General features: G+C 47.1%; 2 protein-coding genes across 2 annotated transcripts; one reads left to right on the forward strand and one right to left on the reverse strand.

Annotated features, from left to right (window-relative positions):
* Positions 1–209: 209 nt before the first annotated feature.
* On the reverse strand, positions 210–39,936 carry TDRD7 (tudor domain containing 7). Its single transcript, XM_037372912.1, has 15 exons — positions 39,327–39,936; positions 37,708–37,921; positions 31,647–31,732; positions 30,267–30,484; positions 14,884–15,464; positions 10,864–11,050; positions 9,187–9,298; positions 8,129–8,331; positions 7,844–7,978; positions 6,076–6,159; positions 5,811–5,945; positions 5,360–5,470; positions 3,450–3,940; positions 2,961–3,121; positions 210–740 (listed from the first exon to the last, which is right to left on the reverse strand). The coding sequence occupies exons 1-15, from the start codon at positions 39,385–39,387 to the stop codon at positions 520–522; spliced, it is 3,000 nt and encodes a 999-aa protein (XP_037228809.1). The 5' UTR covers positions 39,388–39,936; the 3' UTR covers positions 210–519.
* A 14,235-nt stretch (positions 39,937–54,171) lies between these two features.
* LOC119141442 (tudor domain-containing protein 7-like) lies at positions 54,172–61,102 on the forward strand. Its single transcript, XM_037373807.1, has 3 exons — positions 54,172–54,277; positions 59,356–59,498; positions 60,897–61,102. Exons 1-3 carry the CDS (start codon positions 54,255–54,257, stop codon positions 61,100–61,102), a joined length of 372 nt encoding a protein of 123 aa, XP_037229704.1. The 5' UTR covers positions 54,172–54,254.
* The last annotated feature ends 4,897 nt before the right edge of the window (positions 61,103–65,999 follow it).

The following is a 65,999-nucleotide window of genomic DNA, read 5'->3' on the forward strand; positions in this document are numbered from 1 at the left end:
AGCAATTAAACTCTTACAAGTTCAGGAAGAGGGAAACCCTCACCAATAATGCAAGTCTCTGACATTAACATCAGAAATATTGAGGGCTGCTTCCATGCTTCCCCAGTAATAAAAACACTAGTTAAAGAAAAAGGGAGGAGTACCCAGAAACGGCTGAGTAATAGCTGTGAGATAAAAAGCCCCCCAAAATTAGGGAAAGATCACAAGAGCAAAGTCAACATTATTTTATTGATAAATAATTTTTTTAATATTTTCACTCAAGCATTCTAGTACTACAATGGTAAACAAAGTGCATATTTTCAGAAAGTCAACAAAACCCAAACTCAGTAAACAAACTCTTTTCAAAGAACAAAGATTTTTCTATCTTCAGTGTTATCCCCTTCATGTCTTCAAGGCTGTATAACTGTTTAACAATGTTATCACATTCATGTCTGCAAGGCCATATAACTATTTATCTTCAAAGCCTGTTACTTATTTTATTGCTAAAGAATCTGAGCTGCTACATTTCAGAAATGGTGATTAATCATCCTTTGAAAATTCCACAAGACTTTGAGACACAAAATCATGAATCCATATATCAGTATCTGGAAGAGATGTGTCCACAAGAAAAGTCACAATTTTTCGATCCCAAGAGTTAGTGCTTTCATTAACTGCCTGTATCTGTGCCACCAGTGGTTTCTTCTCTACAAGATTCCGAAACACTATTGATGCCTCTTCTGACCACTGCTGGCTTTTCACTCCTAGGACAAATGTAAAGCAAAACAGAAGGTCACTTATAGACTAGACCAATCTGAATTAAGTTTATAAAGAAGTCAGGGGAGTTTAAATACTTCAAAAAACAGATGTTCAAGTGCTACTGAATGAAGCTTAACTCTAGAAAAAATCACAAACTCACTCATCTCACACACAGAAAAGTTTAATTATTACAGAGACTAGGACATTTATTTTTTCTTGAAGTCTAAAGATACGGACAAGTTTGCAGAAGTGAAAGGCAAATGTGTTGATTCACTGAGTAATTCAAAGTGTATCAGCTGACATGCATGATCAAGGCATATTACGAAACATGACAAAAAGGAAACTAAAGATCCTTTTGAAACAAACTATTGCTTTGTCTTGTGCCTGAGGGTGCTGAAATTATTTGTTCTGTTGGCCTTACTTTAGATTAAGTTTTCTTCATCTCAAAGCAGCATCAGCTATTAAAATATCTGCCAAACCTTCAAGTCCCAGACTAGATCTGCAGAAAGCAGAAATGAAAAGAAATGCCGCCTAAATGCCTCACGACTGTTGCTATTTTTTTGGAGAGCAGCATCCCACAAAGTCATGTCTGCTCATGGACATGATGCTAGAACCCAAACAGGTTTTTGAATGTGACCTCCTGCAGACTTGGAATTCAGTCTCCCCAGACCACTGCTGGTGTACAGCACCCAGACACAAGGGTCTCAAATATCGTGCATGAACACCCAAACAACAGCTTACAGATCAAAAAAGCAGAACAGCGAAGTGACAACACTTGGCTTTTACTATTAGCAGCACCCTGCTGCTGACAGGACAGGACAACACAGGAACACAGCTTGTTGCAGGTTACAGAAGGAATGAGAAGTCAACAGTTCATCAACAGTTAAGAAAGGGTAAGTAATGCTAGGAAAGGCTGGTGGGGAGGCAAATGGGGTTTTACAAGGAAACAGACCAGAGACTGAGGGGCAGCAGACATAAAAAAAAAAAGAGAGAAAAAAGTGGAAGAATAGCAAGACAATAGTTACCGGTCTTCCGGGCTCAGCTGGCCTGCTTTGACAATATGAAGCAGCTCAGAGGCCAACTTAACTAGCTACTTGGGATTCTGTGAAGCAGGAAAATTGATGACTTGCAGGCTTGCTCAGCTGGATCCTGCACTACCCCAGTAGAGAGACACAGCTAGAAATCAGCTTCATTTCAGCACTGCACTCCTAGAACCCCAGCCTGTCGGTAACATCCATCATCACTAGTTCAAAGCAACCCCCAAGGTCACACCGAGGCTATGCAGGGAAGCAGATCCACAGAAGGTAACCTAGGATCAGAGCATCAGCTCTGTGGCCTGTCACTTCAGAAAGCATATTCTGTAACTGAAGTCTAGACTTCGTGCTCTGAAGTCTAGACTAGCACTGACCGAACAGCAGCAGGAAGCAGCAACTGAATAAGAAGAGACACATACATCTGAAAGCAATGCAGAAATGAAAGACAAATTCCGAAAAGGAAAGGAAAGGCAGCAAGGAGAATTTTGTTTTTTTAATTTTATCAGATGTCTGCACACACTCTATGCCCCATATTCTCAAGGAAATTAATTTTACTTAAGTCTATTGAAAGCACTCGCTCCCCTTGTAGAGTTTTTTTTGTTTGAGAACACCAATATATTTCAGGCAACTTTGGATTCCAAATATGCACTGGAAAACAGAAAATTACAATAGGGGCAATATATACAAGAAAAGCTCCAGAAACTCAGCATCTAGTTCCTAACTTTATGTAGATTAGGATAATCAGAACTTAAATTCTCATCAACAGATATAACTTTCACACTTGGTAACAGGTTATGTTTAAGGATCTGAAAACCATTTAGTTTTACTTCCCTGTGTGCTTTGCATGTTAGACATCACACACATTAAAATGATAAATTTTCATGACAATGAAAAGCAGCTGCTGGAAAAGCTTAAGCAATCTTCAGTTTTATAAATGGTAACTAAAAGTGCTGCATTAAAATAAACAAAGAATAAAACAGAACCTTCACCACCCATGTCAAGAAGAAAACCAGAGCTACTTTGATGACATAAACAAGCATGCATTAAACATGCTTTTGCAGGCAGGTATGGGCTTACTTTAGCAAAAATCAATTACATCACTAACCTTTGGCTTTGTCCACTTTACATTTCTGTTCATTTGGTATCCTCACTGATATAAGACTCTTAACAAGAAAAACTGGAAATGCTTACCTGCAAGCTGAGCTGTTATAGCTTGGAAAGGTAGTTTTCTAAATGTATCCATGAGCGGCTGTACTTTCTCTATGCTGACAAACTCATGTTTACCATAGTCCAGCTCATATACAGACAAAAACCCATTTCTAAGAATTCCTTTTATTACAACCCTGTACCACCTAAACAGGGGGAGAACAAAAGCAGACAATTTGAATTCTTATTCACACACTATCAGGTCACCAGAAAAATAATGCACTACCAAAAGATCTTAAACAACATGTCTCAGGCTTCCCAGATTTGGTATTGTCTGAATAGAAGTCAACTCTTCCAGCTACAATCCGGAAGCATGAAGAGACTGCAACCTCAATTACTCCCTTAATCCCTCAGATATCATTGGACGTCTGCCACGTTGTCAACAACGCAGACAAAGCAGAGCTAGGCTTGCCTAGCTTAGCAAAGCTAAGCTTGCCTTCAAAGATTTTGTTTTTAATTTAAGTATCTACTTACTGATTTTCAATTTTAGCTGCATACAGCTTGTTTTTTTCAATATTCACTGGTTTCTCTTCTGCCCTGCTGTAGTACAAGATCATTTCTTCCATCAGGGCTTCCAGATTATGTAGCTCCTTCCAAGGCTGGACAATAAAGTGACCTGGATGGCAGGCCACTGAGACATAGACATCCATGAGCTCACCAGTCTTTGACAAAGGTAGAGGTGGAGGCATATCAATGGTAGACACTGCACTACTGGGTTCTCTGGCTGGATCAGAGAAACTCTTCTCTAGCCTTCCAGTGGTTAACCGCAGAGCTGAAACAGCATCACTTGTCACTTTTGTGGTGCTAGTCTCACTGGGTGTTACACTCAAGAAAACATCTTTCTGATGCTTCCACAAGTCTGCATTTTTGATCTGTCGATTGACGCTACGATCCACGTCTGGGAAATTCTCTGGAGCAAACAAGTAAACATGTGCAATTCCCTTTGAACTATCCTGTTTAACCACCTTGGAAAACAAAAAAACTTCCAGTTAATAACCATTAAATGCACACCTGCTTTTGTACTAAAGCCTTTAACAGAAAAGCAGCACCAGTTCATTGCATTCTATACACACATAAGTATTTTCAAGGTTCTCTCAAATATGTTAATGAAGTTGTTGGACAGTAAGCAATTCACAGCAGCTAAAAAGAGCATTTTCAGCTATTCCACTAATGTAAATCAAATACAAAACTTGAGCTTTATTTTGCCCAACAGGTTCAATCTTGGTACCACATGTACAATTATAGTTTTCAGGAGAACAGTAGCCAGTGCCCATACAGATCTAAACAACTAAGTAATGCTGTTAAATATTAACACTTAATCCTTCAAAATTCTCTTCCTGTCATTATGGGAGATGAAGCCTAGTAAATTCAGGATGGGAAAAAATAAAGATGAAAAAAGCTTCCAGTTTTGTATCATGCATAATCTTCAAGCACCGATATAAAAATATTTCCTATTTAACATCAGATACGCTAGCGTTATTGATAGTAAAGCACTGACAAAAATACATTTTTTATTTGACCAAGTATCTGGCATTTTTTTACAGATTCTTCTGTTAATTTCCTAGCTGGTAATAAAAACTTGTCCCGGTTCAAGCAAGTACCTGTCACCTATTATTTAATCAAGCAAAAATTAGCACCCAACTCAAACTACCTTGGAAGAGGAGATTTAGAAAATCAGATGCAACAGTCCTAATTCTCAGACTAGAGGAGCTATGTTTTAACTATACAGTCCCCAGGAATGGTAAAGTTAAAAAAAAACACGTGCTGTGACAGAATCTGGAATCAGATTAAGAGGGAATTAACTTTGTTTAGTCTGTAGCTAGTAGACTCCTTTAGAAGGGTGTTTTCAGTTAATTAAACTGAATAGGATACATTGCAAGATGAAACAATTGTATCTCAAAGATAAGGGAAATTCTAAGTATACAAGAAGGTATACTAAATCACACTGGATTAGAAAAAGTAAACAAAGAGTTGCTTTCCAAGATCAGAAGGAGAAAAAGCTATGCTCACAAGAGGCATAAAAATAATTCATGTATCTTTTTATGTGGTGAAACAACAACTCTGTTTCTTTCTTATCAGCTAGTAAAACAACTCCAGCTGCATATTTGGACTGGGACAGCAAAATGTGAAAGGCTAATGTGAAAGCTGCTAAATTCTCAAAGGGAAAAGAGAAGCTTCTAACAGGCTTAAGAAAGTAAGTTTTATGCCAAAAGTCTTAAGAAAAGGACTATGCGTAGAATTTATGTCCGAGAGCTGGCTACAGACTTTTAAATGTCTATAACAAAAATCAATCTAACAAGTGGTTAAGTTTCTAGAGTTGTTCTTCCAATGCTCTTTCCACGCATCTATGGATTTCAAGTCACATAGGTATTTTGGCTGTTTACCTTCATGCTAAATTCAGGACAATTCATCACAGTGTCTCTCAGCCACAGTACAGCATCTGGAGTCCACATGCCAGTGTTAGGAGGCAGATCAGCCAGGCAGCATTTTAAAGCCTAAGAACAGAATTAAGTATACAAGGTATACTTCAGTAATACGGAAACTAGTCCACAAGCTCCTATTCATAGAAACTTCATTAATGGTGACAGATTCAGTATGTATGACAAACAGAAAGAGACAGAGGAATAAGTAAACCCAGTACCATTATACATGCAAAACATCCTGTGGAAACATAGGAAGACATGATGATTTACTTCAGGCAAAGATGCACAATGAAACACTCCAAATGTTGAATGCTATTAAACAAAACAAAGTTTCATTACATAAACCTTGAAGTAGCAGCAGCAAACATTGCCAAGAGATCTTGCTTAAGTTAGCTTTAACGTGTCTTCATACCTGAGGAGGTATTGCAATTACTTCTCTCAGGAACTGTGGTGGGATTTCTCTAAGCTCTGATACTTTCACAGTTCCAACTGTTCCAGTATCCATGAACTGCACATCAAGTGCCCGTCTAGTGTGAATAATTCTTATCTGAAAGAAGAAAGCAGGAGCATCATTTTGAGTTAAAAACACAACAGTGACATACACACTATACCAAGTTTCATGGAAACTAAGGATTCCCATGTGGGAAAACTGTAGCTGTTCCTTGAGTACTTCTTACCTCTACACGTGCCCATTTTCCTTTGGAAGGAAACAAGCAGATTTTGCCACAGAAAGGTAGCGATACATTAAACTCAGATGTTTGCTGCAAATATAAAAACAGAAGTTAAAAAGCATGGAGCTATTACTATTTGGCACTCAATTAAACCTTAAAAAAGCCACGTATTGAATAAATAGTTCTGAGAAGTAACAATGCCGTTTCAAATATAACAACTCTTTCCAGCCTCAGACACATTTCTTATCACATTGTTTTAAGCTTCCCCAATCAGTAAAGCTTTAATTCCCAGCTGCCTATCTTACAGGGAAACTGAGAAAATATGAAGTGCCAGGGGAAAAAAGCCATGTTTGGAAACAGAGGATATGAAATCACTGACCATTACTTTAATGTTCTCAAAAGCAAAAGCAGTTCAGAGCTGTGACAGACAACTGAAGAAGCTCCCACTTTATATTCTAGAACAGATCATTTGCTGAGATATTTAGCAAACCAAATTTACTACTGCCTTAAATGAAAGTCTCATGGGGGTGACACTCACCATTATGGTCCTAAATAATATAACAAGACAATGGCTACACTACAAAAAGCATGAAGAAACTCCATTTGAAGATCCATAAACACCCTGGTTTGCTTAAACTCTCAGGCAAACAAATCCCCTCAAGGTGAGCTGCAAAGTCAAGATTGCTTCTTTTACTGCCATATATAGATTTATATTAAAAGATTCTGAATGTCAAGGTCTGTCTTTAATAGTAATGAACCAAACATACACTTTGTCCAGAAAATCTGAATTCTGAAACACCTGGCTGCTTGCCTTTGTGTTGCTAAACTTTTCGGGATTCTGTATGTTTTCCTTCAGTGTTTAGCTTGCTTGAAACTGAATCTTGGTAAATGAGACATGTTTAATATAAGTATTTCCAGATGAGATGTGTTCCACGGCAGGTCTAAAGTTCAACTTCTACACCTAAAAACACTTTGACAGAGTAGTTTCACAAGCAACAGTTCTAACAGGAACTTCAAGGATCTGCATTTCATGGTTTGATTCTCTAAGGCTCAGCTGCGTGTTAAATTAGATTCTATTAAGATTTCTTCTCCTTTGTACAAATTCTCTTACAACTAGTAAGGGTTGATGCATGTGTCTGTAAATGGCTGGTGGAATGTCAGACTTCTGTGTCACATGCCCATTTTAAAGCAACATTTTGAAAAAGCTTCCTATACATCAGTTGATGTATAGGATATTAGCCATGACATTCAAACGCTAAGGGTACAAGCACAAGATATGCACCAGATCAGATCAAAGCCATTGAATCTCCAAGGAAGTCTGGCTAAAAAGAACAGACCCTTGGTTACACTGGGTTTTTTTGTCACTTTGCACGGTGTGCTGTGGGTGGGCCAGGCTGTTTATGCATCTCATCATCATCATGTAAGTAAAGATTACAGAAAAAACTTATGCCAGTATCTCCACAGGCTTTATACCAATCTGATGCACTTTCCATTGGAAACTTCCCATTGAGAGCTGTATTGTTACTAGTCTTAACTACTCAAAGGAAGTTTTAAGTAGTTACTGAAGCCTTAGAGACAGCTTGTGAACAACAGAGCATCAAAAGACACTCTTCATGCTGAAGGATGCACCCCAAAAAACTAGGAAGAGAATTTATAACCTTTTTGAATAGTCTATGGCTACCTCAGAAATTTGAACTGATGTGCAAAGAAAATGATTGGGACACTCTGAAGAAAGGCTACATGACTTTACCACTTCTCTCACTGTAGAACCTACCTTGTAAAGGAAGTAGTCTTCCACTTTCTGCAAGATTTCAGTAAGTCTAGACAAGCCTTTAGATGGCACTTGGCAATACAGGCTTCCGTCAGAGAAAACGCTTGTTACTCTTACATTTGTATACAGTGCATCTACCTGCAACGGTAAGATTTGGACAAGAAAAGGGGGGGGGACAGCCCCCACCCCCACCAACTTAGCGAATTTCTGAGTACTGCTTTTTGTCCACCCAAGACTTCAGCAGTCATTGATTTTTAATTAATTAGTAAGGAAACAGGAAAATGGTACCTGTAGGTGCAGCTCAAGGGACTTGTCATACAGTGCCTTCAGACAAGTAGCATTGATGTTGATATCGTCTTCTCCGGAAGTGTCATAGAGAACAAGAAGAGGAATATCACTCTTTTCCAGTATTTCCACAGCAAATATCTTGGAGAATGTCTGCGATTCCACAGTCTTTACTAGGACAGGATCATCACAGAAGACCTCCAGTCCTGTAAGACACACCACACTTTTAATGTATCACTGTATTCAAAGGAAAAAATAACTGGGTCTGTGCTCACAACAGGAATCTTTTCAAGAATCAGGATACAGCAGGAAAGTTGTGATGCACCCCTACTTGCATTCTGCTTAATTTCCACCTTGTTAACAAAATAAGCCATCTTTGGGGGAGAAAGGTAAAAAAAAAGATCCTCTTCAGAAAGAGTTGAGGCAAATGTGTAGAGAAAAAAGGAATGCATCCAAGTATTACATAAACAAACAAAAGCTCATTCATAGCAATTTTATACATTTAAAATTAAGTATTTTCAAAAAGTTAGAAATGCCTACCAGTTTTAGGAAGGTAAATTAACTTCCAGGAGAGTCTAGGAAGTCTGCAAGTATGCAAGTACTGAAAGGGGAAGGATCATTTTAAAACAACTAAATAGGATCATATTTAGGAATATTGTCCAGCCTGGCTACAACAGATATGCCTCATTTGTGGAAAAAGGAGTTGTGCCAGTACCTTGTTTCACAAAACAGCAAATGTTTCCTTGTATTTCTTTAGGCTCGCATCTATTAAAGGGACAAAGGCATCCAAGCTAAGTGCTAAAACAACTAAGCTCTGTAACAGAGATACTGGATATCAAGGTCTTCTAATATCAAGGTTTCTTTATAAAACTCTCCTTCACTTCCTTCCTTCCTTTTCCTTCTTTTCATGTCTACCTGTGTCTGCTTAGACCACCTGCCTTGGACAAAATCTAACACCCACAGAGTTATGACAATCAAGGATCAAAACCTGCAGACTGAGATGCTTCATTCCATGAACTGTGCAACAAGCAGCTGTATAGTCAACACAGGCTTTCTCTTACCTGCCAGTTTACATTTTGCAGCTTGAAATGGAAGTGAATGGAACTGCTTCTGTAGTTTGTACACACTGTTGCTGTCAACAAACTCACTGAAGCCATGATCAACATAGCATACCTGATAAAGGAAAAGGGAATAAAAGCGTAAGATCATAAACATAATTGTAAATATGTTTTCTGGAGTCTAGGAAAAATGTATTCAGTTACCATATTCTCTGTGCCACAGACAAACAATTTGTCACTAATTTAGTACTATATAACACCATTAATCTCATGTTTATTTCACTGCTTGAATGTTCAGAGCTTTCAGGGAAAGACACCTCAAGATCTCTGTAAAACCCAACTGTTCACAGAATCTCAGCTCTTAATAGGAACAGTGCTGGAAGGACGCAGCACATATTACCCCAAACCACATAAAGAAATAATGAAGTGGCAACTTTTATTTCTAAAACTTTGAAAGTGTTGAAAAGTCAAATACCATTTAAAAGCCATTCTGTGTTTTGCCTTTTGTTTTTACATTAAGAGAATAATTTTGAATTATGCTTATAAATACAAATACCACAGTCAGTACAGAAAACCAGTAGGGAAACTGCTGATTGGCAGCAAATAATTGGAGCCCAAGTGAGAGAAAGGCTTTGACAAGACTTTTTACAACTTTTTAATAAACTCTATCACGCAAAATGTCTGCATACCAAGCACTGAAAAGTGAGTCTGAACACTGTGCCAGAGGATAATCAGCAAATGCTCCAGTAAAGCAGTATCCTTCTTTTGGCTAACAGCTCTATCTCGACAGAAATTAGAGACAAGCTTACTACCAATGTCCTTGCCACTTCTCTAAACCCAATAATCATTCACAAACCCGAGTTCTGACAGATGCCTCCAAGTTCCAAAGAGCATTTACATCAAGTTTCAGAAAAACTGCAATTCTGATACATGCACTGTTTAAATATTTATGAAATAGATCAACTTTAAAAGTATGTTAAGCAGACCTGGGTAATAAGTCTCCTAATAGGAAAACAAAACAAAAAATAAAAAGGTATCATTAATGTTTGACTAGGCAAGAAATAATTGAGAAGTTTGTTTTCACAGTTCTGTCATATGTTCTAGTTTCATTGCAGATGGCAAGAAGTGTCTGCTTGGCCCAGGAAAATTTTAACAGTGTAGTTAAATACTTTCAAAGGAGTTTAACTAAAATGCACACAACATGTAACTCCCAGAATACCAGATCCAGCTGACAGCAAGCCAATGAGAAGGATATACTTGTGTTCCTATTTAGTGCATGTAATAGATGTTTCTGTACAAGACTTCAAACAGGATCTATCAGCAAGTAAATTTTGTTCTTCCCTTTCCCTTCCTCTGTCCCACTCCAAATAGTGCTACTGCACCCATTCCTCCTAAGACCATCAAAGGCACATTTTCAGTAAAGTGCTTTAGGGCCCAGCCCAATTTAAAACCCCCAAACTCAAACTATTTATGGGAAAAAACATGAAAGACCATTTAATTCTGGCAATCCCATAACTTAAAAAAAATAATATCTTAATTTCTTACATAACTGAAAATAGAAATACCTCAGGGCAAGAAAGGAGAGAAGGCTAGCACAGCATATTTAGGAATTGATTGTGTATCTAAAAAAGAAGATTCTTTCAAGTCTTCCTTCAAGTGCTAAAATAAGTAATTGCTTGCCTTTATTCTGTTGTCTTCTAGAGAAATTATCCGAGCACGCAACCAGGCATCTTCTTCAGCGTGTACTGCAACAAGCTGCCCAACACTCAGAGACTGAGCTACTGACACTGTACTATTCTGACTATAATACGCTTTCATGTCATCTTCCATTTGTTCTTGGGCAGAAGAATAATCCTTGCCCACATACCTACGGTATTTTACAGAAAAAAAAAACCATAAGAGTTAGGATGCAACTTCAAAAAGCTGAATTAAAACCCAAGAACATTTACATGCACATGTAAGTAAATTATGGATATACACATTTTCTAAGCACGTCAGTATCCAAACTCTTTTCCCACTACCTGGGCTATAGAAAAGTAACTGATATAAAATCTAGTACTTTATTTACAGCTAAATGTGGTCCAGCAGTGTATAATCTAACACGCTCAACTAGATTTCTAGTAAGAGCTCTTACCTGATTATTATAATCATGTGGAACAACTTGACCACAAAAGTAATATCTGGGACCAAGTACAAAAAAGAACTCATACATCATCTCTGAAGTTACTCTGTCATTAACAAGCACCAGCTTAAACTGGTTTTCACTAAGGTTGATCAAAATCAAGCCGTCTAAAATAACTTCACAAATCAGCTGTTAAACCATGCGCTGTTTAATCTCAGCCTTCAGAACAATCTTGGTATTAGGCTGCTGACCTAATGGTTTATACTGAAGCAGTTTGTGTTGCATAGATCTTCTTAAAAAAAAACCCACAACCTCCAAACGGGAAGTTCTGAATGCTTCAGAAACAAGTCAGGTTAAAGTAGACAAAAGGAAAACTTTATTCCCAAATTTGTATTAGTAGCTATGGTTTAAAGTTGTTCATAGAGTGATTAATACTGCTCAATTCTACCACACTGTTCAGATTATCATCCTATAAAAATTTGGGTGTGCTCTGAAGGTCTGCTATATGCCCAGGATTAGCGCAGATACTGTACTATGACATACTATGCTAACTTTGTTATAAAGATTAAGTTATATCTGATCACATTCCAGGGAACTCTCATTTTCATAAAGACAGCCTGCTACCTCACCATCTGATTATATATTGGTTTTCAGAATGACAGCCCTTTTGTTTCTGTGTCAGCACTCATCTGCTTCATAATGGACATGGAGTCAGGCAACAGTCACACATGTGCTACTTAAAAGTTTATTTCTTAACATTTGTTTCATAAAGATTCCTAACAGATAGTGTTAGGATTTCTGCCACTCTATTTTCTGCTAATAGGTGAGCATCATACTGAAAAAGATTTTGGTCAAAGTCAACTGAAAAATTATTTTGCAGATTCTTTAGAAAAGAATCTTGGAAAGCAACCTCAAAAAAGTGTGTTAGAGGCTAATCTATGTGTGGGTGGACAGACACTGCAAGTGTGCATTCACCACCATTCTTAGTCTCAACTGGAACCAATTCACATGTCAAGTAAAACTTGCTGCTTCACTATGAAAGGAACAGAGGAGTATGCTTCCATAGTGCAACAAGCTTTACAATTTTGTCTATTCAAAAAGATCAGAGAAGAGGGAAAAAAAGTATCCAAGCTGAAGAACAGAAACTCAAGGTAGCTGAGAATAAAAGGTGGTAACCAATTATTTATTCTCAGAATTCAAATGCAGCACCTACCATATCATCTCTGCCTTCAATCACACTGTTGTAGATGTATAGCAAATATCTAGGAGTGTGTGTATCACCTCACTTTCATTCTGACTACATCAGAACACTTACAGAATTGTACTGTGTCTCAAAACTGAAATAGGACCAACCTTCCAGCTTTGTCTTAATTAGTACTGGAGTTGAAAGGTTTCAGCCAAACACACACCAAGAAAGTAAAGAGATACTGGTCCATCCCCAAGACAGAAAGAAGAATCCTGATTTTATTGATCCTGCAAAAATCAACATCAACCAATAGCCCCTACAAAGTTCTTGTTTAGATCAGGAGAAAGTGACTGCTACTGCATGCATGGGAAAGTTGAGTCCATGCATTGTTACCTTTCTTACACATCTACACAAACATTTTCTTGTCATGGCAAGAAAATATTCCCTTCAAGGCTAGTTTCATCTTGAAGATAAATGACCTTGAAATACATAGATAACCCTAACTAGTAATTTCTGTATCTAGGGCCAAGAAATGACTAATCACCACCATGTACCTACACAGACAAATCAGAAACTTTAGTATTGTCCAGGAACCATGGTCCAAAATTTTGGAACCACTGCTTTAGAGAAATTTTAACATAATCACCCTCAGCTCATCAGTGTTGTATGATATTTTAATCCATGGGACTTGAAGCACTCCCCCAAACATCCTTAAATTAAGTTTAAAAAGCTAACATTTGTTATGTCACATATACAGGGAGTTATCAATGCTGCCAGAATGAAAAGGTGAGAAGGAAAAAGTTTTGCAGAGTTAAGTCCCACCTGCACAGCAAGCTGGAATTAAGAGACAGATAATTTGTTCCTGCTCTTCCCAATATGCATCATGTCTAACTATTTCAATATCTCTGTGTACATATGATTGCATGTCTTAAATTGTCTGTCTTTCCTGGCACTATTCATCTTCATCATCTTTCATATCTTAGTCTAAATTCAAATAGAGCTCTCACAGGAACAACCTAAAACATAAAGCCTCTTTTCTTTGATATGGTTCTTCCTCCTGTGATTTTTTTTTTTCCAAGCTTTAGGCTCACTCACAAATACCCGCTGTGTCTTTTTGGCTAAAATGATTGACTCATCCAGCTGGAGACAGTACAAATGATAATGGTGGATGAAGAATCCTGCCTTAAATTATTCTTTGTGGTATAAGACCAGTATACAAAATAAATGTATAAGCAATGTACAAAAAAAGCACAGTATAAGAACGGTGCTAGCAGCTAAAACAAAGATGGCAACATTCTGAAATGAGAATTTCTCTCATAACCCCCAAGTACGGGGATTTTTGCTACAGATTATCAGCCATCAAGAGTCCATGACTTCAGGGAACCAAAACAGTGGACATACACATAAAGGTCAAGGTTGAGTATTCCAATACATTACTGATAGCTACAGAGAAAAAGTGTAGCTAAATTTCAGCCTTAAGGCTAGTGTGTTGAACATTGCCAACCAGCAATGATGAACAAGATATTAGTTTCATAGTGAAAGGATTCATAAGTAAACTACACATATACTTTGATCCTAATCAGGACCTCTGAGAATGAAACTATCTAATGAAAGCTGAAAGTGCAGAAACTAGTGGGGGAAAACAGAGCTGTCAACATAGTAAATTACCATACAGTTGCTCAATTAATCCGTCAAAGCCACATATAAAACTTTTTAAGATTAGACTCAATTTGAAAGTTTTCAAAATGAAATATCCTCTATAAAAAGTGTGTGGGTTTTTTGGTTGGTTGGTTGGTTCATTTTTTTAAATTTTAATGAACTGCTACAACCTGTTTTATCCCAGCAATGAAGTACAGAAAGCTGATCAAAGTTATTTCCCGAAACCATACAGCAACATATGCCTATGACAGCCACTACAGTCCACTTCTTAAAACTGTCCTCTAAGGCTGGGCTGATGAGCAACCAAACCAAGAAGCACTATTCATTTATCACTGGATGGAAGCTCATCTGTCCCCAAAAGTGAAAACCACAGTGTAATGTGAACACACTCAAGTCACACCTAGTTAGTAGTAAGTCCATTACCGAAGTAAAAAGTATTTCAGTAAGTATTGCAAGCAATATCTGAATACTATTATATGTTATAGTAGGGTTATTCTAAAAAGTCTTCTGATGGCAAGCTAATGATAGAACTGATCAGCTCAGCATATAAGAAGCGTCAGAAAATTTCCATATAAGCATAAACAAAAAGATTCCTAAGTTATTTTATCAAAATAAGTAAATAATGAAGTCCTGCAACCTCCTGTTTACCTCTTCTCTTATGGCAGACCTGCACAATACGAATATGTGGATTTATAAATAAAGCAAAAAAGATAAAAATCTGAAGTACACTTGCCTAATTAGAACCTCATTGGTGTTTTTCAGTTCTAACACTATGACAGACACAGATCCTTCCGATGGAATGATTAGAGGAGGAACAGTTATGTTCTCTGGATACTGGTCCTTGGATTCTTCATACTGTTGCTCAGCTGTGGCCTTCACACCATCATGCCTCTGGACTTTCTCAGTGACATTCAGATTTTCGTCAACGTGTCTTTGGGGTTTAGCATAGAGGATGGCTTTTCTGGGGACTTCAGATACATAGTCCACTACGCATACATCTGACAGCAACTCTAAATTATTGAGAATGTCTTCTGGAAATTTTACTTCGTAAGTGTCTTGATACAATTTGGGAAGCGCATTAGCCCAAAGACCACTGGAATACTTCAGCAAGATGTTAACAACTTTCTGCTTAAAGTCCTTACTAAGTGATGTAGGCGTGGTCTCCATATTTGGTTTTACCAAAGGGTCTGCTTTTGGAGAAGTAACATTCTGAGATGCCTTTTCTTGCTCTGTATCACTTTTTGCTGTTGGTGGTATTTTCTTAGCAGGATAAAGAAGCCCATCGATCTGATCACCCCGGTGTACTTTCTCCACCTTGGAAAACAAAAAGTAGAGTCAATCAGTTGCATTTCTAAGTCTAAATCATTTTACCAATTACAATTTAACGACATGCATTTGTAGGGTTAAACGTGGAACAACAGTGAAGAGATAGGCAATGGAGGTCAGTACAAGTCAGTATGCTACAACCCAATCCCTTATAATTAAGCCCTCTGTGCTTTGTTAAGGCAGTAGGGGTCATTATTCTACATCGTAATATATTGTTACTTACATTGTACTTGCTTAAGTCTTCCCAAACTTACTAAGTACCAAGCATTTTCCCACAGCTAGCCATGCTCTTTTCACATGATCACTTGCAAGGATGCTTAGGGAATTGTAACACTTAATGCTCAAGCTCACATAAAAGCTCCAAAAACTCCCACCCATTGTTCTTGGGTTCGTGATGCCAAGGTCCTCCCTGCCTGCTGCTTACATGGCTCAGGAAACTACTGGGAAATCCCTGCTGGGATGTGGAGGTAATAAACACCTTCCAGCCATCTTTGTGTGTATTGTGTTTATGTATCTGACCCTGCCTGAGTCTGGATCAGCACTGCTGCTGGTAGAGAGCAGTCCAGTGCTGCCAACCTGGACCAAACAGCATTTTATACAGACTTTGATTGGACATCTCCACAGGGAGCTAAGCCTGAGGCAGTTACTACAGGGTGGTTTTTCTTGTAATGCTTCCTCCTCCCGTTTGAAAGATACCAAACACATATGACTACATCAGCGCAGGACAAATACCTAACCAGTGCAATACAACTTCACTTCCAAAGAAGTATAGTCTCACTTTTCTCCTAGTGGGACCAGAAGATTATGACACACTCCACAAACTTAGGTCTTTTGCGCATTAACTCCCCCTGATCTTCCATACTGGTAAGCATATCATAAACAAAAGGTTTGGTCTCAGTTTACTGAGCGAAAGGGATCTGATTGTATACTTCAGAAACAAAAGGACACCTGTCAGTCAGCACTGTAAAGGCTGTCTGCAGTCAGGTTCAGGGAATTATTTTTTCTTTTAAAAAGTTCTGAAATTAAATAAGAAATTTCTGGATTGTAATAGATTTGATTAGGCCATTTTAAACCATGCCCACAGCCTCCCTCCAGACCCAGATGTTTTGCCAGTCCACATGTCCTCTCTACCCTTTGCTAAGTTCAATAATCAGCATCTCACATGAAGTCACAACTTTGAAAGCACCATTTGAGAACTGTAGAAACAAACTCACAATAAAATTCCACTTCCTAAGGCTAGACAGTTTCAACCTAGATCAACCTAACTGTAGCTTAGCAGGAATGTCTATGTAGAATTGAGATAACAAAAGCTCTCAGTGTCTCCATATTGGTCCCAAAGTAAGAACAACTCCTACAGTAAAGGAAATTATTAAGGTTTATGGAGTTCCACCTTGATATTCCTTCTTCAGAGGAAACAACTCTCGTCAGTTCCCTGGGCCCACATCACACCAAAGTCCTTTTCAAATGCAGATCAATGAAGAAAACAGAGTAGTTCAATCACTTGCTACTACTCAGGGGCAGCATTTATATGTACAATATTGATGTCCATACCCATAAGAACTTTGTAAACCTTGCTAAAATCATTCTTTGCTGTTCTGTCTTCACAACATACAATGGAAGCATAATGAAGAAGTATTATCTCACGTAACAAGAATAATACAGGTCACTATCAAGACGACATTAACAAGACAAGAACGCTTAGTCACAATACATTGAAAAAACTGAAAAGAATGGCCATTACTGTGCCAAGAACCATGTATTTTCTCCTATGTGCAGATTTTCATACTCAGCCTAAGTTGCCACATGGAAGATCTGGGTTAAAAGTCAGCAAAACCACCTAAAGCTTACCACACCAGTGCATTTCCATACACCTGCTCTGCATTACATTGTCTAGATTGGTGCAAAAACAATATCAAATAGTTCTTGTGAATACATCTTGGTCAACCTCCACAAACACTAGCACATGTGCTAACTAAAAATGACATAGAGATAGTTTTCATAGATATAAAAAAATAACAACCATGTTAGAGAATTCTCTTGCATTCATGGCTGCATGTCTGAATCCTATCAGTGAAAACGAAAGAAGTACTATTTTCTGCAGTAAGATATGAGAAGGCAAACAAACCTAACTAACAACCCTCAGCTCCCTGAATTCATGTGAATGAGTTCACAAGCTTTAAGACTTGAGTCTTTCCAAGTAGGCTCACTAAAGCAAGGAAACATTCTTTCTTAATTGGGAGATGGCAGAGTTAGTGTCCTACAGACATCCATTTACTAATGAATATGTATAAATGTAAACAAATCATATAAAGGACCTCAGTGTACCAGTGGTACATTCACCAAGCTCCTAAGTATCTCTGCTAGTCAGCTTGATAGAAGAGATGACAAAATATGTCTGGCCATGCAACCTGGAAGGACCAAAGATGTCCTCAGTGATTCACAACAGGAAGAACCTACATTTGTACCCTCTGGTATCAGGAATCTTACTGTGTGCCTCTTGAGACACAGGTGAAGAAAGGAGATTGGTTAAAAAAACAACCAAACAAAAACTTACCAAAGCCTTGCAAGGGCTCTGATATATAGTCAAGAGACCGAAGTGTATCAAATGGCTCAGAGAAAAACAGGGGCACACCACCTTGGCAGGCAGTGACATCCTAGGTACAGAGGAATTGGTAAGGAAGTCCCAGGTGTCCATGCACAAGACTGAAAAATTTGTGTAAATGACCAGCCAAGGAAACTTGGCTCCAGAAAAGACTTGGCATCATCATGATAGCAATCTGTTTGAGAGGGCTGTGTTAGAACACATGCAGTTGATCCTGAAAGAAGTTGGCTGCAGCGGTCTACCTTTACACACCCTTTCTTTTAACTAGCTCTTTTTAACTAGTGTTGCAACAGAAATTAATACATTTCAGCTGACAGGACTAATAAACCTTACACATATAAAGACTGGCAGCAGACTAAAGAGAGAAGATCCTCAGAGACCTCTAAGCCGCTTACCTCCAATAATAGCTCTGAGGTTTTCCAGGCACTGAAGCTCTGTTTTGAAGAGTTTAGATGCTGACCAAGCAAACCATTTAAAGACAGAAAAATGCTATTTCAGTAAGTTGTTTCAGCTTACTTCAGTATAAATATGCTCAGGTAGACATCATTAGGTTACTATTTCTTGCATAGAAGTTAAAGTTCAAGATATAACAGAGTCCTCCAGACACTGCTATGGCCAAGACACCTTCAAGGACATACAACACTACAGAAATTTTATTTATAAGCAAACAGCTTCACCTGTGAGAAGCACTTCAAAACAGCCACCCTTTCTTTAGCACAAATATCTCAGTTTGGTTTCCAGTGAATTTGCCTGCAAGGTACTTCCCACTAGTATGGCTAGCAGGCCTGCTTTGCAAGCACAACATGCCTGCTGTCACCTCTCCATCGGAGAGCACAAAGTGGAGTCAACAGCTGTCAGAATGTATTATCAAGGCAACAAGGACTGAAGTCATTCTACACAGAAGAAAAACATGTTTGCTCTGGCCTGATTAACAGAGGGAGCTCTTGAAAATTAAAATCTGGAGCCCAAAGTAATACAGCTTCAAATAAAAAAATACTCCCAAGGTAAATACTAACACTGCAATTGAGTAAACCAAGTGGAATGCAACAGAAGAGCAAGTCCACACCTTTTGACATATGCATACATAGAGGATGAAGGCAGGCATGCTCCTGTATGTGTTACTAGGACAAAAACTTTGTATGTGTGTGCCTGACAATGTGCAAGTAAACCACTACACTAATACATGTAATCAAAAGAAAGGATCCACTTTGCAATGCCAGAATGACTAGAATAACACTGAGTTTTGTTTAACTGCGTGTATGGTGATGATCAAAGAGCAGATACACCAGCAAACTCCTAGAGCATCAATACTTTCCAGGAAGAAAGTGGATAAAATACCTCCTTGAAATGTGTGGGTAGTCAGAAAAAGTGTCCTTCACTTTCAAGGTTACATTCATAACTAGCATGTGCAGCTATCTGCTGTCATTCTTCTGCAAGGCAGGGAAAGGAAATGCACAGTGGAAGCTGGCATTTAATGTCAGTGACAGTCTCATCATACATGGCAAGCAGAAAAAGTCTGGCTCCATGATACTTCCTATCAAACAGGTTCTTAAAGTCTGCTCTAAACCACACTCATCAGAACTATCACTGATTCAGTGAGAGTAATTCATTAGAAGTGTGATGCATGAACTCTTTCAGATCAGATTTAAATATGCAACACAGAAGCTAGCTACCGTGGCATATGCACCATAGACTGCAAATAGACACATTTTGCTCACAGACACCTTAGACAAATGCTTCAGTGTGAAGGCAGCCCTTATCTATTTGACTTTCCTCAATAGTACATGAAGTTCAACTCCCAGCAAGCTGGAGCTCAAAGCAGTGAGGAAGGTACTCCTGGCCCTGATCAGCAGCACCCCGCATCCATACATTTGGCTGATAGCATCTTTTCTGTCAGAGGCAGCCAGTACAACTCCAGATCCCACTGTCTATGCCAATCATTCTACAGTACAGCTCTCCCTCGGTAATGGTGAGATGCTGCTTCAACATTTATGCTCTGCTCTTCCCTGCACCTCCAGTTAGCTGCCTTTGAAAGCAACAGAGTTTAATCTACCATACTGTTGAATAAGCATGCAAAGCAACCAATTATGGGGGAAAAAAGTCCAGACTTGTGCAATGTTCTTGAAAGGCTGAAGATCCCCACTGCAAAGGGTGGCATCAGACACAGTAAAGAGCTTTTCCTTACAAGGCTGTGGAAGCCCCTTCCATCATCTGGTTATAACTTATGCTTGGGATCCACTCCAGCTTTTACAGCTTTTAGTCCAATATGCGATCAATTGTTTTGTATGGGAAGCTATGATACCTGACTTCCGACCCTAAATGCCAAAAGGGCACATTAAAAAAAAGGCTTGTCTTCCACCAAACCTCATGTCAACTGGGAAGCTGGAAGATGACAGGAAAAGGACTAAAATATACTACTCAGAAAGGCTGTAGAGTGTCTGTTGTTAAAACATGACCAGATACAGCCTTGGGCAAACTGCTCGTGGTGACCCTGCTTGAGTAGGGGTGTTGCATTAGATAGTCTCAAGAAGTCCCTTGAACCTCAGTGATTCTGTGACTCTGTGAAATGTTTATACAATGTTAGATGAGCTGGCTCAGTTCTTTTGAATTTCAATTGAATTTCAGTTATCAGGATGTAAGAACTACATTCAAAAATCACAAGCCTGTTAAAATACTAGGGAAGGCAAAATAATTTTGAAAGGTTTTTGCTTTAATAGCCTTTTCAGTCACTAACCCTGACAGGTATGTCAGTTTCATTAAGAGGGCCCAGAAAAGATCAGTTATGATATGCACACTGACAATAACAACAATAAATTTTGGTGGGTTCTTCATGGCACATACAGAAGACACATTCAGCTCTTCAAGTGAAATGAAAATTTTCAGATGCTACAATGAATCTAAAACCTTTCTATTTCTGGTAGTTATTACTTCTTTACTTAACTGAAATGTTAAAATACAAGTCATACTGGCCATATTTTTCTGTTTTATTGTTAGACTAAAGGATCCTTATTGCCGAGATACCCTTGCCCTTGTTCAGCTCAGGGCGGGGGTGGTAAGCTCTGCAAAGTTTACGACTGTCTTTAGGTTGCCCCCTTCTGCCCATCCTCCTTGCCCTCGCACTTCACTAACTTGCATGTCACAGTGAGCATAATTATTCTGCACAGTTCCTCATGCTTTTGAGACTCTAACTCCTGAAAAGTTTCAAGTGAAACTCTGTGATGCAATAAGCCAGTTGAACCAATTTAACAACTCCATACTGTTGAGGGCTGCCCTTATGCCAGCACTGAGGATCAGCACAGACCTTTGTCAGCTGTTCTTTTTGGCTGCACTGATTTTCACCTCATAACACAGTGAAGTCTTCCTAAGGGGTCAGAAAAGTGCAAGATTTAATACCTAAGAAGCTGCAAGCTTATTTGAAGCAAGAAAAGACAAGATGCTGTCAAACAGAGTCTGACTTCATTTGGTCGCTCATCATGTTGCTTAACCACTCACCGGTAAGATTGAGCTTCAGGAACATCGAGTTACAGCCCGTTCTAGCACTGTGTCTGGACAGCAAAGTTACTCTGGGTATCTTGCTGTCCTCAGCAGGCTCCTTTCCACACATACTATGACACCATCTTCTCAGTGAGGCTGATACCAACTGTATTTTGCTCTGTGCTGGACTATATACAACACATATAGTTAAATTTTAGGCAGAACATGTCTTCTGTTCACTGAACTCCACTGTAAATGGCTAGTGGCTCAGTGTCTAGTACTGACATAGCCAATAAAGCAAAATGTCAGACCAAATACTGATTCCTTCAACAAGCATGGCAAAAGAAAGCTAACTACCATAACGCTAGAGCTCATCTGCAGGGGGCAGTTTGTAAGGCCTGTGTAAAACTGTAAAAGTTCTCATTCATACATACCACCAGCCATGACAGCCCACTCCATTGCCTCATCCATGTGTGAAGTACATTCCAGTTCATAAGAAACTATCTATTACATGTAACTAAAGCTGAACTTTATACTACCTCAAATCCATTTCTCTGTTTGGATGATGACTTTTGCTTCACACAGCTAAATTGTAGTACAGGAATTCCTTGGGAGTAAAAAATGGACAGAACCAAAGATGCTCAAGGAATACAACTGGTTACTCTGGCAATCCTCCTCTGAGCAGACTGGTTTAATCTAATCTGAACACTACAGTAAAAACTCAACTGACACATATGTCTGTCAGTTCTGTCAGTTTGATCCTGCCATCTTCATAAGCCTTTAGTTTCACTTTCTGCCAACAGTCACAATTTTTATAAAATACAAAAGATTAATAAAATTCTGAGAACTAGATACTGTTAAAAAAAAAATATCAGCAAAATATCCTAGCTGTCAACTAGGCAACATAGGCAAGTCCCATTCTTGTCTAAAAATATCTTTTACCTTCCTATTTGTAATGACAAACTTCAATTTTTAATGACTACTTAAAAAAACAAACCCAAGACAACCACATACACCCCAAAATCCATGCCAATTTTCTCCTTCTTTTCTCTGTTTTTTTTCCAGTTATGTATCTTCAAGAAAACAGACAGCCTTTGGGACCTGCCCAGCACCATCCCAGATGTTCAAGAGATGAAGCGAAGAACACCAAGCTTTCCTTTACCGTGTAAAAACCTCCTCCTCAGAATAAATGGCCTGGCAAACATTCTTCAGTTTGAGGAGCATTTTCACACAGTATCATCCAATACAATACCAAAGTGCTTAAGTGCACTAAAGAACATGCTCAGGTATTACATATTCTTTAACTATACACTTATTAAAAGGTAGTAAGACAACTTACTGAGGAACAATAGATTACTGGAGATAAAATTGGCCTCTGATGACAACCAATTAAAGATTAAACTGATAAACAGCCAGAGCCAGTAGGATGTTTTACAAAAAAGAATACCTTTGTTATAGAACTGTTGAAAAGTAAGTATATGTCTTCCAGCACAACTGGAATTTCCAGATTCAGAATGGTAGTGTTATTTTCCTACCAGCTCCTTAAGAAACCAGACAGAAAGACTAAGCCGTTACTACAAAGGAACTCTAGAACCAAGTCTAGAAACATGTATCCCTTCTTTCTGCCAATTAAAAGGCGGCTGCCTACTCGTCACTCTTTCTTCTAACTACAAGAATGAATTTGGGAAGATGGGTGGAGAAAAAGATGATAGAAGACAGCTTGACCTGACAGCACAGGGAACTGACATATTTGGTCATCTTCTCAGGTTGACGTACGCCCATGGAAAGAGGCCACTGCTATAAAAGCAGCCAGCACCATGACTACCTGGAAAGGATCTGCTGTGGAATTACTACATACAGGCAGACTGAATCAGTGCATTAGAAGAGCTATGCTTGGTCAGAACAAAGATGTTCCTAGCCTGACATCCTCTTTCACAATAGCAGGTGCCCTTGAAAAAGCATAGGGAGTAAGACAAACGTAGTGATACCTCTTCCTTCTCATTCTGGATAGTCCATAGTTCAGGCATTATCAGTTAGTAACAGTTTCTTTGGAATTAAGTAATTCATGATGACTGAAGCCAGGGATCACGCATTCACCAGTGAATGTATTCAGCTGCTTTTGAATTCAAGATGATGATTACTCCCTGTTTACCTTCTCCAGGTCTCTTATTATTTTGTAGCCTTTATCTTTCCCTACCTAAATCATCTTAACTTACTTGTCCCTTATACAGCATCCATTACTTATCTTTACTTGTCACCCTTTGAATGACCCTTTCACCCTGCTTGACCTCTCAGTGAGTTTTTGTTTGCATATTTTCTGCGTAGAGATGGGAGAAGCACATCTGATTTTGACACGTGCTTACACAACACGTTTCCCCAGTGGTACAGTGTTTGCTATTTTGTTCTCTATTCATAAGAACACAGATCAGACCGTCTTTTTCAGGGCAGTCTGCTGCCTCCCTGGGGCCCAAATTTGAGATGTCACCAGATGACTGAATGGCTTAATATAGCTTTTGGACTATTCACTCCTGCTCTTTCATGCGAGTACTGATGATGTTGTAACAAAAAAGGCTAAGGTCGACAAAAAGAGATTTCAGGGCTCTGTGAAAAATGCTAAAGAATTCAGAAGCACAGGTAGTATTTTCCCTAATCTTCCCAGTAATGGGGAGAGACTTTGGAAGAAACAGACAAGCCCAGCACATACATACCTGGCTCTAGGACTGGTGTCTCCACCAAAACTTTGGGTTTTAATAACCATAGGAGAGTCTTTGAGCCACAAGGCACAACAGCGCCTGACCAGATGCATCTGTCCCAATGGGGGAAATGCACCTTTAGTCATAAACTGGGGGTACTGAGAGGGCTTTAAACTAGAATCACTGGGGGAAGGGGACGTCAACAAGAGAGCTGAAGGTAAGTCAAGGATTGGCATGGCATTGCTGGAGGGTAGCAATGCTAGCGGGAACATATATACTGCTCCTGGGAGCGCAGGGAGCTTGGGAGCGCATCTGAAATGTTTATACACCAGCGCACACAGTACAAGAAACAAACAGGATGAGCTGGAAGCATTAGACAGTTCTCGCAGCTACGATGTCATTGGTATTAGCGAGACTTGGTGGAAGGAGTCCCTCAACTGGAGTGCTGGGATGGAGGGATACAGGCCGTTCAGGAGGGATAGGCAAGGCAGGTGACGTAGAGGAGTTGCACTGTACATGAGGGAGAGGTTTCATTGCACAGCCCTTACAGTTAGTGATGATGTGGTTGAAAGCCTCTGTGTGAGGATGAAGGGGAATGGAAAACACATATTGAGGTGGGCATCTGCTACCAATCTCAGTCAGGATATAGCACTGATGAGTTATTCTACAGGCAAGTGGGACAAGTCCCTGGATTGGTAGCCCTTGTCCTTATGGGAGATGTCAGCTTCCCAGGCATCAACTGGGAAGACCATATTGCTGTGACAAGCAAGTGGGAAATTCTTGAAGTTTCTGGAAGGTAACTTCTTGTCACAAGTACTCAATGAGACAACTAGGAGAGATGCCCTCCTATACCTGCCATCTGTGAACAGAGAGGGACTACGTCACGTTCAGACTTGACATTAGGAAGCTCAGAATTCTAAAAATACTGCTAAATTGTGAGAAAGACTTGTGAGAAAAACCTGTAGAAAGGTAAGAAATGAGACAGGGGTATGGTGGCTAAAATGGTGATCACTAACTGCGTAAAGTTGTATGCAAAGTAATTCATCAAATAGAAAGGCAGAAAATTCTGACAGAAAACAAGGAAGGTGGGAGGGGCACCACCAGTCATCACGTTTTTTCAAAGCACTAATGTTGCTCAAGATGGAAATAGACAAGTCAGCAACACGAGGATCTGACCAAAAGAGCTGTTGAAGCAGACTCTCCTGATGGAAGCCCATCTGGACGGCAAAGACTTGTATTATATAAGGGTGGCGAGCATATTTTGTCTCAGCCCAATTACTCATTAAGGCTTGGCTATAATCTGTAAGCACTGGCCACTACATAATTACTTTGTACTTTTGCATTTAGCTGCACAAAGTATGTTGCTACAAGCAGGATGCTCAAGCAAGCTGACCTAAAGAAGGGAGGTAACAGACCAACAGAGAACAAATTCAGCCTCAATCCTTTGTAGTAGGCCCTCTTGCCTGAAAGGTGGAGACTGAAAACAAGATTGTCATCCTGCAATGAGTGATTTTTGGAGACTTCAGCTCACTAGATAGGAAATTTCCATTACTGGTGGTTGTAACCTAAACACAGGAATGATCATTTCCCAGAAGTCAAAAATGAAATTACCCTTCAGAGAAAAGTTGAGGGATATGAGTTATTCAGAACTGCTGTCCATTGCAGAGTGCTCAGATGATGAACTTGAAGATGCTGAAAGCGTATGACAAGGTTTATTGCCTGCTGGCTTGTAACTAAGCTACTACTGATCAGTATGTTTTCAATAAGGGTATGTGCTGTCTCTTTAAGAAGGTACTGAGAGAAACATCAGGCATTTTTTCCTGTTCTTTTGAGGGTGGCAGACACTCCCAGTGTAAACACTCAGCCAGGCAGAAATAATTCAGAAATTAGTTGTGGAAGCATCTTAACTGTTAAGGCAGACTACAGTCTGCCCTCTGGCATTTCAAAGGATCTACGAACCTGTCTGTACACCTTGCATACAACTTAGTTGAACCGGGAATAAACACTGATTGTACTTAAGAGACGCATGGTAGCCTCCATGAGAAGGCCTGGATCCCAGTTCAAACTTCTCCATGCCAGAGCCATGGCTATGGTTTACGTAAGTCAGTAAACTGCGACAGGCTTTACAGGCTCATTAAGAGTTCTCTACAGTAAGATTGACTGTGCCATGACAGCTTGATAGTCCTGAATGCTGTTGTGCCATGCCTGCTGTATTACAATGTTTCCACAGATTTAATGACTGCTTATTTACACTAATATAGAATCACGAATTAATGTTGGAAAAGATCTTTAAGATTGAGTCCAAAAAACCACCTTATTTGCTTGCTAGAAAGAAAAGATAGACCCAACAGATAACAAGCAAAAGAACAATGAACTCATATCACAGATCCTGGACGAACAGTAACATTTTGTCTGGAACCTTAGTTAAAAAAGAGACTAAAATTTGCTGCGTGAGTTAAGGAACTCAATGAATAACAGCTTGCTCTACAGATAACAGAGGAACCTATCATCAATCATCAAAAAATCCCACCATCTTTCTCCAAGTGACAGAGAAGCCAATGAGGAGAGATACTATGGTGGACCTTGTTCTCACCAACAAGGAAGAGCTGGTGGAGAACGTGAAGTGCAAGGACAGCCTTGGCTGCAGTGCCCATGAAATGGTGGAGTTCAACATCCTTAGGACAGCGAGGAGGGTACACAGCAAGAATACTACCGTGGACTCAGGACAGCAGAGTCTGGCCTCCTCAGGGATCTGCTTTGTAGACTACCATAGGATAAAGCCCTGCAGGAAAGAGGGGCCCAAGAAAGCTGGTTAATATTCAAGGATCACCTCCTACAAGCTCAGGAATGCTGCACCCCAATGCAGAGGAAGTCAGGCAAAAACACTGGGAGGCCGGCATGGATGAACAAGGAGCTCCTGGACAAACTCAAACACGAAAAGGAAGCCTATAGAGGGTGGGAGCAAGGACAGGTAGCCTGGGAGGAATACAGAGAAACTGTCCGAGCAGCCACGGATCAGGTAAGGAAAGCGAAAGCCCTGACAGAATTAGATCTGGCCAGGGACATCAAGGGCAACAAGAAAAGGTACATCAGTGATAAAAGGAGGACTAATGAAAATGCAGGCCCTCTCCAGAAGGAAACAGGAGACCTGGTTATCTGGGACATGGAGAAGCCTGAGGTACTCAGTGACTCTTTTGTGTCAGCCTTGACCAGCAAATGCTCCAGTCACACTGCCCAAGTCACAGAAGGCAAAGGCAGGGACTGGGAGAATGAAGAACCACCCACTTCTCAAACCTGAAAATAATGTTTGAGAACATCTAAGGGACCTGAAGGTGCACAAGTCCATGGGAACCTTATGAATTGCATCTGTGGATCCTGATGGGACGGGCAAATGAAGATGCTAAGCCACTATCCATTGCATTTCAGAAGTTGTGGCTGTTCAGTGAAGTTCCCGCTGACCGGAAAAGGGGAAGCATAACACCCATTTTTAGAAAGGGAAAAAAGGAAGACCCAGGGAACCATGGCCTAGTCAGTCTCACCTCTGCACCCAGCAAGATCGTGGAGGAGATCCTCCTGGAAGCTATGCTAAGGTACATGGAAAATAAGGAGATGACTGGCGACAGCCAACATGGCTTCACTAAGGGCAAGTTGTGTGCCTGACTAATCTGGTGGCCTTCTGAGACAGGTTTACAGCACTGGTGGATGAGGGAAGAGTGACTGACATCATCTACCTGAACTTGTGCAAAGCTTTGGACACTGTGCCACACAACATCCTTGTCTCTACTGGAGAGAAATGGATGTGACAGATGGATCACTCTGCATGGAATTGGCTGGATGGTCACACTCAAAGAGTTGCAGTCAATAGCTCAATGTCTGAGTGGAGACCAGTGAAAGTGGCACTCCTCAGGAGAGTGGTGCGGTTTAACATCTTTGTTGGCAACATGGACACTGGGGTCGAGTGCACCCTCAGCAAGTTTGCCAACGACACCAAGCTGAGTGGTGCTGTTGACACACTGGAGGGAAGAGATGCTATGCAGAGGGACCTTGAGAGGTGGGCCCATGCAAACATCATGAAGTTCAACAAGACCAAGTGCAAGGTCCTACACATGGGTTGGGGCAATCCCAAGCACAAATACAGGCTGGGCAGAGAATGGATTGAGAGCAGCCCTATGAAGAAGGACTGGGGGGGGCTGGTGAACAAAATGCTCAACACAACCCAGCAATGTACATTTGCAGCCCAGAAAATGAACTATATCCTGGGCTGCATCAAAAGAAGCATGACCAGTTGAGGGAGGTGATTCTTCTCCTTTACCCAGCTCTGGTGAGACCCCACCTGGAGTACTGTATTCCGCTCTGGGGACCCCAGCATAAGAAGGACATGGACCTGTTGGAACAAGTCCACAGGAGGGCCATGAAGATGGAGAGAGGGCTGGAGCACCTCTCCTATGAAGATAAGCTGAGAGGGTTGGAGTTGTTCAGCCTGGACAAAAGAGGGCTTTGGGAAGAACTTATAGCGGCCTTCCAGTACCTACAGGGGGCTTACAGGAAAGCTGGACAGGGACTTTTTACAAGGGCATGTAGTGATAGGACAAGGCGGAATGGCTTTAAACTGAAAGACAGTAGATTTAGATTAGATCTAAGGAAGATATTCTTTCCTGTGAGGGTGGTGAGACACTAGAACAGGTTGCCCAGAGCAGCTGTGGATGCCCCACCCCTGGAAGCATCCAAGGTCAGGCTGGATGGGGCTTTGAGCAACCTGGTCTAGTGGAAGGTGTCCCTGCCCATGGCAGGGAGGTTAGACTAGATGATTTTTAAAGTTCCTTCTAATCCAAACTATTCTATGATTCTGTGAAAACAAATCACTGCTGTCTGCATACATTACTGATGTGTGCAGTAAGATGTCACAAATGCGTTTTATCTATGTGTTAGAATACCACATACATGTGCAAATGGCGTTATTCCTGAAGAGCCATTATTTAATCTCAGTGAAACACTTTTGGTTTTGCCATTTAAATTTATTACATGAGAAAATACTTAGCAATACATACATGAAAAGTCACTTAAAGCAGACAGGTATGATTAATTACTTCAGCACCCTTCTGGTGCCACAGTTTGACAGATGCTGATGAAGTCAGAAGTGCTCATTGATAAGACTGGCCTGTTAAAGTAAAGCTAAACAAAGGCTTCATGCAAAGTTGCAGTATACTCTAAATGACCCATGAGTGCAGAAGAAGAGATAAAAGCACAGTGACTGAAGATCCTTAACCCACAGGTGATGACAACTCACATGGCAGATCTGTAAGTGGAGGCTCAGCCTAGTACTAGCTCCTAATACGAAGGACAAAGATGCTCCTGCTTGATCAAGAGGTAACAGACATGGGGGGAGGGCTGGGCAGGAAAAGGATGAGCTGTAATCCCACTCCCCAACATTATTACACTTCACTTTCATCTATTACTGTATCATAAGCCTAACTTACACAGCAAAATTCCATAACCTTGACTTAAGATGTGAGAAAGATGTGTGGAAAAGTCTACAGAAAGATAATAACTGAAGGCAGACCCAAGACTCCTCACACAGGATTGGCTGGTAGCTTACAGATTGAAGAGGAGATAAATCCACCAACAAGGAAAAGCATAAAATGCAATGGGGAGAAAAAACCCAACACCACGGCATGGAGAGCAAATGTCATCAGCTGCTGTTTGGGTTGGAATCAATTAAAAGTGGCAAGTCAGCAACCCAGAGTATTTGGCCCAGGAGGCCACAGAGGCTGACCTTTCTTCTCCAAAACAATGCTAGTCCGGCCAACAGTGGCTTTTTGAGTGTTGTTTCAAAGGCATTGTTACAATTTAGGGGCAGGGGGGGTGGGGCTAGTAGTGGTGGTTTGTTTTGTTTTGTTTTTTCTTCAGTGCTACAGACTGTGAAAGGAAACGCAGCATGACATAAAATAACATTTGGCAAATGAACACTCAGAAATCTGTAGGGTACTGGCATCTTCCACAAAAAGTACATTCAATACTTACTGTGCACACATGAGGCCAGTTCTCAAGCTGATGGAGCACTGCTGTGTTAAGCTCCTCCCAGTACATTTCCCGGTAGATGTGTGGCACCTTTGACACCCAGACACCGCTGCTGCATTTGCTCAGAATCTCCTTAATGCGACTTTGAACTTCACTGACATGAGCTGCAGAAGGGCCAGAGGCAACAGTATGTGTATCCCCAATGGATGTATTCAAGTTATCTGTTAAACAAAAATAAAGCCTTGAAGTAAACAGCCTTATCAGCAGAAGGCAGATAATTATCTACCTACTAAAAAATTAAACATGAGAGCTGCCAGCGTAACATCAACTCTAAAATGTGGCTCTCCAGCCCAGCATGGTTGTTTCAGTCACTTTCTATTGGAAAGAGCCATGGAAGCCTCAGACACTTAGTAATTGACCTGAAGCTGAATTTTCAGTCACTGTAGTTCTTTTCATAAGACATCACTAAATGTTTCTTCTGAAGGGATTCTGGAAAAGGTTACTGAACCCTCAGCCACACTGTTGCTGAGAGGCTGCACTCAGACAGTGTTTCAAGACGGACACAACATGACTTCTGTATGAGTACAGAGAGCACAACGAAGATACAGCCAAGTACCCAAGGATGTTCTAAATGCAGACAGATGTACAAAACAGTCCAATGATTTGCCTTTCATTCTAAGATACATCCTGAGGAAAAGTCTGAACCCAGCCCCCTACCTTTCTGAACTACTGCACAGTGGAAGCCCTCCAGCAGAGTGGGGAAAGAGACAGCAACTGTCCAGCTGCTTTGGATAGTTTCATACATCAAGTGTAGGAGCAAGGCAGTCATTATCCCCGCTGGAGGTTCACATCACTAGCCTGCCTGCTCTCTCATTTCTATTTCTTCCTTCCCTTTAGAGGGGTGTATTTGCTACCAGACCTGAAACTTCACAAATCAGCCTGACACATCACAGAGAAAGCAACCACCACTTGACAAGCCCATCAACTGCACAACTGCTAGTAGCCAGGCATGCAGAAGGGTATTTTCCAAACAGCTAGGTTAGTGTGCTGCTTACTCCTAGAAGCCAGGATTTCAGTCTGCTATATCAGATTCCTACCCTGGCAGTGAAGTTAACCACACTGCTCCTGTTTCCAAGCTACTCACACTAGCTTTGCAATTGGGTTTGACACTTACTACACAAGGATTTTCCTAGAAGACAGAGGCAGACAAGTAAACACACACACTTCCCCAGCACCATGACAGCAGAGTGAGAAGGTTCACCCACTTGGTTTCTCACCCAAACCTATCTTCATTCAAAACAAGTACTAAGATGGATTTTTCTTAAGATGACACCCAAACTAATGTGAGTAGTAGACATCAGTTTTCTTAATGGGCAAACATACCATTTGAATCTATGGAAGAGCTTCTAGACAGGTGAACTTGCAACTCCTTTTGAAACCGTGGTGGGACAGTTAGTCTCTTCTCAGACCTAAAATTGCAAAGCACATTGCTTTAAATCATTCTCCTGACTCTGAACAGCATTCCATTTACTTACCTACACATAAAATGTATTTCACATACTTCTAGCAGGCCCCCTCCAGAAGGTCAGTCACAATGTCCTGGCCTGGAAGACAACCTGACCGGCAGTAACAAGACAAATCAAGAGGTGGTTTCTAGATTTTCCTTATTATCCTGATTATTGTAGAAACAAAACAGACAGTAGACATTAACAAAAGGAAAGCATCTAGGCCTAGTAACACAGTTGATGGTCTTACATTTGATACCTTCAGCCTTGCTATTTGATCTTTTAGCTAGATGATATCTGAAGTCTTGCTGTTGATTATGCTCACCTTGGTAGCCACATCAGTCTTCTGAAAGTATTTGGCTTCAGAAGTCAGGGGAACACCTAAAACTACACAGGAACTCAAGGTCTCTTTGTGGATGCTGTTGCTACACTGTTTAACAGATTCCTCTCTGCTCTCCCACAGAAAGGACACAAATGTCATGCTTGCAGGTGTTCTTCTGAGGCTCCTCAGAAAGCAGCAGCTTATACAGGGAGCACATGCAGCACAATGAGCTCCTGAGAATGAAGAGGTCACAGCAGTGTGTAGCTCACCAAGACTGTTATGGAAACAATCAGCTGTGGAATAATTACATACACTGCAAGTAAAAGGGAACAAGACTTGGAGAAAAGAGTTCAAAGTCTAGGACTGAGCACCTCCCAAAGACACATACCCAAGGCAGAACTGCAGTGGAGAAGTCAGGGTGGCAAATGCACCAAGACAGCTCTCCATAGAAGCATGGCAGGTTGCTGTGAACACCAGACATCTCCAGACCACAGCAGCCACCACACACACACTAAGCCAGCCCTGCAGACAGTCCCTGCCACCAGGGCAGTAAGGAGGCTGGCCACCTCTGGAGTTCAGGGACAGCTCTGGAGGAAACCACAAACTTCACCAGACATAGAAGCACCAAGGAGGATTTTCCGAGCTCCACCTGGCCTCTCAGAAGGTAGAAGAGGGGTCAAGTATGAAGCTGAGCCCAGTAGCAACAGGAAGCTAAGACCAGCACATTATTAAGGTAGCCCTATGTGCCTTCACACTAACTTTTAATCAGAGTACATCCACATCAGAAAGAGGCCTCTCACATTCACACCTCTTCTAAGCAGCATCTTATAAGATTTAACATGAACTTACTTGTCTCCTTCACTTTTTTGCTGTCCCTGTAAGAGGAAACTACTGCTCCTCCATCAGCCATGGGGTTCACTTGTACCAGAAGTAATACTTCTGTTCTGGGTCATGTCCCACAGCATTAGCAGTGTGAACAGCCACTGTCCAGCACAGCATTTTCCAAAACAGGAGACGCATATCCAGAAGTGCTGAGCAGCAGATCAACTGCAAGCCCATTTGTGAAACACAAGTGGGATGAGACTCAAAAAGTACAACGGCAAACTCACCCACATGATACCCAAATACACATTCACACCTTGCACTGATTGGGTATCTGAAAAGACTCTTCTAACACTCCACCTGCAGCACAGTAAAACCCTTTACCTTCTGGGCACAGCTCAGATCCCCACAAAAAGCAGCAACACAGTTTCTTCTTAGAAGGTGTGCTGTGACTGGCCATACAGGCCTTACAAGAAACCCACGATCTCACTTCTCTATATATACGGACAACTCCAAGCTGGACAGACACCCAAGAAAAAAAAGTCCCTTCCTTAAGAGAAGCAGACTCTTAAGAGACTACCACCATTGCTAGGCAGCAACCAAAACAATCCCATGAGCTAGCCACATGGGTAATGGACACTGTTTTGCTACTGCTGCCTCCCAATAGGAATCCATAGCCATGTCTGGTCCTCAGTGCCACGTACCATTTCTACCACCTCAAGCCACACATCAGGTGACATGGATAACATGAGTGCAGGGTAAGCCAGCAGGAACTGCAGCAAAATTTCAGCGAGGAAGAGGGCAGATGTTCCCCTCCCAAGCCATGCCATCTGGAACAGCTCAGAAAGGAACCTGTAACATAGTACTGACGATTCCCTTATGCTCCATATGAAAAGTAATAGGATTTGGGATCCTCTCATGCCACTTCATGTTCTATCTTCCTGTGCTTCCTGCTGTGGTTCAACAGCTTCCCATGGAACAAAGTGGTGCTAACACATCAGCTTTGGGCCCATTTATCATCATATATATCACCAGTTTCAAGCCCTACAATCAGACAAGGATCCTGCGATGTGCTGCTTCCTCACACAGACCATGGTGGTCTCCTCTCTCCAAAGACGGGAGGTAACAGAGACAGACAGTGGCAGGGCCACTTCTCACCAGCACGCCTGGTACAGAAAAGTTGTCTACCTGCAAGGCCTCATGTTCCTCAACTGCTAGAAATTGCTCCCAGCAAGAGGCCTGCTAGCCACACCACCAACAAGAGCACAGATCAGCAGCCCAGCCCTTCACAAATGCCTGACCAGCCATGCAGACCTGCCAAGCCCCTAAATGTAGCTGTAGCCAAGCAGCCAGTCATGTTTCATTCCCACAGAGCGCTGTCTCAGAACGAAGGGAAGGCATGCCCTTCCCTGCCTGTCACCTTTACCTCGGTATGGCCCATGCCATCCAACTCTGCTCCTTGGACAGTGCTATTTCAGCAGTGGGGCCAGGTGGCAGCCAGCAACAAAACACTGCCTGCTGGTCCAAACAAAGGGACCACCATACATCTTAACCTGTTATCATCTGTGCCGTTGCCTTCCAGCTTCAAGAGTCTCTGCAGTTAGCCTTACAAGCAAGGTCTCTCCCACCTTCTGTGGGTCTGCAGGTCCACAGAAGCATGCCCATGACATGAACTAACCAAGTGATTGCTGTTATAAAGACAGCATTCTTTGTATGTCTCAGACTCCGCAACAGTTTCTGCAAGAAGGCCTGGGAGGGCACCAGGAAACAACCTGGCACAATAGCAGCTACCCTCAGCATCTCCCCTTTGTCACCTGAGTGGGACAGAATGGGGAGGAGAAACAGCCTCTTCCCCTTCCACTCAAGACTATGCAGTGGCCATGCAAATCTCCCAGCAAAACCGCGCAGAGCGCTAGAGAGGTGGGTCATGGACTTCAGCAGCCACAAGGGAACTGCCATTAGGATCCTCACTACACAGCGCTGGGTGGAGCAGGACAAAGCCTGTCACTAGGAGGACATCCTGCCAAGGCAAGCAGCACAGATCTGCCAAAGCGGGATAGATGCTCAGCACAGAAGAAGAAATCCAAGACCCTTAAGTGCCCAGGTTGCCCAGAGAAGTTATGGATGCCCCCTGTCTGGAGGTGTTCAGTGCTAGGGTGGATAGAGCTCTGAGCAACCTGGTCTAGTGGAAGGTGTCCCTGCCCATAGCATGGTCATTGGAACTAGATCACCTTTAAGGTCCCTTCCAATCCAAACCATTCTAATGATTCTGTTGGTGCAACTCTGAGAGCACAAAAGCGGACAGGCAGGAGAGCAGAGCAGGTGTCAGAAAGCAAACCCAGAGAAACTGCACATGGACAACCCTTACCCCAGACTGGTAAATGGGGCAGGGACAAGCCCTGGCACCTTCAGGATTTCTCTCAGTCAGACTATGCTGTGAATGCACAGCCACTCTCACAGGCAAGTGCTTGCACCACTGTGGGAACAGTGCCTTTAAGTCTGTGCTGGCTACCTGTGGAGGCTGGCGTGAGTCCAGGATTTCTGGGAATGCTCCTCACAGCTCCGCTCATCCGCACACACTTTTGAGGTCAGGACCTCCTGGCTCAAAGCAGCTTCCCCTCCTGCAATTCCCAAAGCACAAGCAACTACAGAAGCTACAGGGGCACAAAACACCGCCAAAACCAAGTCTATGAGACATGGACCTTGCCGATCCTGCTTCAAACTGGCTGAGTTGAAACAAATTAATCCAGTTACATGGGCCACTACACACCCTTGCATTAAAACAGAATATGGTCCTCTTTCATTTGGACCCTTTGCAACACTAGACATCTCCTCTCCAGGACAAAGGATCTCTGCCTTTTGAGCATTCAGAAGCTCCAAGTACTACAAAACCCCTTCTGGGCTTCCAGCAGCTAACCCAGAAAGAACTAGGAGTGCTCTCCTTGCTCTGCCTGTCGAGGGACAAAGGATGTCTGCCTTTTGGGGAAGTGCCACTTCAAAAGACCCGACTCATCTGCACACACAGAAAAGGGAAGGCCTGCGCACACCTGCTCCCACGCCTCTGTCACAGCAAGATGGCTTGGGCTCCTCTGCTGCAGCAGCCTCCTCCACAACACAGGCAGCAGAGCTGGCGACGCCTTTCCACCGCAGCTCCACCCAGCTTGCTCAGGAGCACAAGAGCAGGGCTGAGCTCAGCCCACGCTCACGGCGTTAGGAGCGTGGTGCGGACAGAGCCCCACCTCGAGTCTCCCCACTCCTGCTGGACCCCGGCCTCGCCCTCCTCACCTCACACACGCAGCACGTCTCCCTTCCCTGGCCTCTACCTCCAAACCCTCCGCTCCTCACACGGCTGCTGCCAGCAGCTCCGGCGTTCTCGCTGCTCCTGCCACTGCTCTCCTCTCACCCACCTCAGCTTCACAGCCACCGGCTCCTGCCACCATCACCACCTGCCTCTCGACTCCTCCAAATTTCTGCCAGGGCACATCCAAACAGCTGCTGCTCAGCCACAGCCCAGCTGCCCAGGGACACAAGGAGCACCTCCTGTCCTCGTGAGGAGCCCTGCCCCAGTGCAAAGCCCCAGCACATCCACCCAGCAGCCCCAAGGCTCCCTCCGCCGCCTCCTCCATCCCAGGGGCACCTGCCCACTCCACCAGCACCAGCACGCTGGGCAACGTCCCAAAAGGCGTGACCACCAGAGCACTGCCGTAGCAAAGGGCGCTTTGCTGAGCGGCACGAAGCTTATGAGGCAGGGCCAGCAGCCGGCAGTGTCACGCTATGCTCCCAGGCACTCCCGCAAAGCTGAAGTGGCTGCTGCCCTCACGAGCGCTCTGAGTGCATCCTCATCTCCCCCATCCTGGCACCTGTACCCCTGACGCAAGCAGGACTCACGCCGGCGCCTGGGCCAGGACACGCCTGCTCTCTGCGGGTCTTCCAGAAAGAGCGGGCACCACGGCAGGATTAAAAGTGTCACTCTGCTCGGTGCCGCTTCACAGCCACGCCGCTGCACAAGCGGCACACCACTGCCATTTCCATTCAGCGCAAGGCTGACTTCCAACCCAGCCCGGTGACCTGCACAGGATTACCACCACAATCACAGCAGCTCCAGCGGACTTAGCGCAGCCACAATGAGGGAACAGCAAACACTTTCCCACCACCATCAGCTGATGGCCCAGGGCAGCCGAAAACAACACAGAAGGACAAATGATGGGGCAGCACTCGGGTAAGCCGCCTGGATTAGACAGGCTCAAAGCGGGCTGAAAACCAGCATGTACCGCTAACCCAGCAAAACTGCAGCTCCGGCCCTCATCTCCATTCACCCAAACACGGTCAGGCAGCTGCTGGCTCCCAGCACACGGACAAGGGCCACAAGGGCTAACAGTGCAACGCAGAAGCCAGGCAAGAGCAGCCACCGGCAGACAACCACGAGCCTGAACACGCAGCGTCACCTCTTGCCTCCTCCTGCTTTCCAGCACAATGGCCACAACGGCTCCCTCCCCAGCCAGGGAAACAGTGACATCCACACCTCCGCCTTGGTGTGACACCTTTGGCCACGTTTCTCCCCAGAGGACATGGGAGCAGGTCAAGAGCAGAGTGTGGCCGTGGCAGCGTCCCAAAAGGCAAAGGACCACCTGTCTCCCTCCTGGGTACCAACCCACGCTCAGACTTCATCTTCTGCAAGGGCGGGAGCCGGGATTCCCACGTCCCAAAGCGCACTGCTGCCATGCTAGCATCCAAGGGTCCACCACACTTGTTTTACCTCGCTCGCACACGTGTAAACACATGTCCACACACTCACCTGTTCACTACAGTGACATGCCTCTGCATGGGAATTTCTTTAGGTGCTCCGCTCCCAGCAGCCGGTGGCAAGGCAGACCGCACACTCTCCGCGCTGGGTTTCACCATGCCACATGCCACTCCTCTACCTCGTGGTGGGCGAGGAACAGCCCTCTTGCCGCCTTCTTCTGGCATGCTCAAACACCTGGGCTGTCGCAAAGTTCCTTTGGGCTTTCCTAAAGAGTTTGCAGACATAGCTGTGAGTAGCACTCCCCTCTCCCAACACAAACAGGCTTGAAGCGCCCTCCAGGGAGCCCACACTTTTACCAAAAGACACTTCAGAAGGACGCTTTCAGCCACAGTCCTGGGTCTCTCGGCTACAGCACCATGGCTCACACCCAAGGACTCACAAGCCACAATCCCCGCTGCCACGCTGCAGCAGGCAGACAGGAGACGCCTCTTTCCTTACGCTCTCCAAAGAGCCATGCGAGTGTCAGGTGCCACAACAGCTCATGTCTCAGGTGGAACCCACGGCCAGGCTGCCCTTCACCACCCCGCAGCAGCTCCCAGCGGCGTAGCACACGCAGCCTAACTCAACCTCCTCAGCCACCTCCTGCACTGCTGCCAAAAGCTGTCTTCCAAGCCTTCTCCTCCAGGACTCCCGCCATGCAGCAGAGGTTGCCAAGTAACACCTGCACAGGAACACGCCGCACCGGCCTTCAGGCCACGTGGGCATAAGCAAGCTCTTGGTCACTTTGCTGTTTCTCTGCTGGCTCTACCACACCAATTCTGGCAGGCTCAAACACTTCCGAGGGCTATCACCGTGCAAGACAGCAAACCAACGGGCGCTTACAGTCGTGGTCATTTAACTGGGACGCGAGTCACCAGTTCAGCTTCTCGACAGAGGGTGGACTGCTGGTGTAGTTGCAGGAAAGCAAGAAGCAGCAAACCCTTCGTTACAAGCAAACTGCAAGACCTGCCGTTGCTCCAAGCTGCCGACTCACAAGTGGATGGCCTTGCCTGGCCCTGATCCTCGGACACCCCACCGACACCAACACAACAACAGCGCAGCAGTGAGGGAAACCTGACCCACCGGCTCTGGGAAAGCGGCTGCCACAGCTTACACTTAAGCAAAAAGGCAGAGTACAAAGAAGAGCCCCTGGGCATCAGCAATGGCGTGGCTCCAGGGCACTTGCAGCAGCAACAGGCGCTGCTGAAACCGCCCCAGATGGGGCTGCAGGGGCTGCTTCTCGCTGTGAGGGCATGGCTCATCCCTGTCCTCCATAACGGGCTGAGCTCAGCCCCAAAGAGCTAGCAGGCTCCTTGCCACGCTTCTCGCTCGCACCTCCATGACATTTCTCAGAGAGCATGGGCAGGTGGCAGTGACGCCAGGCGTCCCCCAAGAACTTTTCAGCCAAGACCATTCACATCTCACGCACGTGCTCCAGAAGGGCTTCCTCACTGACCACGGCTTGCAAGCGCAAGCACCCTTGTCAGCAACACCCCCTGCTCCCAGGGCTCTTCGCTATAAGCACACAGCTCGTGGCCATTAGTGACACACCCTCACGGCCAAGACTTTTGCCCCAGCCGCTGCACAGTTCTTTCACAAAGGTAGGCCTGCCACAGCTGCCTGGGTCTTACCTGCTAACGTGACTGGAGACGTGTTCTTCAGCCTCATCTGGCAGTTCACTTGCCGTCCCATTTTCTTCTTGGAACTCCTCTGCCGAGCCACCAGTTGAGCAATTGGCACAGTCTCGCTGCAAGCAACAGCGTGGCAAATGACCTTGGCGGAGCAGGAAGGGGACAGGAGAGAAAACAGTCAGTGAGGTCCAAGCTCATCCACAACACGCAGAAGGATTTGCAGCCACTTCCATGCCTGTAACTGCTGGGTCACACAGGCCTGCAGGCACTTCAGCAAAGGCTTCAGCAGCACACGCAGATCTCGGGGACCTCCCTCTCCTTTCGCAGCGCACCTCAGAAATCACCAAAGCAGATTGCCAGAGCCCCTCCATCACCTTCCCACGTTAGGTTGAGCCCAATCCTGGCTGCACAGATTGCCCTGCAGGCACTGGGCTGGCCCACAACAATAGCCTGGCTGGGGCAAGCCCACAGCCACCTACCCGGCCTCCTTAACAGCCTCGTGCCCTCACCTCCCCGAGCCACGGCTCAACAGTCCTCGAACGGATGCAGGAACCCTGCTTAGGCAAGCCCCCAGGCCACATACACTTGGCCGCCCGGAGGAGATGCAAGCCCAAACTCCTGGGACATTCTGCTGACAGCCTGCAAAAGCAGCTGAACAAGCACCCAGGGCTCCACGAGGACGAAGGCAGCCACCCAAAAAGCCATGAGTGAAAAACAGGAGTCGGTGGTCTCAGGGGACCTCTCTGTGGCTCTCAGCCATGCTCTGTGGTGGTGGCACCTGCTCAAAAAGGAGACCTCACACACAACCACTGCTACCACCATAACCGTGGTCCCCAGTACATGTAGGGGCTGACAGTTTTAGCACACGAGCACAGCGGGAGACACTGAGGGACTTGGCCAGCGCCTCTGAAGTTTAGCAAACAGCAGCTCCAGAAAGGATTTTTTCTCACAAGCGAGGCAGGGCAACCAAAGCAGAAAAACCGAGGGCCAAGACAAAAAAAGCAACAACTGCTAATCAGCCACGGCTTGCTTCAGACTTCTCAATCTCAGGCTGACTCAAACAGCCCAGCGAAACGGGGGTAAGGGAAGACAACACCAGGAGAAAGCGACACTCAGCCTCCAGCAGCGCGCTCCAGCTCATCCTTCCCCTTCTCTTCTTCGGCCACCACACACCCAGCACCTGCACCGCGCTGCCCTCCTTCTGAGCGACAGCTCTCCTAGATCAGGAGCTCCCGCTTAGAAGTCACACAGCATACATGCTGTGCAGTCAACGCCTATGCAAAACGCGTACCAGCAGCGACACCACTACATTACTCTACCAAGCTGCTTTCCAGAGGGTCAGCCCCCAGACTGTACAGGTACCTGGGCTCGTTCTTCCCCAGGTGCCGGACTTACCCTTCCCTGCACCGGGCTTCACAGGGTTCCTCTTGTTCCATTTCTCCAGCTTCTTGAGGTCCCACCAAATAGCAGCGCATCCACCTGCACTGCCACTCCTTCCTATCACCTACAGACTCGCTGAGGATGACTCTGCCCCATCGCCCCAGTCATTCATGAACACGTTAGACAGCACTGCCCCAGCATCGAGCCCTGGGGCACGTCGCTAGTGACTAGTCTCCTGATGGGGTTTGTACCACTGCTTATGGGAGACTGTCAAAGCCTTACTCAAGTGCAGATAAACCACATCCAATGCTCCCCCTCACCCACCCAACCGCTTACTTCATTTGGAAGGGTGTTGCTTTGGCCTCACAGGACTTCCGCTTCACAAATCCATACTGACTGCCTGCCACCTTGTCCTTCACATGGCCGGAACAGCTTTTCAGGATTAGTTGCTCAATCACATTCCCCAGAGACAGAGCTCAGGCTGACCAGCCTGCGGCTCTTCAGAGCCTCCTTCCCACCCTTCCCGAAGGTAAGGCCTGCTTTCTTCCACTCCTCGGGAACCTCGCACAAACCACCATGACCTTGCAAAGGTAATGGAAAGTGGTCTTGCAACAACATCAGGCAGCTCCCTCAGCACCCCCGGGTGCATTGCAGCAGACCCGTGGGCTTGCTGGTTTAAATGTTCCCTAGCCTAATCCTCCACCGCTGAGGGCAAGTCTTCCTTGCCCGCACTTCCCCACTGGTCTTCAGGAGCCTTGGCATTGCTGCTGGCTGCTCCTAACAGCAAAGATCAAGGCAAAGGTGGCAACCAGAGCCTCAGCCTCCTCCACGTCCTTTAAGACCAGGTCCCCGTTGCTAGTCCTCAGCAGACCCCCATGTTCCCTAGTCACCCTTTTGCTGATGGCGCACCTGGAGAAACCCTTTTGTTGTCCTTCACGTCCCTTGCCACAAGCAGCTCCCTGTGGGCTTTAGCTTTCCTCAGCCCACCCCTGCACGGTGGGATGGTGCCTCTGTACTCCTTCCACCTCACCCACCTCTGCTTCTGCCTCTTGTGCGCCTGCTTCTGATGGTAATGTCAGGAGCTCCCTCTTCATCCATGCGTGTCTCCAGCAATGCTGCTTTTAAATAGTCACTGAAAGGAGAGAGAAACTTGGCCAGACAGTGGCCTGTACCTGACCGAGGCTTCACTCATCTTTGTGAAAGGTGAACATGAGATCCTGAACTCTTCACCCTTTCAGAGACGTCTGTGCCGCAACCTGTGCTCCATGGACTGAGCACGGACTTGGTAAGGCTTTAGTGAAATGAAACACAGCAAAGCGTCGGAGTTCTCCATCTGCTGTACCTTCTGGCTTCTAGTTTTCTGCTCTTCCTGTATTTCTACTCTGGCCCATACAGTTAGCCAGGTGCTTGAAGGACTTGCTTTGGAAGGGTGCTCTCAGAACCGGCAGGGCTTTGGGAGCTGTTCTGAAGCCGATGGCACTCTGTCTTGGTTTTCAGGTGGTTGAACTCGCCAGTAATAAAGGCGGTCTTTCTTAAGCCCACGCATGCTGCTTTGAGCAGCATCTCTGTATTCCTCCCAGGTCACTTCTCCCTGCTCCTGCCTCATGCCTGCTTCCTTGTCACGGCTGCGTTTTGTCAGGAGCTCCTGTTCATCCGTGCAGCGCTCCTAGCACCTTTGCTTTTCTTCCCTGATTGTTGGGATGGACCATTCTTGACACTGGAGGAGGCAGTCCTTGAAAATCCACTACCTCTCGCGGACCACGCTTCTCTCCACGACTCTATCCCACAGGAGTCTTCCAAGCAGGCTCCTGAGCAGGCCAGAGTCTCTTCCCCTGACACCTACTTGTTGATACCGCTCTTTGCCTTATTCCCCTCCTTTCAGGCTCCCAAACACCACCATCTCATGGCCGCTGCAGCCAGGGCTGTCCCCAGCCTTTAGCTCTCCAACTAGTTCTTCCCTCGTAAATCAGGTCCAGCAGAGCATCTCCCCTCATGGGCTCATCACTTGCCTCGGCATGCCGTCACCAGCACACCCCAGAAACAACCTGGGTTGCTCATGCTTGGCTCTCTTCTCCCCCCGCAGCTACGGCACCGGCTCAAGTCCTCTCTGAGGACCCAGGGCCTGCACATGAGGCTTCTTGCAGTCGTCACAAGGCGCATCATCTGCTTTACCTACCACTTCTTCCCAACTAAGGCGTTTGTGACAGCCAGACGCCATGGGGCCCGTACGCTGGCCTGCCCACTGCCCATAAACCCTGAGCTCTGGCTGTCTCACCATCCTTCCCAAGGCAGAGCTCCAAGCGCCTCCACTGCCCTTGCAGGGTGCTTCTCTCAGTTGCTTCGGGCACGCAGAGCATAGCTGGCGCTCCTCAACCAATGTAAGTCCGTCTCCAATACCTCTTCAGTAGATTCTGCCTTTCCCACCTTTGAATGTCACGTTTCACTCCCTCCTTACAGCTGACACAGAGAAGGCACCACCTCTAGTGCTATCCAAGAGTCCACAAGGCTCTCGGCACACATCGTATTAGAGGGTAAGGAATGGGACGGTACCAGGCTACGCCCTGCAAGGCCCTAGTCACAAACAGTGGCTATCTGCCACAGCCACCACGAGGAAGCATTAACTGCAGCATCACAATGTTCCCAGAGGTACCTGCGGTCATGTTACTGATGTAGCTGCAGCCAACGCAAGCTTGGAGCAAGCAACAAAGAGCCCCAGGTTTGAAAACCTGTGCTAAAGGGCACATTCGGACAGCTCTCAAAATGCAGCAAGGGAAACTCTTGATTAAGAATGGCCACATTTCCAGACATCAGCACAAAACCCAGGACATCTCTCATCACACTCCTCCCGCCAGCCAGGAAGACCTGCTTCTCACTTCCCAGGTGCCATCCGATCCAGCTGAGCCAAACAAGGAGCTCAGCCATAAAGCCTGTCTCGCTAGACCCGCTGCGACAGCCACACATTGTGCCAACATCTGTTCGCCTTCTCCTCCCACAGTCTAACAGACTTCAGGGAGCCGGCATGGCTCTAACAAGTGACAGGATTCAAGCCCTGCACCCAAAACATCACCCACAAGTCACGCAGCTATTCCAGCCATCAGAGAATGCCTTCTGACCAAAAATCAGGAACCCGCCGCGCTCGCGCAAAGAGCCTGGGGGGCTGGCAAGTTGCTTCCAAGCTGGCAGCCACCAGGAGACACAGGCTAGCAAAGCAATGCCAGGGAACAAGGGAAAACTCTCCCACCACACAAATATTCTCTGCTGAGCTCTGCTCCACCTCCTCCTTCACCGCTCTGCTGACTCCCTGTCCCTTGCTCACTTGCTAAGCTGAGGCCTCGCACCCTTGCACAAAGGCACCTCACTTGCATGGGCTCTCCCTCACCTCAGCAAGTCTTCACAGCCCTGCGGCACTGCAACTCATGACAAAGAGCGCTAAGCCAAAGCAGCCACTGTCAGGCATACAGGCAGCAGCAGCCACAACAGCGTCGCTGTAGCAAAAAGATGAGGCTAAACGCCACCCTGAAGAGATGACCAACACTCACCCACACGCATTGACCTTCTTTACCATCCCAGGACAACCTTTGGACCTACCATTTTAAGGACATCTTGTCTTGGACAACACATGAGTCTCAGCTTGGTAATTAAGCTTTGATGGTTAAAGTGGTCAATGTGCTCTTCTGTGTCTGCCTGCCCATCACCCCATGCTGAAATAATCAAGGAATCTCACAAACACTGCAGCACTAAGGAAATGAAGCAACTAGCACTGCACTGTCAATGACAGCAGTTTTGGATAGCTGCCCTGCTGTAGGTGTGAATTTTAGTCCTGTGCACTCCAATGAACCACAGCCACAGCAGGCCTAGGGGGCTGGGAGACAAAGCTGCTCTCACAGGTGTGTTAGTGCCTTTCCCACAGCAGGAACTTCCTATCAGACCTAGTAGTGGTGTTGTACCTGATTAGCAAGGTACATAAGCTCATTGCTGTGAAACTTGTTTGGTCTGGGGTTTTGTCTCATGGTCCCAGAAATGCAAACCTGCAGGAGCCTGCACCTTGGGTGAACATTCATTCACCTGCTCAGACTGGAAGAGGGCCAGCCGCAGCCTTTGCAAACCAAACTGTACCTTAACCTTTGTATATTTATTGATTTTTGTTTGCGTTTATTGAGCATGTGCAAGCCTTTTAAAATTGTGGGCAAATATAGAGTCAACTGTGTAATTAGTGCTCAACATTACCCAACACGGTGAGGTCTCCCTGCAGGTTTCCACTGATCTTCAGCTGCCTGCGCAGGGCTAAGGAACATACTGAGCAAGTAACTGTCTATATTTTCCCCTTGTGTTAGGCTCAGACTGCAGCAAGACAACTTGCATAAGCTAGAGACTTGCATGAATAGATGTGTTCCCAGTAATCAGTAGAGCAAGATGGCTCACAAAGCTGCCCCTGCCCACTCCTCACTGTCCCAGCTGCCAGACCATTGGTTCAGACCAGGCTGAAGACAAGTCTTCTCATCTCTATGGCTCACTCACAAACAGTGCTGAGAAATATCCAGGAGCAGCTTCCTAAACTGCCTCTCAGCTGTTCAGGTTTGCATGCTGCCAGCATCCTCAGCGGTCTGCCCAGTCTTGTGGTCATCTTACTGCAAAGTATTGGGAACAGATGGTGAAAGTGTTAAGCTTCTGCTTCATGCCCAGGGCTTCACTACCATAACTGTATAAAGATGCCCAGAAGAAACAGAAAACACTTATTTCACATTTAAGAAACATGTCCTTTTCCCATCTGTCCTTAAGATTTTGTTTGGACTTCAAGACCAAGTGGCATTAAATATATCTAGAGAGAGGAAGTCCAGACTGGGCAGCTAAGGGTAGAGCTGAGCTGCACCCTGCAGGCAGCTGGTTCAGGCCAATTCCTATCCACAGACATTTTAAGGAGCACGTGAGAAAGAAATTTCTGGGGTGCAAGACACAGACCTCTCACTGTCTGGGGAAACAAGGCAATGCATGCTCCTTCACTCCTTCCTGAACATGGGCCTCTGTATTTCTTATGTCCCTGATCGCATGCCCTGAGTGTCTGACACCCATCAGTGTGTTCCCACCTTCTGGCCTTGCTTTGGGCACAATTTCTTCCAGATTAGTAGTTTCTGTCTTTGTTCCTTCAGGTGCTCTTGTTGTCGTCCTTCTGCAGCGCTGGGACTTGCTGGCCTTTCACAACTTTCAAAGCCTCTTTGGCTTTCTTGTGACTTGCCAGTGGCCTGACCTCCTTCTCTGCCCTTTCCTTTGGCTCCTTGTCCTGTTTCAGCTGGGATAAAGTTAATTTTCTTCTTAGTAGCTAGTACAGTGCTGTGTTTTGACTCTGGTGTGAGAACAATGCTGACAGCACACGGATGATTTTAGTTGGTGCTGGGTGATGTTTATACCAAGTCAAGGACTTTTCAGTTCCTTGGGCCCTGCCAGCGAGAGGGCTGGGGGGGCACGGGAAACGGGGAGGGGACACAGCCAGGGCAGGTGACCCAAGCTAGCCAAAGGGATATTCCATACCATGGGATGTCATGCTGAGTATATAAACTGGGGAAGAAGAAGGAAGGGGGGACACCTGGCATTGTGGCGTTTGTCTTCCCAAGTAACCGTTACACGTGACGGAGCCCGGCTTCCCTGGGGATGGCCGAACACCTGCCTGCCCGTGGGAGTGGTGAATGGATTCCTTGCTCTGCTTTGCTTGGGTGCCTGGCTTTTGCTTTACCCTTTTTTCCTCACCTTTCCATTTTGTTATCATTATTATTGTTAATATTTGTTGCGACGGAGGGAAGACACAGTCACTCAATATGAGTGAGCAGCAGACTTCGTTTATTGTACCTTACAGTCACCTTTTATGCCTTCTTATAATTAGCTCATACATATTACAAAAGTTAAGCTCATTATTGGTTAGTTGCCTAAATACCAAGCCCGCCCCTAGTTTCTCTTCTGTAGTTATCTGTTCCCACCTGCAACATTCTTTTCCCACCAAAATCTTCCTGTTATTGTGTAACAAGGACAGCCAAAGACAGTGTATTTTGCTTTACTTCAGATAAGCTGAGAGCGATGTGCATTTTTGTCCAGCCAGCTGGACTATGTCTATGTGACCCTTTTCAGCTAGCCAGTTATCCACAATTCCCCCGTTTTTATTTTGGGCGACATAGGCTTGGTTGACCATTTTCAATAACAGCGTTTTAACACAGGAAAATACACAGCCAACTTATAAAATCTCAGTTCAGAAGTATAATTCCTGAAATACTTGAAAAATAAAGTTAGCTTGAAGCTTTAATTTAGATGCTCTTTCTGTTCCAGTGATATAAAAAGTTTAAAAAATTCAAAGGTAATTTTAAAGTTCTGAACATGGACTAATGCAAGCTCAAAACCCAAAAAGAAACCAAACTGATGTTTGACTAGGACTATTTGCAAATATTTTAGTGGAAAATCCCTGACCATTAACAATTTTCTGTCCAAATAACAGCTGCCCTTATGCAACCAACCAGTCCATACATTTTCTGAAGAATACCTCATTGATATCAAAGAATTAACAAAGGGAAAAATTAGTTCTAAGCTATATACATTCATAAGTGGATTTTTCAATAGTTACATACAGATTTACACACTAAGCCATAATGGCTTGTAGGTGATACACACAAGAAGAGTACGTTGCACATTGATGCTGCACAAGTGGTGGGCAAAGCTGATATACTTATGGAGAAGGTGCTTCATGTGACTCATAAAGAAGCAGCTGTATGTCCCCAGCAGTGGTCTGGCTGTCCATGTTGTATCTCACCATGTTCATCAGGACAGTGAGCTTCAGGAGAGTTGCTAATATCAGGTGGGCTCCAAAGAGGCTCTCAGTTCCCCGTGCAGGCACGGGACTGTGACCAGTTCGAGCACCCCTTCGCCCCCTCCCCCCACACACATACAGGGGAGGCATGCTCTGAGGAGTTAAGGAGAGGCTCTGCATCCTTGAAGCTCAGGGGACGATAATAGAGTGATTGACCATAACTGTTGCAAAAGAAGCCAAACTCATTTCCATACCAGAGGGAGCCAGAGGGATGCTGTTGATTCAGACAGACTGGCTAAGCATAAAGAACAGTTGTATAACTGTCTGTCCCTGACTTAAAGAAATGCAGTCTTTAAGCACAACAGTATACCCCTAAAACTAGTTAGGGGTATACTTATGTCAAAATAACACAGCTTGTATATAAATTAGATCTGTTTAATACTATGACCCTGACTCCAATCAATATATGCATATATTTTTATTATTGTTTACACAGGTAACTAAAACACGTATTTAGCTTGTTTTACACTTTTCTGTAGAGCCCTGTCATTCTCTCAGCACAGGACTTTGCCTGTTGTGACTCCACCTATGACTAAGAGCTGGAGCAGCGCAAACACCACAAACCCTGAGGCAAGCCAGAGGAGCTGTGCTGCATGTCCTGCCAGAGGAACCTCACTCCATAGCAGCTGTGCCTTCCAGTTCCATGGCTCGCTCCGCCAGACCCAGAGGTGAGGAGGGAAGAAATATGCTCTCCACCACGATGCCTGCTGGACAGGTCTCTTAGCTCTTTAGCTAAGGTCTCTTTAGCTGCACAGGTTCTCAGCTTGGCTCTACACCTTATCATAGTAATTTGTGAAGTATAGTAGTTTTGCATTTTATATGAATTATGTAAGTGCTTAACAAAACAAGTAATGGCTCAACTTCATGCTAAATTTACAAGGCCTCAGGCTGGGGGCTGTGAAGCTTGCTCTGTGTGAACTCTTGGCCTGCCTGCAACTTTCTTTTACTTGTTTTAGCTGTCACAGCTAGATTTATAAGGTTGATGATGGCTATTTTTTTTCCTTATCTTTGTCCATTGTGACCATAATTTTGTAAAGAGAATAGCTGGAAGCACTTGCTTGGTGTGAATGAGCTATCTGTAGCACTAGCACAATGATGTAAAGAGGGAAATAAAGGCGTGGCATGATGCTGAAGGCCTTGAGAAGTTACAGCAAGAAGCACAAAGGAGTAGAGGCATGAATGGGAAGAGATGGGATAAGACTTCACATTGCAGACTCCACCAATAAACTCAAGCAGACCAGCATAGGAATGTATATGTGGCTCATCCCAACAATAAGTACAAAACTGTCAAAAAATAATGAGCAAAGGACCTCTAAAGAGAGGGCTCCAGGCTTAGGCTGGCTGCAATGCACGTATTCCCTCCTGGCAATTAGGGACAGCCAGTGTTGTGACAATAAGCATATTACAGAACCAGTAATGAGATTTACAACTGTATTGCGATTCCACAGTATGCTTCAAATGCAATAGTCTGAAATGTAATGTGTATTTATACTGTGATTGCTGTATCACCCTGCTAAATGGGAAAACCTTGTAGATGCAAATAGCCTCAAATGAGTAAACTTTGTATTAAACATTGGACCCTCCATATGTGGTCTGTCTGAAAAGCCTGGTCAGAGCAGCACTCTGGCAGCATTCCGGCAGGAAGCAGCCTCTGGAGGCTGTCACGGTTGTGACAGAAGGTGGCTGTAACCAAGCCTTAGTGGCAGTCACTGCTGGGAGCCCTTTGCAGGCACACCCCAGGTGAGGGTCAGCATCTCCACCTCCGCCCTGGCGTGTGCCGTGCAGCCTCCTTCTGTGGGGCAAGCCTCTGGCTTGGCTCTGGCAGCCCTTCATCGATCCACCATCACGCAGCCTGGGCCTGGTGTCGCCTCCAGTCTGGCGCACAGCAGTGGATGATGTGCAAAGACAGGACAGTGCCGCAGGCCAGCTGCAGGGTGGCAGGGGCCCTGACGGTGAGGAGCTCCCTTGCTGGCTGCGGGGAGCTGACCTCACCGGGCCTGGCTGTGCTGCATGGCTGGTGGCCATCTTCTGCACCTCTGTGCGAGGCCTGACCAGCCACGTGTTTGGAGCACCGGAGGACCCAAGGAAAGCCAGGCCCGTGGGTTCTCAAGGTTTCAAGGGGTGCTGGGCAGCTGCCTGGGCGCTGGCTGAGCAGGGCAGCCCTGCTGAGAGCCCGGGCCCCAAGCGGTGTGCCAAAGGCCTGGGTGACGACAGGCACCCACTGGGCTCGCCCTGGCAGAGGCTGCACCGCGCAGTGGTAATGAATGGGTGTCTGTAACGGAGGGATTCGAGTATAGAATTCAGTGACGTTTTCAGATCAGAAATTGAGGCGGTTAAGTGAATTGACTAAAACACCTGCATTCTCTGTGGAAGAGATGCGCTTAAGCGTCATTCCTCGGTCCCCCCCAAGAGGGCCATTTCAGCTGCTGCCGTGTGGCAGCACGGAGGTTTCACGGGCCCACGGAGCGAGGGCACGGCGCCGCGGGACGGGGCCGCCGAACCGCCCGACACGCCTGCTGCAGCCGCGGGGGGCGCCGCGGGACGGCGGGCCACGTGGCCCACTGGGGGGGGCGCATGCGCCGAGGGCCGGCCCGGGCGGGGCAGAGGCGCGGTGGGGCCGCTCGGCGCATGTGCGCTGGCGCCGCGGGGCGGGGCGCGGTGCAGTTGGCGGCGGTTGGGCGCGAGCGGCAGCGCTGGGTGGGGCGCGGGCCGCTGGCGCGGCGGGAGGGGAGCGGCCACCTGTGCCGTGCCGGCCCCTCGCGGCGAGGCGCGGCGTTCGTCCGGGCCCGGCCCGCGCGGCGGCGGCGGCGGCGCGACGGGGAAGAGGCTTTGGCTGGTGTCCGAGAGACCGCGGGTCGAGGTGTTGGTAAGGACCGAGCGGAGCCCCGCCGGCTGTAATCTTCCCGGCGGGGGGGGAGCGGCAGCGCGGAGGGCCGGCCCCGGCCTGTCGGCGGTGCTGCTTCTCCTCAGTGGCGCCCTTGTGGCAGAGAAAGTGTCCCGGCTGCAGCTGGCCGGTGACCGCTGCGTGCCTTCAGAGGAGACCTGGGTTCCACAGGGTTGTGTTTGTAGTCTTTTAATATGGCTATTGGAGAGTTCATCCTTCTCGGCAGGAAAACTATGCCCGCTACCTCTTTTAGTTAGCCCCTGCAGCACAGGGACCATTTTCTGTTGGAGGCTGGTCATCTGTTTTAAGCATACTGGAAAAAACTTTCCGTTCAGATGCCGGAGAAGGCGGGTGTGGGTGATGTCCCAGATTTACTGGTAACAGCCTCCTCGGGCTGTGTTTCCAGTGAAATGGCCCCCCATCTGGAGGCAGCAAGCTGCTGGATGAATATCATCACTGTTGAATGACCTAGCCTTACAGCTAAGAGTTCTTAAAAAGCTTCAGAAGCCACGTGGCTGTCTGCTAATGTGTCAGTTTATTACTTACTGTCACCATTACTGCATTGCAAATCTCCAGGATTCTTGCTAACTGTAGGAATGGGAACATCTTTCAGGTGTAAGTTGAGGACTGCATTCGGTTTAACCTTTGTACTCTAGTATCTGGCATCTCGTTTAACTACGTGAATTGTCCCCGTGACTGCTCCTGATACTATAACTTAGGAGTATGTATTTTATGTGATGTTGCTCTTTCTGGTCTCGTCTCTTTAGTATTGGTATACTGCAGCGCTATCTGGTGGTGGTATGGTGTTGTCGCCCCACGTCCCTGCGTTTCTTTTTTGGTTGAAGTTTCCTCTTTTGAATCAACTTTTGAAACTGCCTTCCTAGGTTGTTGTAAGTTTCCTTCATGGTCACTGTCATCCTAGCTGTAATGGGTTTTATAGTAATTTTTCCTGAGCAGTAAGTTAAATTCAGGTAGTTCAGTAAGAATAATTTCAGCAGACATATTGACAAAATAAGAAACTGGGTATATTATTTGAGAGAAACAGTAGAGAATAAGGCCCCAAAAGTGCTTCTTATTGACTTTTCCACATATCTTGTATGTAAATAACTTTGAACACAATCGCAAAAAGACTGTGGTTTTTTGGTGTACTTCTCAACGTTTGGGTGTTTGTTTTATGTGATTGAAACATTAAACCACTTATGCATTTGTCCAGCATTTGATGTCCCCATGGCACTGAGTAGGTCCAAAGGAGATACGAACTTCTTTGGTCTTTTCTTCTGGCAGGGGACCACCACACCCCCTCTCCTCTTTGAAGCTCTGTTCACCAGCTGCTAAGCCTCTGAAAAGGTGAGAGAAGGATGCAGATGCCTAGCATGGCTGCCGCCCATTGCCATCTGGAGGTGTGCAAGCTCATGTTCACATTTGCTCCTCTGTTTGGGCACTGTGATGCTGTGCCCCGCAGTTGAGCAGGGGTGCTGTGAAGGTGGCTGTGGTAGAGGTTGTTCCAGGATCAGTTAGTGAAACACACTGGACCAGCAGGGGCAGAAATTGCTGGGGTAAGGAGCTGGAGTACCTTTGTGCCTGTGAGCTGGCTTGTGTACAGGCAGAGTGTTTGTCGAGTGCTGTGAGGTATCCTACCTGTCAGAGTGGCTGAGCTGATTTCAGTGATAGCCTGCGCCGTGCTCCCCCCCGCCCCCCAAGAAGCAAATGGAAATTTTCTGTAGACTAGTTGTGCTGAAATGTCTGTGGTGATTGCTCCTGTGGACTAGTTATGCTGAAATGTCTGTGATTGTTTCTGCAGAAGTACCTGTGTGTAGCAGCTTGTTGAACCATGCTTGTGTAACACATGTATACATAGTGTTTCTGTATTGAGGTAGGTGTGTGGGTGTACCTGTGTGTAAATATACTGTACAGACAGAGATGTGGTCAGGTTCGTGAAGTGCTGCATGTGTCTAAAGTAAAGCTGCTCAGGGAAGGGGAAGAACATGACTTAATGCTCTGCCTGCTTGCCCAGCACCTGAGCTGGGCTGTGAACTCGGGTGCAGGAAGGTAGAGACAGCGTTGGTGTCTGTGCATACTAAACATGTGGCACGGAGTCTGAAATGTGCTGAGGGTTGGGAGTGCTCTTCCCTTTGGACTGGTGTGTTGCCCAAGGTGACTTGCCCTGGAAAAGGGCAACAGTGAGAGGAGAGGGGCTGCATCTGGAGAGCAGCACAGACTAAGTTTACGTGGAGTCCTGCATAGTGGTGCTGTGGTGGAAGCAGCTGCCTGTTGCTGCTGCCACTTGGAGAGAGCACTGCCCAGGTACACGAGCAGCAGTTGCTTGCCTTCATGTGCGGGAGGTGAGGGCTCTGCTGTCATGTCTTGAGCTCGAGAGGTTGGAGGAGAGGGAGGTCACCTTGTGCCAAACCACTGACTCTGTGTGTTGCACGTTAGCTGCTGGGGGTGAAGATCATGTGTTTGAGGCACACGAGCATGCTCAGTATTAGGACTGAGCTCTGCGTGCAGCACACTCATTTTGAGCAGGGTGGGTCCTGGGTGGTGCGAGAGCTGTGTCTGGCTTCGGTCCACAGTTGTGGTGGGGAGGTTTCTCTGGTGAGATTGCCCCTGCGGCAGGTGGGCATCTGTGAGAAGAACGCTGCCCAGGAGCGCAGAGCCTGCCTGCAGTGCTTGTGCCTGGAGCTCGCCCGCATTTTGTGAGTGCAGCTGGCTGGCCCTGGAGAAGCCCTGAGTGTGTGGATGGCTGAGGGCTTCAGCTGTCTCTGGCACCTGCTTTGAAACAGCCTGCTGCACTGCCCAGCTGTGGCTGGTGGGAGCCCTTGCTGGCAGGTAAGTCTTCTCCTGACGTGTCCCACCAGCACAGCCTGTGGCTCCATGGAAGTGCTGTTGGAGATGAAGCGGCAGACTGCTCATGCCTTTACCAGCGCGGCAGCGGCGGTTGCCTGGGGAGAGATGGGGCGGCGCTGGCAATGGCTTTGTCACACTCCTGCTGTGTGCAGCCCCTGGGCTTGCAGGAGCAGGTGTCACTTCTGTTGGGTTTTCTCTCTGAAGAGGCGTCTGTGGAGTTGAGGCATCGTGTGCCTGTGGTAAGACATGGCATGGCCTGGGTGCATGTGGTTTCCATGGTGGAGCTGACACACCCCCTGTGGGCGCTGGTGTGGGGATGTGGGATCGCATGAGGGAGGAGTGGCTGTGAGCTACCTGGTGTCACTGTGGGTCACGATGGAGGGAGCACTGGATGCCAGGTGGGGGGCGGCAGGTCCCTGCCCTGCTTGTGGTGGAAGTCCTGGCCCTGCAGGCAGGAACATGGGTGGGCAAATTGCCTGGCAGCCCTGCTCTTCTGACGCCGTGGCCAGGGACAGCCCGTGCCCAGAGACTGCTGTGCTCATTCACCTGTTTTTTTGGAGGTCATGCCCGTCTGTTTCATACCACCCCATGCTTGGCTGGCAGATCGGGCCCCTACAAGTCTACATAGAAGTATGCAAAGATGAGCCACTGATTCCTTGCTTGTTTGGGGAGGGGGTTTGAATAGTAAGAGCCAGTATTTTTTAGCCTGTATATGTAAATGCTGCCGCCTTATTTTTTTTTTTTCTATCCTTTTTCATTCTGGGTGGAGGTGGTATGTATAGATGAAGATGCAGGAGCCTGAACTTATTGCAAAAACACTGCGAGCTGTTCTTCATCCCTTTAAAAACGGCGTACCTTTGTCAGAGCTTCAGGGTGAATACAATCCCTGACCGGTGAGTGGATTCCCTTCAGGCACCTAGGCCATGGCACACTGGAAGGCTACTTGGAGAGCATCCCAGCAGTGGTCAGAATGGAAGAAAACAAAATGGGACAGTAAGACTCGAACTTCAGAAATGGTTTTTGTGTTTGTAGAGTGTGTGGGTTCATCACTTCACCTGTCTTGTGCGTGGATTTCTGAGAAAAGTACTGTGGCATGTATGTCACGCCCTGCTGCTGGGAATACTGGAAGCTGTGGTTGTAGACCAGGTGCCCCTTGTTTCCCTGCCTCTGTATGCTGACTGCGAAGTTGTGTTTGCAAAGGTGGAAGGTTGCATTTTCCCAGAACCAAGAGATCTGTCTGGAAAGCAGTTTGTGTGCTGTAGAGCTCTGTCCCTGCCTCAGCATGTGTAACTGTGGAGGGGATACGGATGAGCGTGTCCTGGATGGTACAGAAGTCAATGCGTGTGGGTGAGGTGTTGGTCATCTCTTCAGGGTGGCGTTTAGCCTCATCTTTTGCTACAGCGACCTGTTGTGGCTGCTGCTGCCTGTATGCCTGACAGTGGCTGCTTTGGGCTTAGCGCTCTTTGTCATGAGTTGCAGTGCCGCAGGGCTGTGAAGACTTGCTGAGTGAGGGAGAGCCCATGCAATGAGGGTCCTTTGCAAGGGTTGCGAGGCCTCAGCTTAGCAAGTGAGCAAGGGACAGGGAGTCAGCAGAGCGGTGAAGGAGGAGGTGGAGCAGAGCTCAGCAGAGAATATTTGTGTGGTGGGAGGTTTTCCCTTGTTCCCTGGCATTGCTTTGCTAGCCTGTGTCTCCTGGTGCTGCCAGCTTGGAAGCAACTTGCCAGCCCCCCCAGGCTCTTTGCCGAGCAGCGCGGGTTCCTGATTTTTGGTCAGAAGGCATTCTCTTGATGGCTGGAATAGCTGCGTGACTTGTGGTGATGTGTTTGGTGCAGGGCTTGAATCCTGTCACTTGTTAGAGCCATGCCGGTCCCTGAAGTCTGTATAGACTGTGGGAGAGAGAAGGCGAACAGATGTTTGGCACAATGTGTGGCTGTCGCCGCGGTCTAGCGAGACAGGCTTTATGGCTGAGCTCCTTGTTTGGCTCAGCTGGATCGGATGGCACCTGGGAAGTGAGAACAGGTCTTCCTGGCTGGCGGAGGAGTGTGATGAGAGATGTCCTGGTTTTGTGCTGATGTCTTGGAAATGTGGCCATTCTTAATCAAGAGTTTCCCTTGCTGCATTTTGAGAGCTGTCCGAATGTGCCCTTTAGCACAGGTTTTCAAACCTGGGGCTCTTTGTTGCTTGCTCCAAGCTTGCGTTGGCTGCAGCTACATCAGTAACATGACCGCAGGTACCTCTGGGAACATTTGTGATGCTGCAGTTTAATGCTTCCTCGTGTGGCTGTGGCAGATAGCCACCTGTTTGACTAGGGCCTTGCAGGGCGTAGCCTGGTACCGTCCCATTCCTTACCCTCTAATACATGTGTGCCGAGAGCCTTGTGACTCTTGGATAGCACTAGAGGTGTGCCTTCTCTGTGTCAGCTGTAAGGAGGGAGTGAACGTGACATTCAAAGGTGGGAAAGGCAGAATCTACTGAAGAGGTATTGGAGACGGACTTACATTGGTTGAGGAGCGCCAGCTATGCTCTGCGTGCCCGAAGCAACTGAGAAGAAGCACCCTGCAAGGGCAGTGGAGGCGCTTGGAGCTCTGCCTTGGGAAGGATGGTGAGACAGCCAGACTCAGGTTTATGGGCAGTGGGCAGGCCAGCGTACGGGCCCCATGGCGTCTGGCTGTCACAAACGCCTTAGTTGGGAAGAAGTGGTAGGTAAAGCAGATATGCCGCCTTGTGACGACTGCAAGAAGCCTCATGTGCAGGCCCTGGGTCCTCAGAGAGGACTTGAGCCGGTGCCGTAGCTGCTGGGGGGAGAAGAGAGCCAAGCATGAGCAACCCAGGTTGTTTGGGTGTGCTGGTGACGGCATGCCGAGGCAAGTGATGAGCCCATGAGGGAGATGCTCTGCTGGACCTGATTCTTACGAGGGAAGACTAGTTGGAGAGCTAAAGGCTGGGGACAGCCCTGGCTGCAGCGGCCATGAGATGGTGGTGTTTGGGAGCCTGAAAGGAGGGGAATAAGGCAAAGAGCGGTATCAACAAGTAGGTGTCAGGGGAGAGACTCTGGCCTGCTCAGGAGCCTGCTTGGAAGACTCCTGTGGGATAGAGTCGTGGAGAAGCGTGGTCCGCGAGAGGTAGGGATTTTCAAGGACTGCCTCCTCCAGTGTCAAGAATGGTCCATCCCAACAATCAGGGAAGAAAAGCAAAGGTGCTAGGAGCGCTGCACGGATGAACAGGAGCTCCTGACAAAACGCAGCCGTGACAAGGAAGCAGGCATGAGGCGGAGCAGGAGAAGTGACCTGGGAGGAATACAGAGATGCTGCTCAAAGCAGCATGCGTGGGCTTAAGAAAGACCGCCTTTATTACTGGCGAGTTCAACCACCTGAAAACCAAGACAGAGTGCCATCGGCTTCAGAACAGCTCCCAAAGCCCTGCCGGTTCTGAGAGCCCTTCCAAAGCAAGTCCTTCAAGCACCTGGCTAACTGTATGGGCCAGAGTAAAAATACAGGAAGAGCAGAAAAACTAGAAGCCAAGGTACAGCAGATGGAGAACTCCGACGCTTGCTGTGTTTCATTTCACTAAAGCCTTACCAAGTCCGTGCTCAGTCCATGGAGCACAGGTTGCGGCACAGACGTCTCTGAAGGGTGAAGAGTTCAGGATCTCATGTTCACTTTCACAAAGATGAGTGAAGCCTCGGTCAGGTACAGGCCACTGTCTGGCCAAGTTTCTCTCTCCTTTCAGTGACTATTTAAAAGCAGCATTGCTGGAGACACGCATGGATGAGAGGGAGCTCCTGACATTACCATCAGAAGCAGGCGCACAAGAGGCAGAAGCAGAGGTGGGTGAGGTGGAAGGAGTACAGAGGCACCATCCCACCGTGCAGGGGTGGGCTGAGGAAAGCTAAAGCCCATAGGGAGCTGCTTGTGGCAAGGGACGTGAAGGACAACAAAAGGGTTTCCCAGGTGCGCCATCAGCAAAAGGGTGACTAGGGAACATGGGGGTCTGCTGAGGACTAGCAACGGGGACCTGGTCTTAAAGGACGGGAGGCTGCTGAGGCTCTGGTTGCCACCTTTGCCTTGATCTTTGCTGTTAGGAGCAGCCAGCAGCAATGCCAAGGCTCCTGAAGACCAGTGGGGAAGTGCGGGCAAGGAAGACTTGCCCTCAGCGGTGGAGGATTAGGCTAGGGAACATTTAAACCAGCAAGCCCACGGGTCTGCTGCAATGCACCCGGGGGTGCTGAGGGAGCTGCCTGATGTTGTTGCAAGACCACTTCCATTACCTTTGCAAGGTCATGGTGGTTTGTGCGAGGTTCCCGAGGAGTGGAAGAAAGCAGGCCTTACCTTCGGGAAGGGTGGGAAGGAGGCTCTGAAGAGCCGCAGGCTGGTCAGCCTGAGCTCTGTCTCTGGGGAATGTGATTGAGCAACTAATCCTGAAAAGCTGTTCCGGCCATGTGAAGGACAAGGTGGCAGGCAGTCAGTATGGATTTGTGAAGCGGAAGTCCTGTGAGGCCAAGCAACACCCTTCCAAATGAAGTAAGCGGTTGGGTGGGTGAGGGGGAGCATTGGATGTGGTTTATCTGCACTTGAGTAAGGCTTTGACAGTCTCCCATAAGCAGTGGTACAAACCCCATCAGGAGATCACTAGCGACGTGCCCCAGGGCTCGATGCTGGGGCAGTGCTGTCTAACGTGTTCATGAATGACTGGGGCGATGGGCAGAGATCATCCTCAGCGAGTCTGTAGGTGATAGGAAGGATGGCAGTGCAGGTGGATGCGCTGCTATTTGGTGGGACCTCAAGAAGCTGGAGAAATGGAACAAGAAACCCTGTGAAGCCCGGTGCAGGGAAGGGTAAGTCCGGCACCTGGGAAACGAGCCCAGTACCTGTACAGTCTGGGGCTGACCCTCTGGAAAGCAGCTTGGTAGAGTAATGTGGGTCGCTGCTGGTACGCGTTTTGCATAGGCGTTGACTGCACAATGTATGCTGTGTGACTTCTAAGCAGGAGCTCCTGATCTAGGAGAGCTGTCGCTCAGAAGGAGAGGCGCGGTGCAGGTGCTGGGTGTGTGGTGGCCGAAGAAGAGAAGGGGAAGATGAGCTGGAGCGCGCTGCTGGAGGCTGAGTGTCGCTTTCTCCTGGTGTTGTCTTCCCTTACCCCCGTTTCGCTGGGCTGTTTGAGTCAGCCTGAGATTGAGAAGTCTGAAGCAAGCCGTGGCTGATTAGCAGTTGCTTGCTTTTTTTGTCTTGGCCCTCGGTTTTTCTGCTTTGGTTGCCCTGCCTCGCTTGTGAGAAAAAATCCTTTCTGGAGCTGCTGTTTGCTAAACTTCAGAGGCGCTGGCCAAGTCCCTCAGTGTCTCCCGCTGTGCTCGTGTGCTAAAACTGTCAGCCCCTACATGTACTGGGGACCACGGTTAGGTGGTAGCAGTGGTTGTGTGTGAGGTCTCCTTTTTGAGCAGTGCCACCACCACAGAGCATGGCTGAGAGCCACAGAGAGGTCCCCTGAGACCACCGACTCCTGTTTTTCACTCATGGCTTTTTGGGTGGCTGCCTTCGTCCTCGTGGAGCCCTGGGTGCTTGTTCAGCTGCTTTTGCAGGCTGTCAGCAGCAGAATGTCCCAGGAGTTTGGGCTTGCATCTCCTCCGGGCGCCAAGTGTATGTGGCCTGGGGGCTTGCCTAAGCAGGGTTCCTGCATCCTTCGAGGACTGTTGAGCCGTGGCTCGGGGAGGTGAGGGCACGAGGCTGTTAAGGAGGCCGGGTAGGTGGCTGTGGGCTTGCCCCAGCCAGGCTATTGTTGTGGGCCAGCCCAGTGCCTGCAGGGCAATCTGTGCAGCCAGGATTGGGCTCAACCTAACGTGGGAAGGTGATGGAGGGGCTCTGGCAATCTGCTTTGGTGATTTCTGAGGTGCGCTGCGAAAGGAAGGGAGGTCCCCGAGATCTGCGTGTGCTGCTGAAGCCTTTGCTGAAGTGCCTGCAGGCCTGTGTGACCCAGCAGTTACAGGCATGGAAGTGGCTGCAAATCCTTCTGCGTGTTGTGGATGAGCTTGGACCTCACTGACTGTTTTCTCTCCTGTCCCCTTCCTGCTCCGCCAAGGTCATTTGCCACGCTGTTGCTTGCAGCGAGACTGTGCCAATTGCTCAACTGGTGGCTCGGCAGAGGAGTTCCAAGAAGAAAATGGGACGGCAAGTGAACTGCCAGATGAGGCTGAAGAACACGTCTCCAGTCACGTTAGCAGGTAAGACCCAGGCAGCTGTGGCAGGCCTACCTTTGTGAAAGAACTGTGCAGCGGCTGGGGCAAAAGTCTTGGCCGTGAGGTGTGTCACTAATGGCCACGAGCTGTGTGCTTATAGCGAAGAGCCCTGGGAGCAGGGGGTGTTGCTGACAAGGGTGCTTGCGCTTGCAAGCCGTGGTCAGTGAGGAAGCCCTTCTGGAGCACGTGCGTGAGATGTGAATGGTCTTGGCTGAAAATTCTTGGGGGACGCCTGGCGTCACTGCCACCTGCCCATGCTTCTCTGAGAAATGTCATGGAGGTGCGAGCGAGAAGCGTGGCAAGGAGCCTGCTAGCTCTTTGGGGCTGAGCTCAGCCCGTTATGGAGGACAGGGATGAGCCATGCCCTCACAGCGAGAAGCAGCCCCTGCAGCCCCATCTGGGGCGGTTTCAGCAGCGCCTGTTGCTGCTGCAAGTGCCCTGGAGCCACGCCATTGCTGATGCCCAGGGGCTCTTCTTTGTACTCTGCCTTTTGCTTAAGTGTAAGCTGTGGCAGCCGCTTTCCCAGAGCCGGTGGGTCAGGTTTCCCTCACTGCTGCGCTGTTGTTGTGTTGGTGTCGGTGGGGTGTCCGAGGATCAGGGCCAGGCAAGGCCATCCACTTGTGAGTCGGCAGCTTGGAGCAACGGCAGGTCTTGCAGTTTGCTTGTAACGAAGGGTTTGCTGCTTCTTGCTTTCCTGCAACTACACCAGCAGTCACCCTCTGTCGAGAAGCTGAACTGGTGACTCGCGTCCCAGTTAAATGACCACGACTGTAAGCGCCCGTTGGTTTGCTGTCTTGCACGGTGATAGCCCTCGGAAGTGTTTGAGCCTGCCAGAATTGGTGTGGTAGAGCCAGCAGAGAAACAGCAAAGTGACCAAGAGCTTGCTTATGCCCACGTGGCCTGAAGGCCGGTGCGGCTGTTCCTGTGCAGGTGTTACTTGGCAACCTCTGCTGCATGGCGGGAGTCCTGGAGGAGAAGGCTTGGAAGACAGCTTTTGGCAGCAGTGCAGGAGGTGGCTGAGGAGGTTGAGTTAGGCTGCGTGTGCTACGCCGCTGGGAGCTGCTGCGGGGTGGTGAAGGGCAGCCTGGCCGTGGGTTCCACCTGAGACATGAGCTGTTGGCACCTGACACTCGCATGGCTCTTTGGAGAGCGTAAGGAAAGAGGCGTCTCCTGTCTGCCTGCTGCAGCGTGGCAGCGGGGATTGTGGCTTGTGAGTCCTTGGGTGTGAGCCATGGTGCTGTAGCCGAGAGACCCAGGACTGTGGCTGAAAGCGTCCTTCTGAAGTGTCTTTTGGTAAAAGTGTGGGCTCCCTGGAGGGCGCTTCAAGCCTGTTTGTGTTGGGAAGGGGAGTGCTACTCACAGCTATGTCTGCAAACTCTTTAGGAAAGCCCAAAGGAACTTTGCGACAGCCCAGGTGTTTGAGCATGCCAGAAGAAGGCGGCAAGAGGGCTGTTCCTCGCCCACCACGAGGTAGAGGAGTGGCATGTGGCATGGTGAAACCCAGCGCGGAGAGTGTGCGGTCTGCCTTGCCACCGGCTGCTGGGAGCGGAGCACCTAAAAAATTCCCATGCAGAGGCATGTCACTGTAGTGAACAGGTGAGTGTGTGGACATGTGTTTACACGTGTGCGAGCGAGGTAAAACAAGTGTGGTGGACCCTTGGATGCTAGCATGGCAGCAGTGCGCTTTGGGACGTGGGAATCCCGGCTCCCGCCCTTGCAGAAGATGAAGTCTGAGCGTGGGTTGGTACCCAGGAGGGAGACAGGTGGTCCTTTGCCTTTTGGGACGCTGCCACGGCCACACTCTGCTCTTGACCTGCTCCCATGTCCTCTGGGGAGAAACGTGGCCAAAGGTGTCACACCAAGGCGGAGGTGTGGATGTCACTGTTTCCCTGGCTGGGAGGGAGCCGTTGTGGCCATTGTGCTGGAAAGCAGGAGGAGGCAAGAGGTGACGCTGCGTGTTCAGGCTCGTGGTTGTCTGCCGGTGGCTGCTCTTGCCTGGCTTCTGCGTTGCACTGTTAGCCCTTGTGGCCCTTGTCCGGTGCTGGGAGCCAGCAGCTGCCTGACCGTGTTTGGGTGAATGGAGATGAGGGCCGGAGCTGCAGTTTTGCTGGGTTAGCGGTACATGCTGGTTTTCAGCCCGCTTTGAGCCTGTCTAATCCAGGCGGCTTACCCGAGTGCTGCCCCATCATTTGTCCTTCTGTGTTGTTTTCGGCTGCCCTGGGCCATCAGCTGATGGTGGTGGGAAAGTGTTTGCTGTTCCCTCATTGTGGCTGCGCTAAGTCCGCTGGAGCTGCTGTGATTGTGGTGGTAATCCTGTGCAGGTCACCGGGCTGGGTTGGAAGTCAGCCTTGCGCTGAATGGAAATGGCAGTGGTGTGCCGCTTGTGCAGCGGCGTGGCTGTGAAGCGGCACCGAGCAGAGTGACACTTTAATCCTGCCGTGGTGCCCGCTCTTTCTGGAAGACCCGCAGAGAGCAGGCGTGTCCTGGCCCAGGCGCCGGCGTGAGTCCTGCTTGCGTCAGGGGTACAGGTGCCAGGATGGGGGAGATGAGGATGCACTCAGAGCGCTCGTGAGGGCAGCAGCCACTTCAGCTTTGCGGGAGTGCCTGGGAGCATAGCGTGACACTGCCGGCTGCTGCCTGCCTCATAAGCTTCGTGCCGCTCAGCAAAGCGCCCTTTGCTACGGCAGTGCTCTGGTGGTCACGCCTTTTGGGACGTTGCCCAGCGTGCTGGTGCTGGTGGAGTGGGCAGGTGCCCCTGGGATGGAGGAGGCGGCGGAGGGAGCCTTGGGCTGCTGGGTGGATGTGCTGGGGCTTTGCACTGGGGCAGGGCTCCTCACGAGGACAGGAGGCTCCTTGTGTCCCTGGGCAGCTGGGCTGTGGCTGAGCAGCAGCTGTTTGGATGTGCCCTGGCAGAAATTTGGAGGAGTCGAGAGGCAGGTGGTGATGGTGGCAGGAGCCGGTGGCTGTGAAGCTGAGGTGGGTGAGAGGAGAGCAGTGGCAGGAGCAGCGAGAACGCCGGAGCTGCTGGCAGCAGCCGTGTGAGGAGCGGAGGGTTTGGAGGTAGAGGCCAGGGAAGGGAGACGTGCTGCGTGTGTGAGGTGAGGAGGGCGAGGCCGGGGTCCAGCAGGAGTGGGGAGACTCGAGGTGGGGCTCTGTCCGCACCACGCTCCTAACGCCGTGAGCGTGGGCTGAGCTCAGCCCTGCTCTTGTGCTCCTGAGCAAGCTGGGTGGAGCTGCGGTGGAAAGGCGTCGCCAGCTCTGCTGCCTGTGTTTGGAGGAGGCTGCTGCAGCAGAGGAGCCCAAGCCATCTTGCTGTGACAGAGGCGTGGGAGCAGGTGTGCGCAGGCCTTCCCTTTTCTGTGTGCAGATGAGTCGGGTCTTTTGAAGTGGCACTTCCCAAAAGGCAGACATCCTTTGTCCCTCGACAGGCAGAGCAAGGAGAGCACTCCTAGTTCTTTCTGGGTTAGCTGCTGGAAGCCCAGAAGGGGTTTTGTAGTACTTGGAGCTTCTGAATGCTCAAAGGCAGAGATCCTTTGTCCTGGAGAGGAGATGTCTAGTGTTGCAAAGGGTCCAAATGAAAGAGGACCATATTCTGTTTTAATGCAAGGGTGTGTAGTGGCCCAGTAACTGGATTAATTTGTTTCAACTCAGCCAGTTTGAAGCAGGATCGGCAAGGTCCATGTCTCATAGACTGGTTTTGGCGGTGTTTTGTGCCCCTGTAGCTTCTGTAGTTGCTTGTGCTTTGGGAATTGCAGGAGGGGAAGCTGCTTTGAGCCAGGAGGTCCTGACCTCAAAAGTGTGTGCGGATGAGCGGAGCTGTGAGGAGCATTCCCAGAAATCCTGGACTCACGCCAGCCTCCACAGGTAGCCAGCACAGACTTAAAGGCACTGTTCCCACAGTGGTGCAAGCACTTGCCTGTGAGAGTGGCTGTGCATTCACAGCATAGTCTGACTGAGAGAAATCCTGAAGGTGCCAGGGCTTGTCCCTGCCCCATTTACCAGTCTGGGGTAAGGGTTGTCCATGTGCAGTTTCTCTGGGTTTGCTTTCTGACACCTGCTCTGCTCTCCTGCCTGTCCGCTTTTGTGCTCTCAGAGTTGCACCAACAGAATCATTAGAATGGTTTGGATTGGAAGGGACCTTAAAGGTGATCTAGTTCCAATGACCATGCTATGGGCAGGGACACCTTCCACTAGACCAGGTTGCTCAGAGCTCTATCCACCCTAGCACTGAACACCTCCAGACAGGGGGCATCCATAACTTCTCTGGGCAACCTGGGCACTTAAGGGTCTTGGATTTCTTCTTCTGTGCTGAGCATCTATCCCGCTTTGGCAGATCTGTGCTGCTTGCCTTGGCAGGATGTCCTCCTAGTGACAGGCTTTGTCCTGCTCCACCCAGCGCTGTGTAGTGAGGATCCTAATGGCAGTTCCCTTGTGGCTGCTGAAGTCCATGACCCACCTCTCTAGCGCTCTGCGCGGTTTTGCTGGGAGATTTGCATGGCCACTGCATAGTCTTGAGTGGAAGGGAAGAGGCTGTTTCTCCTCCCTTCTGTCCCACTCAGGTGACAAAGGGGAAGCTGAGGGTAGCTGCTATTGTGCCAGGTTGTTTCCTGGTGCCCTCCCAGGCCTTCTTGCAGAAACTGTTGCGGAGTCTGAGACATACAAAGAATGCTGTCTTTATAACAGCAATCACTTGGTTAGTTCATGTCATGGGCATGCTTCTGTGGACCTGCAGACCCACAGAAGGTGGGAGACCTTGCTTGTAAGGCTAACTGCAGAGACTCTTGAAGCTGGAAGGCAACGGCACAGATGATAACAGGTTAAGATGTATGGTGGTCCCTTTGTTTGGACCAGCAGCAGTGTTTGTTGCTGGCTGCCACCTGGCCCCACTGCTGAAATAGCACTGTCCAAGGAGCAGAGTTGGATGGCATGGGCCATACCGAGGTAAAGGTGACAGGCAGGGAAGGGCATGCCTTCCCTTCGTTCTGAGACAGCGCTCTGTGGGAATGAAACATGACTGGCTGCTTGGCTACAGCTACATTTAGGGGCTTGGCAGGTCTGCATGGCTGGTCAGGCATTTGTGAAGGGCTGGCTGCTGATCTGTGCTCTTGTTGGTGGTGTGGCTAGCAGGCCTCTTGCTGGGAGCAATTTCTAGCAGTTGAGGAACATGAGGCCTTGCAGGTAGACAACTTTTCTGTACCAGGCGTGCTGGTGAGAAGTGGCCCTGCCACTGTCTGTCTCTGTTACCTCCCGTCTTTGGAGAGAGGAGACCACCATGGTCTGTGTGAGGAAGCAGCACATCGCAGGATCCTTGTCTGATTGTAGGGCTTGAAACTGGTGATAATATGATGATAAATGGGCCCAAAGCTGATGTGTTAGCACCACTTTGTTCCATGGGAAGCTGTTGAACCACAGCAGGAAGCACAGGAAGATAGAACATGAAGTGGCATGAGAGGATCCCAATCCTATTACTTTTCATATGGAGCATAAGGGAATCGTCAGTACTATGTTACAGGTTCCTTTCTGAGCTGTTCCAGATGGCATGGCTTGGGAGGGGACATCTGCCCTCTTCCTCGCTGAAATTTTGCTGCAGTTCCTGCTGGCTTACCCTGCACTCATGTTCCATGTCACCTGATGTGTGGCTTGAGGTGGTAGAAATGGTACGTGGCACTGAGGACCAGAACATGGCTATGGATTCCTATTGGGAGGCAGCAGTAGCAAAACAGTGTCCATTACCCATGTGGCTAGCATGGGATTGTTTTGGTTGCTGCCTAGCAATGGTGTGTCTCTTAAGAGTCTGCTTCTCTTAAGGAAGGGACTTTTTTTCTTGGGTGTCTGTCCAGCTTGGAGTTGTCCGTATATAGAGAAGTGAGATCGTGGGTTTCTTGTAAGGCCTGTATGGCCAGTCACAGCACACCTTCTAAAGAAACTGTGTTGCTGCTTTTTGTGGGGATCTGAGCTGTGCCCAGAAGGTAAAGGGTTTTTACTGTGCTGCAGGTGGAGTGTTTAGAGAGTCTTTTCAGATACCCAATCAGTGCAAGGTGTGAATGTGTATTTGGGTATCATGTGGGTGAGTTTGCCGTTGTACTTTTTGAGTCTCATCCCACTTGTGTTTCACAAATGGGCTTGCAGTTGATCTGCTGCTCAGCACTTCTGGATATGCGTCTCCTGTTTTGGAAAATGCTGTGCTGGACAGTGGCTGTTCACACTGCTAATGCTGTGGGACATGACCCAGAACAGAAGTATTACTTCTGGTACAAGTGAACCCCATGGCTGATGGAGGAGCAGTAGTTTCCTCTTACAGGGACAGCAAAAAAGTGAAGGAGACAAGTAAGTTCATGTTAAATCTTATAAGATGCTGCTTAGAAGAGGTGTGAATGTGAGAGGCCTCTTTCTGATGTGGATGTACTCTGATTAAAAGTTAGTGTGAAGGCACATAGGGCTCCTAATAATGTGCTGGTCTTAGCTTCCTGTTGCTACTGGGCTCAG

This window comes from Falco rusticolus, chromosome Z (genome assembly GCF_015220075.1).
Source record: "Falco rusticolus isolate bFalRus1 chromosome Z, bFalRus1.pri, whole genome shotgun sequence".
Classification (NCBI taxonomy): domain Eukaryota; kingdom Metazoa; phylum Chordata; class Aves; order Falconiformes; family Falconidae; genus Falco; species Falco rusticolus.

Excerpts from the sequence above, each read along its gene's own strand:
- LOC119141442 (XM_037373807.1), top strand. The coding sequence starts at position 54,255 with ATGGAAGAAAACAAAATGGGACA. Across the intron at positions 54,278-59,355 it reads GAAGAAAACAAAATGGGACA|GGTCATTTGCCACGCTGTTG; the intron begins GTAAGACTCGAA and ends CTGCTCCGCCAA. Across the intron at positions 59,499-60,896 it reads GTCTCCAGTCACGTTAGCAG|GAAAGCCCAAAGGAACTTTG; the intron begins GTAAGACCCAGG and ends CAAACTCTTTAG.
- TDRD7 (XM_037372912.1), bottom strand. The coding sequence starts at position 39,387 with ATGGGACGGCAAGTGAACTGCCAGATGAGGCTGAAGAACACGTCTCCA. Across the intron at positions 7,979-8,128 it reads CCCTTGAGCTGCACCTACAG|GTAGATGCACTGTATACAAA; the intron begins GTACCATTTTCC and ends TTACCGTTGCAG. Across the intron at positions 3,122-3,449 it reads GCAGCTAAAATTGAAAATCA|GTGGTACAGGGTTGTAATAA; the intron begins GTAAGTAGATAC and ends CCCCCTGTTTAG.